We start from the raw sequence: 60,948 nt of genomic DNA, 5'->3' as shown, positions 1-60,948 counted from the left end.
TAATAAAACAGTACCTGTACTTGATCCCAACTAAAATATAATTAATCGTTATTGGGGGCAGAACAGCCCTATTGGGTTTAAATAATGTTTAAATTATTTTTTTAGTAGACATAAGGCATGGAGATCCAAATTACAGAAAGATCCCTTATCTGGAAAGCCCTGGGCAACAGGTCCTTTACCTGTACTGATATCCCTAAAGTTTTTAAAGGACAAGGTGTTGTATTCTGGACACAGTATTATAAAAGAGGTTCACAGCAGCTGGTAGTGGGACAAGCTTTACTTAGAACAAAACATGGCTGAACTGCCAACGAGTTGGGAGGAAGGAAAGGATAGACAGGCAATGCTAGGGGAAACTATTAGCAGAACTGGATGACACATATCAGTTTTTTACATGTAACAGCGCCATCTAGTGATCACACATTAACAGTCAATACACAACACAAGGAAAGGCTAAGTCACTTAGGGTGGAAGCGCTACTGGTACCCCGGGCTGGTGCTGTTTTCTCCTAACAGGGGCACCAGCCCGGGGTACAAGGTAAGCGATTTAAGTCACTTGGGGGTTCCTAACATTTTGGCACCCCCAAGTGACTTAGCCTTTCCTTCTCCTTTAACAGCTCTGTGTCTGAATAGGAAGAATAGACAGAGCAAACAGGGGGAGATAATCTATACTATAAAATACTAATAACTATAATATAGTATACATGTATGGGTTCCCTTATCCGGAAACCAGTTATCCAGAAAGTGCCAAATTACAGAAGTTCATCTCCCATAGACTCCATTATACGCAAATAAGTCTAATTTTAAAAAATGATTTCCTCTTTCTCTGTAATAATAAAACAGTACCTTGTACTTGATCCCAACTAAGATATAATTACCCCTTATTGGGGGCAGAACAGCCCTATTGGGTTTATTTAATGGTTAAATGATTTCCTCTTTCTCTGTAATAATAAAACAGTACCTGTACTTGATCCCAACTAAGATATAATTACCCCTTATTGGGGGCAGAACAGTCCTATTGGGTTTATTTCATGGTTAAATGATTCCCTTTTCTCTGTAATAATAAAACAGTACCTGTACTTGATCCCAACTAAGATATAATTACCCCTTATTGGGGCAGAACAGTCCTATTGGGTTTATTTCATGGTTAAATGATTCCCTTTTCTCTGTAATAATAAAACAGTACCTGTACTTGATCCCAACTAAGATATAATTACCCCTTATTGGGGGCAGAACAGCCCTATTGGGTTTATTTAATGGTTAAATGATTCCCTTTTCTCTGTAATAATAAAACAGTACCTGTACTTGATCCCAACTAAGATATAATTACCCCTTATTGGGGGCAGAACAGCCCTATTGGGTTTATTTAATGGTTAAATGATTCCCTTTTCTCTGTAATAATAAAACAGTACCTGTACTTGATCCCAACTAAGATATAATTAATCCTTATTAAGGTCAAAACAATCCTATTGGGTTTATTTAATGTTTAAATTATTTTTAGCAGACAAGTTATGGAGATCCAAATTACGGAAAGATTCCTTATCTGGAAAACTTCAGGTACATTCTGGATAACAGGTCCCATACCTGTAATATATACCCTGTACTGCAAAGAATTCCTTTTGCTTTGTGTGCAAATAAGCAGACTGGTCCTGCCCCCCCCCCCCCCGAAATGCTTGTGAAAATTCAGGCAGGAAATCCATTTCTCAACTATTTCAGAAAAATACATTACATCAATTCTCAGCTGGCAAATCCCTTTACATTTAAAGGTTACCCATGCATTGTTTTTTAGCTGCCTCTATTTCTAAAGAGCAGTTTGTTACAAAACACAATAGCATTGTTTCTGAGGCAAACCCACTAACAGCAGGGCAACAGTACATTATATAGTATGTAGAAGTACATGTCTTTCAAATCAGCATCCAATTCAGTTTGTAACCTTTGCATTTACTTTTTTCATATTTGTCTTTTGTTACTGCTATTTATTTACTTGTTCTGGTTTTGTACTTATCCCCTTGTCTGTATAACAGGTATGGAACCAGTTATCCAGACCTGGGGTTTTCTGGATACGGGGTCTTTCCATATTTAGCCCACTTTTGGCTAAGGCTTTACTTCTAACACACATGTATGCGTGTTGCCCTATGCCCCTGCTTATATGGGGGAGCAGCTATACTATTTACTGGCGTGCCTCCAACCTGGGTAGGGACAGGTTGAACTGTAACACCCCTCCCTGGGAAACTTCTCTGGGTTACTCTGTGTAGTCCTCCAAATGTATGGGACTCCCTGCAACTCCCGGGACCTTGCCCCCCTTGGGGTGGTTGCTTACCAGGCAGTTGAGGATCCACTCTTTGAGGAATTGACCAGGAGACTGGAAGTGCTGAATAACCAAATAAACTTCTTTATTGTATTCACACAGTATCCAGTATTATGACATGCAGGTTCAGGTACTTCCTCCTTCCTTCCCTTAGGAGACCCTCTTACTTAGGGCTATTCCCCGGTACTCACGCCAAGAGACCCTCTCTAAGAGCTCTCCCCAGTACTCATGCCACGAGACTCTCTCTTTGGGCGCTCCCCGGTACTCTCGCCAAGAGACCCTCTCTTAGGACTCTCCCTGGTACTCTCGCCAAGAATACCCTCTCACTTAGGCAATCTCCTTTCTGTGGTCCCTAGCTACCACCTGAGCTGGCCACTTAGTGTACCTGAACTCTGGCCAATAATGCCGGGAGGTCATAACTTTACTTATCTCCTCGGAGGGGCTTCAGACTGCCCTTTCTAGATACTCTGTCTATTCTCTCACTCCTAGAGTGACTATAACAGAATCTATCTGAATACTATAACTGTCCCAGGACAAAAGACCTTACACATGGTGTGTGTCATCCCTTTTTATATTGCAGCACACCACCACCTAGTGGTTGCTGTTAGAACTACAGGGAAGGTCCCTTTTTACACACAAACAGCTAGGACCACCCTTAGGTGTCCATATCCCAAAAAGGCCACCCTCTGGTGCCTGTCTAAAGGGGAACCCACCTAAGGGGCCCAAATCTTGGGATCCCTACGCATAATTTGGATCTCCATACCTAAAGTTTACTTACAAATAATTTGAACCTTAAATAAACCCAATAGAATATTTTTGCCTTTAGTAAAGATTAATTATATCAAATGACAAAATTTTTTTGACGCCCGTTTCGCGAAAAAATCCGTCAGCGGCAAAACACAGAAATTTGCCGTGAATCCATGCCTGGAGAAAATTTTTGCCCGTCACTAATTATGCAGGTCAATATATATACATGCACTGCCTCACATAACTTCGAGCAAAAAGCTTCTATAAATACTTCTATTAATAGCAGTTTTGGTACGTGTGTCTTCTGTGTTATGCATAATGTCAGTTTCTCTCTGGAAATATAAAATAGGAACTGGCATTGTGCAACTTGCCCACTAGAACTTGAGTCACCCAATCCCGTATTTAGCAATGTGTATTCCAAATGATTTCTGAGCTTGCCTTCTAAACTCATATTTCAGATTTTTTTCTTACCCTCAACCCCCAAAATCATATGAATAGAAATACTGCGTAGAAATTACAAAATACTTCCACAAGTAACTTGTACAGAATAGCACAGTGGACAGCAAAAACAACAACAAATCTGATTTATTATCACTTCTACTCCAAAGTACCAAGCCGCACAGCTTTTCTAAAGTTAGCAATTTTGATGACATTTCCAAAAATCCCCTCAAAGCTTCCACTTTGCAGCACCTTATCTCCCACATAGCATTAGGTACCAAGATAAAACACCCTGAATTTGAACCCCAGGGGTCCACTGAACAGTTTGATGCCCAATATGTATAGGTTCTGCTGCTTCCTGGAGGGTCCTGCAACCCGATCGATCGCAGGACCCTCATGACAGCCCCCCTGGCACATTGCCCCGGGGGGCTGTCATTGTTAGAAGCACTCTGCAGCGGCGGCACATGCCGCCGCTGCAGAGAGCAGCGCTTAAATGCCAACGAAGTATGGGACACATCGTTGGCATTTAAGCCCTTTTACTGCCACAACGTATGCCATAAGTCGTTGGCAGTAAAAGAGTTAAAGGGCACATTTACTAAGCAATTTTTAGAAAAAGTCAATTTCTTTTTTACTTTTAGATATTTTTGAAATTTATGAATGGGTTAATGCTGGTACAGGTATAGGACCCGTTATCCGGAATGCTTGGGACCAAGTGTATTCCGGATAAGGGGTCTTTCCGTAATTTGGATCCCCATACCTTATTGATACTACAAAATAAATAAAACATTAAATAAACCCAATAGGATTGTTTTGCCCCCAATAAGGGGTAATTATATCTTAGTTGGGATCAAGTACAGGTACTGTTTTATTATTACAGAGAAAAGGGAATCATTTAACCATTAAATAAACCCAATAGGGCTGTTCTGCCCCCAATAAGGGGTAATTATATCTTAGTTGGGATCAAGTACAGGTATTGTTTTATTATTACAGAGAAAAGGGAATCATTTAACCATTAAATAAACACAATAGGGCTGTTCTGCCCCCAATAAGGGGTAATTATATCTTAGTTGGGATCAAGTACAGGTACTGTTTTATTATTACAGAGAAAAGGGAATCATTTAACCATTAAATAAACCCAATAGGGCTGTTCTGCCCCCAATAAGGGGTAATTATATCTTAGTTGGGATCAAATACAGGTACTGTTTTATTATTACAGAGAAAAGGGAATCATTTAACCATTAAATAAACCCAATAGGGCTGTTCTGCCCCCAATAAGGGGTAATTATATCTTAGTTGGGATCAAGTACAGGTACTGTTTTATTATTACAGAGAAAAGGGAATCATTTAACCATTAAATAAACCCAATAGGGCTGTTCTGCCCCCAATAAGGGGTAATTATATCTTAGTTGGGATCAAGTACAGGTACTGTTTTATTATTACAGAGAAAAGGGAATCATTTAACCATTAAATAAACCCAATAGGGCTGTTCTGCCCCCAATAAGGGATAATTATATCTTAGTTGGGATCAAGTACAGGTACTGATTTATTATTACAGAGAAAAGGGAATCATTTAACCATTAAATAAACCCAATAGGGCTGTTCTGCCCCCAATAAGGGGTAATTATATCTTAGTTGGGATCAAGTACAGGTACTGTTTTATTATTACAGAGAAAAGGGAATCATTTAACCATTAAATAAACCCAATAGGGCTGTTCTGCCCCCAATAAGGGATAATTATATCTTAGTTGGGATCAAGTACAGGTACTGATTTATTATTACAGAGAAAAGGGAATCATTTAACCATTAAATAAACCCAATAGGGCTGTTCTGCCCCCAATAAGGGGTAATTATATCTTAGTTGGGATCAAGTACAGGTACTGATTTATTATTACAGAGAAAAGGGAATCATTTAACCATTAAATAAACCCAATAGGGCTGTTCTGCCCCCAATAAGGGGTAATTATATCTTAGTTGGGATCAAGTACAAGGTACTGATTAATTATTACAGAGAAAAAGGAAATCAATTTGAAAAATCTGAATTATTTGATTAAAATGGAGTCTATGGGAGACAGGCTTTCCGTAATTCAGAGCTTTCTAGATAATAGGTTTACGGATAACGGATCCCATACCTGTACTTGATTTTTCTGATATTGTTTCTCGAAAAAAAAATGTCAAAAGTAACTCCCATAATTCGTGATTTATTAATGCTTACTTAACTCTTTTTTGTCAAAAAAAAATTTGGCAGGTTTGACCTGTCGAGTACCATTGAGTCCTATGGAGGCTATAGTCAGTCATTGTTTTCTTTTACCCAGTGTCAAGGAGAAGTTAATCCCCTCATTGGTTTCTATTTCACATGTTTTCAAGGGGAAGTTAATCACCTCATTGTTTTCTATTTCACATGTTTTCAAGGGGAAGTTAATCCCCTAATTATTTTCCATTTCACACGTTTTCAAGGGGATGTTAACCCCCTCATTGTTTTCTATTTCACCCAGTTTCAAGTGAAACTTAAACACATTATTGTTTTCCAAGAATGAGTGCCAATGCTTCTAAAATGGCTGCTGGAGCAATTCCTGTTTGGGAAAAATAAAAAGGATTCATGGAAACGAACGTCCGTTTAAACTTTAATTTTTCGAGTTTTAATGATACTTTTGGCTCGAAAAATGCAGGATTTTCGAACGTAAACTTGAAATTTTCGTACGAATGATTAAAGCATTATTGTGACATTTTATAAATACAGCAATGATTGAGTTTAATTCTAATATACACCATGTTGAGTTTATACAACTTTCAAGGCCAGAAAAAAACAAATTTTAGTAAATCTAAAATCTAAAAAAGACTCCAAATTTTTACTTTTAAACATATATTTTAAAGACAGGACATCATTTACAGTGTTAATGAAAATTAAAAGATATAAGTCAAACTTTAAACTTTGGAAAGTCATAATTTTGGAAAAAAAAATCAAAATGTTGACTTGAAGTCAACATTTTGACTTCTTAAAGTCATAAGTGTGACTTTTTAAAGTAAAAACTTCTATTGTTAAAGTCAAAATTTAGATTTTTATCTTGATATAATTACATAGCTGCAAGATTTCAAAATGATGAGTTTAAAAGTCAAAATGTAGAGTTTAAAGAAGAAGGAAAGGCTAATAAAAAGTTAATCTCAAGCTGCAGGCATACCTTCAGTTCTCTCAATAGTGCCCTTAAGTTTTAAGTCCCCCTATATTTCTCCCGTTCAGATGATCAGAAGCCAAAGAGGAAGAAAAAATGCTGAGCTGTGTAAAGAAAGTTCCCATAATGCCTTGCTCCTGCACAGACACCCAGACCAAGTGAACATGCTCAGTTTGTTAGACTATGAGGAAGCTTCCTGCTGATTGCCTCAGATCCATATTCTAAGGGGGGAGTGAGTTCTTAGCATTCTTAAGGGAGGGGGGAGCAGGAGAGGGGAGAGAGCAGAAAGCTGAGTGTCTCTGGCACAGGAATTACAGACACAACTAATCTTTTGACAGAGAAGTCAGTGCAGCATTACTGTACGTGCTTATGGCTGTATTTACATAGACCTTTCTGATAAAGCTTACTTAGTTTTTACCTTTCCTTCTCTTCATTTTTTCCCCTATCCCTGGAGCTCTTCTGCTATAGTAACACCCAGAAGAACCATTTCCACTGAACTTTACTGAGGTGTTTTGAAATTGTATTTACATTGGGCAAACACTTATTGCATATTTTTGTTTCATTGCACAGAATTGTCTGCAACCTAAATTGATTTTTTTGTGGGATTAATTTCCATCTGTCAGGAGAGATAAATACTCTCACATTAAATATTTTGGACGGAGTAAGACCTCAGAATTGGGACTTGCCTTGCCTTGGACTAACCTTGCTAGCTAATTATTCTTAAGGCTGAGTGGGAACTGATTGAAATGAAATAATACAGGGCTAATGCGACAAGAAGCAGGTTCTGATTTAAAAGAACATAGGAATTAAATGTGTTTAGTATGAAGCACTTGTTGCCTGGGCCAACAAACCTATCATAGCGGCATGCTAGAGAACCCATCATGTACCAATGTGATCCTCGTCCAACAGTATATCTGCTTGGTGTTTGGCCAACAAAACAGTTATATGCCCCAACCAGTAGCTCGGGGGCAACATATTGCTCACCAACCCCTTGGATGTAGCTCCCAGTGGCCCCAAAATAGGTGCTATTTTTAAATTTCTGGCTTGGAGACAAGTTTTGGAAGCACAGAGACAACATTTTACTCTAAGCAGAGCCTCCTGCAGGCCAGCAATCCACATGGGGATACCAAATAGCCAATCACAGTCCTTATTTGGCATCCTCAAGAAACTATTTTCATGCTTGTGTTGCTCACCAACACTATTTACATCTGAGTGTGGCTCAAGAGTTAAAAAGGTTGGGGATCCCTGCCTTATTGCCTCCAGGTGTCAGAGATGCTTCATCCTGGATTTGGTAACCAGTTATTAATGAATATATACCTAAAAAAATACCAGGCTAAGAACTCAAATGAGCATATATTTACACACCTCTTTCTCTCTCGCTTAGGGCAAATACAGTAGAGACAATTCTCAGTATTGTCTATGGCACAATATCTTCTGGTATTTTATAGCTGCGACAAGTAGCTGGCTACAAATAGCTCAGTGTATTTATTTATTGTTTTATACTACTGGCCTAGCAGAGGAACTGTGTAGTTTACAAGGCCCTGCTTTAATGTGGTAATTCCCTGTTTCATAAACTACAAAACCAGCTTCTACTGTGCACAGTGCAACTTCATGCAGTGCAGTTTACACTCATGAACAACTTTATGCCAGAGGTGGCATTCGCTATTGGGGCAAAATGCATTGTGAGCAAAAAAAAAATAAAAAAATGGCACTTTGGATCTAGCATAACCCATGTTACGAGGTATTGGTTTTAAATATTCCATAGGATGGAGTGAAAGTCTGGATTCTGGATTGCAAGAAACAAACTGAAAATTGCAATAGGTTTAGCAGTCGGAAAACGCATTATAGTCATCAACTGAAAATGTATTTAAGAGAATAAAAGCTGTAGAGCAGGGTTTCTGTATAAAGTTATGATTAACATGTATTTGAAACATAAATTAATACTAAGATTAAATGAACACTGAATGTGTGTGTAGAAATGAGGGTATTATTAATCTGCATTATCTATTTAGTCTCCACCCCATTTTAAGGTTACAGTAGGCGTTTTCTGGCTGATGCTGTAGCCCCTGCAAAAGAGAAATAGACTTTTACTAATCATTTCCTCTTACCTGTAGCATCAGTACTACTTAGGATGTTTATAGGTAAACAACCAACTTCTTCTCAGTTCCATTTTTAGTTTTTGGGGGTCATTTGCAGGATCCCTCCACTAGTAGATAGAGGGTGAGCAGTTGTAGGTCAGGATAACCGATCATTTTGTTACTATAGGACCTTTGGTAGGTAAGTGTTCTTAGTTATATATTGCAGCCCTCAAAGCTGAAATGCCCTCATTATTCACTATTCAATAACCTCTATAGAAAAAACTGCATTGACTGCAGCTAAACAGTTGCTTGGATACCACATAAATTAGAATGGAATTTTCCAAAACTGAATTGGATTTTCTTCTGGTGAAAGTCTCATTGCACCAAATGAGATGTCAGATCAGTACATGGTTAGATTGTGTCGACTGTAAGATATCTGGAATAAAACAACTTACCGTGTATGTGGATTCAACTGGGGGGTTTTGCTGCTAAAAGAAAAGAAAAGATACAGTAAATGGATCCAGTGCTGGACTGGGATCCCAAGGGCCCACCAGAGAACCTGATATATGAAGGGCTCACCAATCATTAAACATTTTCTTCTCACTGAGTATGTTCCTGATTGGTCATTGTCCAATCTTTACTACTGAATCAAAGTACATAGGAACTGGTTTTAAATACTGTTTGCTTTTTAAACTAAAAGACACCAATTTACTGAGGCCTGTTGGAAATATATAAAGATATTTGTTCCCTGTTGTTTCTGGCAATCTCTCTATATATTATATATGTGTGTGTGTATAAATGAATATATATTTGTATAAATATATAAACCCATGAAAGGGAAGTATAGTGTATGTGAGACAGATATGAGTAAATCTATATTATGGGTAAAGATACAGACAAACACTTACCGATGTTCCTTCAATAACATTTTGATATGGTGCAGTTTGCTCATGTCTGCTATTAATTTGCCTTGTTGTTTGAACTGAAACATATTTATCTTGCAATAATTAAATAAAGGAAGATAGAAAGAGATAATTGCAGGTTTAAGTCAGAACTAGCCAGAGACTGCAATAGGCACCACCCGGGAAATACCAACACAGAACACAGGGGTGCCAGTGTCACATGATCATGTAATAGTGGGGTTGATTTATGTCAGTGCAGTTGCTTGTAGCAGTGAATAAGTAATTAGATATTTGTCACTTTGGGACTGATTTACACACCATCCAAGTGATAATAAAGATCAATTTAAGATTTAACAAACTCTAGCATGGAATATCCCTACCCCACCATACAAATGTTACAGCAAAGCTCATTCATTTTTGGGATTCCTGATTCAGGTGTTAGAGCTTAGTGCTGCTTCAGTGACCCATCGGTTCTACTGCTTAAAACATTCTGAAGAGCTCACACACTGATTGGCCTTGACTAATATGCCAATTTGTTACACTTTCCTGGCATCAGGACAGGAAGAATTTACTAGATGGGAATATGATGGCGGTAGCGCTTGCCCTAGGCCATGGACACATGCGCTGGGGATTCGCTGATCCGGTAGGGTGGTCGGGGGCCATGCCATTTTCTCACTGAAAGGATACTTCTCATGTACAGTAGAATTGTTGCACAGATGATCAGTACACTTACCACAATGGCAACACAAATGCCTGCACAACTACTGGGCTCCACGCAGCCATCTGTAAGATACAAACTACACAGTATATCTGGCAACAGTCACACCCATGTCAGTATAAACAGGATAGGGGGGTAGTAGACCGACAGTGGGCGGCTGATACCTGTTAGAAAACACTGCCCTCTTGTTTTAGCTTGTAGTATTGAAACCAGTTTTTAAAGGTACATGTGTCTAAACACACTCCTTGTACTTCTGTATTGTTACACTAAGAATAATTGCAGCCATCCAATCTGCTCTTATGAATCACAAGTCTGCCTATTGGGGAACCCTGGAGTGGGGAGCTAGTTTTTTGAGGTTTCCCATAGTGGGTTTCAAAAAATGGATTTTTGCCAAAAGGATCACATGCCAATGGCGTGACACAGTCCCTACTCTGAATATGTCATGGCAGGTACAGGTATGGGACCTGTTATCCAGAATGCTCATGACCTGGGGTTTTCCAGATAAGAGGTATTTCTGTAATTTGGATTACTTAAGTCTGCAAATAATCATTTAAATATTGAATAAACCCAATAGGGTTGTTTTGCATCCAATAAGGATTAATTATATCTTAGTTAGGATCAAGTAGAAGGTTCTGTTTTATTATTACAGAGAAAAAGGAAATCATTTTCAAAAATTGGAATTATTTGCTTATAATGGAGTCTATGGGAGATGGCCTTTCCGTAATTCGGAACGTCCTGGATAACGGGTTTCCGGATAACAGATCCCATACTTGTACTGACAGGTTGGAGCCTAAGTGCTTGGTAACACGATGTTTCCATGTTTGGAAGAACCAGGAATACGTAACTGTTCTCAGAACTTGGTGTAATGAGACCCTTGAACAGGGGACAATGATGAAGAAGAAGACAAATGGAAAGCAAATCCGAGTAACGGAACAGAAGATACGTTCATATAACAAGCCGGGGGGGGGCAGGCAAAAAGCTGGTGCGAGTCCCTATAAACAGGCAAGTGGTCTTGTCAGGGGGCAGACAATATAAGTTCATGAATAAAGCCCAGGGGTCAAAACCAGGAGATCAGATATAATGGATGAATAGCAGGAACAAGAACTTACTTATATTCTTATGAAACAATATTTTTAATTTACTCTGTGATGTAACTGAGCAATGTAGGGAGCCTGCAGCCTCACTTATTACTGAAAATTAGCCATAAGCCAACAAGGACACAAGCACAATACAACATTTTTCCACAAATGCAATCAACACATGCAATATGGACTCACACAGGCTGTGACTGGGAATAAAAAACACTTTTATAAGGAAATCTCAAACTGAACCCTTTACATCTTAATTGCAGAGGGGAAGCCATAGCATCCCAATTCCTAAATAGACATTCTCAAAATAGTGTATTGATTACTGTGGGTATGTGTATAGGAATCACAATGAACTGTTACTTACAGTATAGGGACAGTTTGTAGGGATCACTTATATTCTTGCTGATTGGATTCTCTGCTTCACACTGGTACTGCCCAGCATCTGATTGTGAGAACTTGGGAATAGTCATAGTTCTACTGTTTGCTCTATATATAACTCCAGAAGGAATGCTGCCATCAATTCTGGTCCATAAGAATTTTACCGTTTCTAAATCAGATGCTGATAGTTTACATGTAAGGGTGACATCTTCATATTTCTCTGGCTGCTGCTTAGCTATGTCAATCTCTGGTTTAGTCAGTAGTTCTGTAGGAGAAGCAACAACACAGAGACAGGTACAAGTTACTACACATGAATATTAGATACAGGGCAAATATAGTGTACATTGTACATTAATTATATCATATATAAACCTGAAAGGAGACATATTATGGGAAAAACAAGAATGTGCCAGTGAAGGATTGTGCTTCAAAAAGTAGTGTTTGGCTGACCTGATAGGGAACTGTCTTTGCTTGTTTGACTGCAGGGCTGTGATTGGCTATCCCCCTCCTACTGTGCTTCTGGCAGGGACCGTTAGGACAGAGACCAGAAAGAATCTATAGGGAGCTCCAATAAAGGGGATATTTTAAAGATACTGTAGTATTAATTTTTAGCCTTAAGTATAACCAGCATTATATATTATTCATTATTGCCTACAAGACTGGGAGGATTTTCAGCTATGCTATTTGTCTCCTTTAAAACAAAAGAGAAGGAAACAGAGAACTGTTCTGATGTTGCTCTTCTCAGGAAAGAAATCAGAAACCTCAGATGCCTTTATTCATCTCTTTCCTGAGCAACAGCATAACTGTTCTCTACAAGCAGTTATAAAACATTTAAATAACAATATGACCTTTTGTCATACACATTTTTTGTTGAATCGAAAACCGTATATCAAAAATGACCTTGGAGTTCCATGAACTGTACAATGTGTGGTCATTTTAGATATCATTATATTGTACTAGTGGGTCTATTATTTCCTATGTTATGGATTATGTTAAATTGTAGTGTAGCTCTCTGCAACAGTGGTTCCCAAACTATAGAGCATGCTTCGAGCAGAATGGGGGGGGGGGGGGAGTAATTAAATACCATTGCCTGAGTTGCTAGTACTGGGGCCCAATGGGACCCTTAAACATTACACTCCCAATAGTGTTGGACTGGACTGGTGGGGCAGTGGAGAAGACCTGGTGGGACCTAGCTCAAGTAAGCCCTGCCACCCTAGACCTGCTGCTTGCCCTGTGTTGAAACTTGATTGTGGCATCTTCAGGATAGTAGCAGCAAGCAAGAGGAAGTACATGGTGCAGTTCGGAGGTACTCAACTGCAAGGCGGGGGCTCAAATTATTTTTGCATGGGGTCATAGCCAAATACATTTATGCCAGTGCCTTTTGAAGAAAGCATGGCAGTTAGAACAAGAAGCTTAACAGTGCCTAGACATGCAAAAATATTTAATATTTCTGAATAATTAACTAGTGCACCTGATCTTAAAGCATCAGTTTCTCCTAGCTCTGTCGCTTGTATTACCTCCCACGCTGATGAACGTATACAGCATTAGTGTCAGTAATATCTGAGTTTTCCATGAGGGGCAGCACTGTACCACAGGCCAATACTTTACCCCTGAGAGTTGTAGTTAAGGGACATCAGGGAAGCCTCACAGGAGCTACAAAGGACCAAGAATAGTACTTACCATATACAGGCAGGTTAATGGTTTCTTGGGTTAAACTTTCTGCCTGGATTTGCACTGTGTAATATCTTCTGACTGCTGTATAAATTTTGAAGATCTTTAATGATCCATCTGGGAGGACACTGGCTCGAGGGAAGTACTCTGGCCCTCGTCTCGCCACAAGGTAAGAAGTTGGATTATATGCTAGGATTAGGGAGGAATCATCAACAAATTGACCTTTATACCAGGAGAAAGAGCGAATGGCCCCGCTGACCCCACTGACACTGAGGGTGACAGGCTGATTGACCACTGGATATTCAGGAATCGGCTGAATACTGATTCCATAGATCAGATTTATCCAGACACTGAAGAGAGCTGAAAGGGAGAAAGGAATGGTATTAATTCAGGAGACTCCAGCACAAAGTGGGACACATTATTCAGTAACACAGTGACAGTAATGCACTAAATCTTCATTTTTAAAGAGACCATACTGTGAATTATATAGGGAATAATATATCCCCTATTATCCCTCTTAGGCTGAAAGCCAAACTCCCAGGTGACTTCTAATATTTTCATATTGTAAAACGGGGCACATTATTTCTTATGACAGATACGTCATAAGAACTGACATCACTGAGCGCTGATTACAGCTGATGACAACCCATTTTTGATTATATTTTATAGGAAAATCATAACTCTTGTGTATTAAAGCCTTGTATGGCACATCAGAATGCACAGAACTCCTCTATGACTTCTAATAGCCTTGTAAATGACAGTAGGGGATACATTACCCCCTATATATTGTACAGAGAACACAGACTATTGAAAGTGCCTGTACCTGTGAGCAGATATCCCCTCGTGCAAAGGGCGGCTGTGACTCTCTCTCTGGCCATGGTGTCTCTGTCTTATAGTAAAAGGAAGTCGGCAGTATTTATATTGTGCATTTTAACCTGGTGAACTTTTTTTTTTTTTCTGTCAAGGTTTTTAAGGCATTCTCAAAAGCTGTTCTTCAGAAGCTAGCTAATAATAGAAAATCTGCAATTCTGCAAAAAATTTAGAGAAAGCCGATTTGTCAGTAATGTAACAACAAGGGTATGAGACGGGGAGGGCAAATGGGTAGTGACTCATAAACAGTTTCTATACATATGTGTGGCAAATGTCATATTCCTAACGTTTTGTGACTACCCTGAAACACTTGCCCTGCTTGTCTCCTTACTGTGCTGCCCCACAACCCAGGAATATATCCTTATTATATATTTCTGTCTCATATTAGATACAGGTATGGAATCTATTATCTGGAAACCTGTTATCCATCCCATAAGGGCCGATTCACTAAAGGTAAGTACTGTACTAAGTATCGATTCATCACAGTAATTTCGCATCATCGCAAACGCATTGTGTTAATTAGCGAATAGAAATTATACTAACGCATGATTCACAAACACATATGAAGTGTTAAACGTGCAAAATATCACGTTAATCTGTGTGAATATTAACACCTACTTGGGGCAGGCGGTACTTAAAGAAAATTGTGGTTCCTGAGCTTTTGGCAACACAACACGGACTTTGCAGTGAGTGATGCAAACGGTATGTAACCCTTTCTTGGCACATTCACTTATATATATGGGCTGTTTGTTCAGGAGATGTGTGTTCTTCAAAGAATATTGATACTGGGAACTGGGAACAGCGCAGTGCCTCCACCTAGTGGACACTGAGGAACACACCTCTAGGGGATTTCCACTAGGAAATAATCACACACAGCTTTTGCAGAAATGTTAAACTTTATATAACTGTTGGAGTTGGAATTTAACACTTTATGTATAACTGATTTTCCTGCTCTGAGGAACCCATGTAGTTTATCCACAGCTGGCACAGACAGTCTCTATAGATGCCCAATCCCCACTTGGATCCGGATAAACCACAACCCTTAGGTTAGTTCAGTCCCTTCCCCAAGAGCTCTTTAGTCCCCCCAGGTAGCGCTACCTGCCCCAGAGTACCTTCCCTGTATAAAGGTGGCTGCTCCCACGTAGCAGGCAAACGAGCAATACCTGTTCACAGCAGGGGACACACACAAGAGATACCACAGAGGACTGATTCCTTCCTGGCAGCCCAGCAGACTGTTTCCTTTCAAGTCTAACACACAATATGGCTGCTCACACTGTATCTCTTTCAACTCTGGCAAACAACAGCAGGGGCTCCCTTTATAAACTGCTGGGCCCGCCCCTAGATTTTTGGCTCCAAAGCTTAGGCACACCTCTCCCAGACGTGCACTGGGGCAGCCGGCCAACCGGATCCCTCCCCAGGCTGTAGCTAGGCTGGATGAGATCACAGACTGAGAAACAGGGGACAGGGTTCTCTGATCCCCTACATTCTCCCCTTGGAAAAACCAGCAACGGCCTCGCTTGCCGTACCTCCTTACACTCAGAAACAGTACAACACTCCACAGGGTTCTCCACAGCAGTCTCCCTTTGACTCAACCCCTCATCTCCTTCAGGGGAGTCACTTTCAGATATGGAAGGCTCATAGTAGGACTTCTGTACTGTTGGGCCTTTGTAGGTCTTACAGTTCCGGGCCTGATGACCCATCACATGGCACTTGTAACATTTCCCTGGAAGTCTCTTACGCCGCCGGCGTACTTTACACAGTGCAGACTGGACCTGAACCTCATCAGGAACAGGGCAGTTTGGCTGTATGTGGCCTATCCTGCCACACCGGTAGCACGTTGGAGGTTTCCTCGTCTCAGTTGGGGTTTTGGCTCTCTCAGACAGTTGAGCTTTAAACGCTTCCAACTCTTTGCGAAGTCTCTTATTTTCCTCCAGCAGCTTTGCATCAGCAGGGGACTTCTCTGCATGCCCTAGGGTGGAACTCCTCCTCACCCTCACATAGGCATCAGCCTCCTCCCGCCGAACTCTCTCCATCAGAGCCATATAGCCAGGGGTTAGTGTATCCTGGTAGTAAGCTCTAATGGTCACGGCAACAGGGTCACTATTTAAAGTCCCTCTCCTCATTTGGCGAATCCTCAGGGAATCCATTTCAGAGCTTTGGATTACCCCACGACTCACCAGCAATCTCAGGCCTTGCTCCACCCGCACCAGATAGGCAGACAGGGCTTCCTTCTCTTTCTGGAAGGTAGAGTGGAAGTTGTGGAGCATCTCTGTAGTACTTGCTACAGGGCCAAACGTCACCTCTAGGACTTCTATCAGGTCGCCTGAAGTAGCATCAGGGTGACTAACTAGGTAGGATTTTACCACAAACACAGCAGGGCAGCGAAGGCTCTCAAGGATCCTCCTTCTCATGGTTGCCTCAGGGCCGGTCCAATCTCTCACGGACACCACAGTGGAGTCTCTCCAACTCTCAAATGAGTCCTCACCCGAGGGTACCGGATCTGCACCTGAAAACACTTTAAGTCTTTTAAAATTACCATTCCAGGCCAGCTGAGTCAGTTGGTCAGTCAGTAGTCCCAGCACACTCACAATATCAGGGGTATCCAGCTGGCCTCCCGAGCTAGGCCGACTCCCCTTGGAGACCACGCTCTCACTGGATGGACATTGCTTTACTTGACTCTGTTCAGCTGGCGAATCAAACAGTCTCTTACTGGGCAGCACACCTCCCGGTGCTGTAACTGCAAACTGGGAAACAAGGGTGTCAACATGGGTAGTTAAATCATCTGCGTCATCAGACAGATCTGGCAGAACAACCTTCCATGGCCCTTCATCTCCCGCATCAATATCAGGGGGAACCCTCTCACGGTCTATCTCTCTGGGGCTGTCTATAAGGACATTCAGCAGAACCCCGGCAGAATCTCGCCGTGACGCAGCCACCCTTGGGCGGAAAAATATGGGCTCCCCATCAAGGATTTCATAAATAGAATCTTCCTTTACTCTTGGCATCATGGGCCCCACAACAGCAACCTTCCGGGGGTTAAGTCCCAAAGCATTGCACCACTGACGAACAGTTTGTGGGGTTTCATGTGCAGCCATGCTTTCATCCAACATTCCCAGCTTCCCAATAGAATCTCAGCAGTGCCTCCAAAATGTAACCCTTTCTTGGCACATTCACTTATATATATGGGCTGTTTGTTCAGGAGATGTGTGTTCTTCAAAGAATATTGATACTGGGAACTGGGAACAGCGCAGTGCCTCCACCTAGTGGACACTGAGGAACACACCTCTAGGGGATTTCCACTAGGAAATAATCACACACAGCTTTTGCAGAAATGTTAAACTTTATATAACTGTTGGAGTTGGAATTTAACACTTTATGTATAACTGATTTTCCTGCTCTGAGGAACCCATGTAGTTTATCCACAGCTGGCACAGACAGTCTCTATAGATGCCCAATCCCCACTTGGATCCGGATAAACCACAACCCTTAGGTTAGTTCAGTCCCTTCCCCAAGAGCTCTTTAGTCCCCCCAGGTAGCGCTACCTGCCCCAGAGTACCTTCCCTGTATAAAGGTGGCTGCTCCCACGTAGCAGGCAAACGAGCAATACCTGTTCACAGCAGGGGACACACACAAGAGATACCACAGAGGACTGATTCCTTCCTGGCAGCCCAGCAGACTGTTTCCTTTCAAGTCTAACACACAATATGGCTGCTCACACTGTATCTCTTTCAACTCTGGCAAACAACAGCAGGGGCTCCCTTTATAAACTGCTGGGCCCGCCCCTAGATTTTTGGCTCCAAAGCTTAGGCACACCTCTCCCAGACGTGCACTGGGGCAGCCGGCCAACCGGATCCCTCCCCAGGCTGTAGCTAGGTTGGATGAGATCACAGACTGAGAAACAGGGGACAGGGTTCTCTGATCCCCTACAGGTAGTTGTCAGAAAAAAATAGTTATGTGTGTAAAATATTGCGCGCTGCGTAATATGTTGTGGGTTGCATGATATTTCGCCATTTTGTGGACACTGTTAGTAAGGCAGGCTTTGTATCTCCCCAAAATCTTGTGTATGTGCCAGAATGGGGGGCCTGATGCCCTTGCCCATGCACTGACTACACAATTACATGGTGAGGAGAGAGGGGGAATGTAAGTGCTGAATGGAAAGTTTAAGTATTTGTCTGCCCCAGTTCTATGCCTAAGGCATAGAGGCGGGACAGGCAGTATATGATTGACAGCTGGGATTTTTAAATTCATTTATAATGGGTTTGAATGTGTTAAAATAAAAATGAATGTTGGTTACATGTTTAATTTAAAAAGGGCTTTTATTATACAGCTTTTTATGTCTGGGTGACAGGTCCACTTTAACTATCACTTTTTTGGGTTTGGCTTTTTGTGGCCCGAAAAAGCCTGGAATAAAAAGCGCAGCTTTTCTGAGATTTACTATGTGACAAAACTAAGACAATTCCAAATCTGAAAATACTCCTTCTGAACTCGTTGAGATTGTGTAGAAGGAAATGACAGATGTTCCGTTTACAATTGGAAGATCTTACCTTGCTTTGTGGTTTTTGGGTTTTTTGATGCTGGCTTTTGTGCGGCAATACAAAAAAGTTGCGGTTATTGTGCAACAATAGAAAAAAGTTATGGTTTTCGTGACTTTTTTTCATTTGTACTTTTTCAGTTCAGATCTTTTGATAAATAACTGCCATTCATGGAAATGAGTTATATCCAAAAAAACTAGTTTTAATTAGTGATGAGCGAAAGGTTTAACTAGACATGACCTATTTCTTCCGTATACTCTTATGCCTTTTTCATTACGTGGGCTTCTTCTGTGCAAAAGGTCAGTTTCTTCTTTAGAAATATAAAATAGGAATTGTTATGACGCAGTTCACCCACTGGTTCTTGCATCACCCCCCATGTTGCAATGTGTATTCTAAATGGTTGCTTGTGAAACCCATGTAAACAGACCCTCTTAGTCTTACTTTTCACCCTCAAGCAAGAAATATGGTTTTGCGTTTCATTTTGAATAACACTTTTTGAGGTACAGGGAACTAGAACTGAGTATTTGACAGCTAGAATTTAGTATTTTCTTATAGCTGCAGCTTTAGTTATATAGGTGGCTGCTTGCAGTTATTTGCTTCTGGCTATAAGGTGTATAAAAGAGGAGTTAGAGTAACCCAGTTCAGAATCAAAGCTGGTTAGACATATAACTACCACAGAACATCAGTTAATTTAAATTTCAGAATCCTTATACTGAAGCTGGACCCCTGAAGAACAGGGTTATTAATAGTGTGGTAATGACTGTATCTCTATGTAGTTCCCTGTGGGGATTATTATTTGGAAGATTTATAATGATGCGCTGAAGTAAAACTCAATCCATTTGCAGATTAAGCAAAAGTGATATCAAACATTTCAGGTTTCTGGAAGCTTAGTACCAGTACTACTCATGTGTTGTTCTTAGTGCAACTCACAGAATTCCACAAGATGATTCTTACCCTTTCCTCCTCTTTCTGTCAGGACCTGCCTGTACTCGAACTCTGGACTCTATTTTAGGCAGGTTCTGCATTACCTCACTAAGCCACTGGAGACCTTGGGCATCCAGCCCTAAACATTCTTTTAACCCCTCTTATTTGCTTCTGTGTTTATGTTCTCCTTCTCCTCCCTTAATTAGCCCAGGTGGTTGCAATCAGACAATTAATGGGCTTTATAAGCCTGTTACAAGCAACCCCTGGTTGCTTGATCATTGAGCCCTTTTGTCCTTACCTGCTTGTTCCAGTCCCTGTTCCTGCCTGACTCCTGCCCGCGTACCTGCCCTGGTATCTCCTGGTATTGACCTCGGCCTGATTATTGAACTTTCCCTGTCTTCAGCCTGCCCCTGACCACTGCCTGTTATTCCGGACCCTCCTTGTTTGCTGCCAGTCCAGACCCTCTGCCTGCTTTACGGATTTGTTTCGTCTTCTGCCTGCCTCTGACCACTGGCCTGTTGTAAGGACATCCATATTTCTTATTGCTAATTTTCATTGCTCACTTAATAAATCATGTTTCAGCAACCTAACTTCCATACCTGTAATACATGGAGCAATAAGCTGACAACTCATTCTGGAGGGGCCAAGCTGACAGTTTGGTCAGAGCATTGCTACCATTAAGCTGGCAATATATGCTGGCAAAACTTTCCCCGATATGCCCCACATGGGTGGGTGATATCAGGCTAATTCGACCTAGGGCCAAATGATCGATTACAATGATGGGCATATGAGCCGTCAGACCACATCAATGAGCGGATGTGATCCTCTTTAGATGCATATTTATCAATGGGTAAATGTTAAGTGTGCACCATTTGCAAAATACACTTCTAAAAATCCCATAGGAATGAATAGAAATTTTATTGTATACAATGCTCTAAACTCTCATTTTGATAAAACTAACTAATTTTCTGTTCATTCCTTTGGGATTTTAAGAAGGGTATTTATCAATAGGTGAAAGTTAGAGTTCACCATTTCATAAATATACCTCCACAATTCCATGGGCATAAATAGAAAGTGGGTGAGTTTTCATGTGTTAAACTCTTACATTCTAATAAATCTGCCCCTGAGTGTGAGGAACAAACTGATAACTGCATGTTTAGCTATGGGAAAATATACTTTACTAACAACATACATTTCATTATAGTCAACTGCAAATTAATTTAAGGTAAAATGTTGTACAGAAGGAATACTGTGTTTAAAAAAAATGCTTATTTGAAAGATAAATTGGTGCTACATTGAAATGGGTACTGAAGTTGTGAAGAAATTAAGGCTTTTCATTTCTCTTCCACCACACTTTAAGGTCACAGTAGGTGTGATCCGGCCCATGCTGCAGCCCCTGCAATAGAGAAATAGACTTTATATGAACGATTCCTCCCTCCTTTAGTTTCTTAGTGTTTGTGGCATTTAATCCTAGCTGTAGGCCAATAAACCATTAAAGCATTTCCTCCAATATGAGGGAGGGTTGAAAGCAACACATGCACATTCACTATAACTCTGGCAACAAAGTCATCACAACACACAGAAGCATTGTGCATACTGTATGTGCTGACAAAGTTGCAGGGGGCCGGGAGTTTAGAGGGCCCAATGAGGCCCTAATTGGTTAGCAATTTCAATATATCTTGGTAAAATAGGTCAACTTACAAATGTTTTGGGGGCATAATGTGAATTTGCTGAGGGGCCTTGTAAATTCTGGATATGCCACTGTTGTCATTGTGCATATGTGCTGACAAACTTTACACAGTGGAGTAAGAGAACAATTGGATCTCAGATTTGTGTGCAAAACCATATGTGCAATTGTAGGGAGTCTCCTCCTATAGGTCATGGTGCAGAAAGGCTCTGTATACAGACACTGATCCATCCTGCTTGGGGAGGACTTCAGGGCAAACACTGTAGGTAAGTGGGCAAGTAGGACAAGCTGCATGGAGAACACGTAATGGAAAGTAGGAAATACGACCAGTGTAATGTTATCTTTAATGTTTGAGCACTCTATTCTGGGTTAGAAAAACATCTAGAGAGGGTAGGGCATTCTGTGAGGGAAGTTACTGTACTTATCCCCTTTATCCCCCCTTTACAGTAACTATACATACAGCCCAACCCTCCTTACACAGTTATATAGACAGAGTATATGGAAGGAAGAGCTGCCTGTAGGTAAACTTACTGTGTGCCATGGATGCAGGTTACGTGTGTGGATGGAGGGTAAGTATAGTTACCAAAACCCTTTACTGACTGTTTTAGCATTGCCCAGTGGGCACTACCTTCGCTGTTTGGATTTTAAAACGAACACAGAGGAAGCTGAAACAGAGGCTGCCTAGGGTCTATAAGGGCCCACAAGAGGCAAATGCTCCTTGAGTGTTGTTGGATAGAATCTTCCCATTGTTTTAGTATAACAACGGCAGAAACCTGGATACTATGATTTATGTAATATTAAACCCCTTCTGGGATAGTGTGAATACTGCACCGCAGCAAGGTTGCTAACAGGTTCAGTAATGTTATACTATAGGATCTCAAATGCAGTGGGTAAGTGCAACCCTTCAAATTTTTCATAAGTGGTCTCATTTGTTCCCATGATCTGATAACTCCAGTTTGAAGGCAAAAAAAAGTTTTTGGATGCAGTCGGTTTGTGTTTGTGCCACTCCCATTGGAATGGGATGTTTCAGTATATTTTCCAAAACTGAACACAGTTAGCTTTTACTCTGCTGAAAGTCCCATCACAACAAATAATCGGAGGAATCCATGAGTACATGGTTAGATTATATTTGTTCTGAGATATCTGTAAGGAAGCAGCTTACCGTGTATGGAGATTCCACCGAAATGTTTTGCCCCTGAAGGAAAGAAGGGATAAATGGATCTAGATGTTCTACTGTTATGGATATCATTCACTAAACCAGCAAGGCTTTGATACCAGGAGTGTAACTACAGAGGAAGCAGACCCTGTGGTTGCAGGGGGCCCAGGAGTTTAGAGGCCCCAGTGAAGTCCTAATTAATAAGCAATTTCAATATATCTTGGCAAAATAAGTCAACTTACAAATGTTTTGGGGCCATAATGTGAATTTGCTGGGGGGCCTAGTAACTTCTGGATATGCCACTGTTAGCTACATTCATCCTTATTTCCTTTCTAAGCATGTTTTCTGATTTGTTAGCTTGAAGGAAAACTATACCCCCAGAATAAATACTTAACCAACAGATTTATATGTTTTATGTTAAGTGACCTATTAAAGAATCTTGCCGAACTGGAATATATATCAGTAAATATTGCCCTTTTTACTTCTTTTCTCTTGAGCCACCATTTTGTATGTGTGCTCCCTCAGAGATCCCCTGACAGGAAGTGATGCAGCTCTAACTGTAACAGGAAGTAGTGTGCACTGTGAATCCTATGATACCAGGGGGCGGCCCTTAATTCTTAAAATGGCAATTCTATTTAGGATTACCCAATAGCACATACTACTAAAAAGGATATTTTTATAAAAAAGGTTCATTTAGATGAAGCAGATTTTTACATATGAGCTTGTTTATGGAATATATTTTTATAGAGATACACTGTTTGTAGGTATAGTTTTCCTTTAATGTGAGCAACACAACCACACTCTCTCTGAAAGCACAGCCCTACTTACTATTTCTATTACATTCAGACTGAGGCTGATAAAGGACTATACTAATAGTTCTCTAGATATATTCAAACATACAGTGAAGTTCTTTCAGACCATCAAAAGGGATGTATAGTGAGTTTAGATATGGGTAGACCTGTAGGTTAGGAAAGTTTACACTGACACAAACACTTACTGTTCCTCCAACAATAACACTGTCGTATGTTGCAGATGAATCTTGTTTGTTATTAAATTGTCCTGTTGTTGGAATAAAAATATATTTATCTTTGCAGCAATGACATAAAGGAAGACAGTAAGAAAAGCAACAAAAATGTCTATGCTGTATGTGCTAGTTTGTTTGTATATGTAGATACAGGTATCAGACCCCTTATTTGGAAACCCGTTATCCAAAAAGTTCCAAATTACAGGAAGGCCATCTCCCATAGACTCCATTTTAATCACATTATTCACATTTTTAAAAATGATTCCCTTTTCTCTGTAATAATAAAACAGTACCTTGTACTTGATCCCAACTAAGATATAATTACCCCTTATTGGGGGCAGAACAGCCCTATTGGGTTTATTTCATGGTTAAATGATTCCCTTTTCTCTGTAATAATAAAACAGTACCTTGTACTTGATCCCAACTAAGATATAATTACCCCTTATTGGGGGCAGAACAGCCCTATTGGGTTTATTTAATGGTTAAATGATGCCCTTTTCTCTGTAATAATAAAACAGTACCTGTACTTGATCCCAACTAAGATATAATTACCCCTTATTGGGGCAGAACAGTCCTATTGGGTTTATTTCATGGTTAAATGATTCCCTTTTCTCTGTAATAATAAAACAGTACCTGTACTTGATCCCAACTAAGATATAATTACCCCTTATTGGGGGCAGAACAGCCCTATTGGGTTTATTTAATGGTTAAATGATGCCCTTTTCTCTGTAATAATAAAACAGTACCTGTACTTGATCCCAACTAAGATATAATTACCCCTTATTGGGGCAGAACAGTCCTATTGGGTTTATTTAATGGTTAAATGATTCCCTTTTCTCTGTAATAATAAAACAGTACCTGTACTTGATCCCAACTAAGATATAATTACCCCTTATTGGGGGCAGAACAGCCCTATTGGGTTTATTTAATGGTTAAATGATTCCCTTTTCTCTGTAATAATAAAACAGTACCTGTACTTGATCCCAACTAAGATATAATTAATCCTTATTGGGGGCAGAACAGCCCTATTGGGTTTATATCTACTAAAAAATTTTTAGTAGACTTATGGAAAGATCCCTTATCCGGAAAACCCCAGGTCCTGAACGTTCTGGAAAACAGGTATTATACCAGTAATAGCATTTTCTTTCAATAAGCAAGATCCCCTTCACCCTCTAATAAGAATTGTTTATTGATATTATATATATTAAAAACAATATCAAGTAAAATTAGGTTTGTATAACTTCATCATAGGTAAAAATAGATTTTTCACATTTTTCTTTTGACCATTTGTACATTTTTTCCATCTTTATTTGACTAGGGAGAGTTTATTTGACAACAACAAAAAGTTCTCTGCACTCACCCATTATCACTATATATAGAACATTAAGACATTCTGTGCATTAAGCTTCCAGGATATGCCCTCCCCCCTGCAATATACTCGCTTTCAGGGTTAAAAACCCCCAAATGGTTGCCCTTTTATTGGCTCTTTAGTTGCCGTCTGTATGAATTTTGTGGTCACAGCCTCATTGCACCCCCGCCTAATGGTTAAACATGTAATGGTGAGCACAACTTTCCCTTGTTTGCTAGAGATTTTATTTGAACCAAAGCACACAGGTGGAAATTTCGCAGATAAATAGTATGGAACCAGGCAAAATCACATGAATAGGGTGGTGAAATTCTTACACCAACAATAGACCCCTAAATGTAGACCCCTAAATGTGGTCAAGACTGAAGGGATGATTTACTAATACTGGAGCTTAATTTTTTTTATTTTCTATCTTGTAGTAGATTCATAAAAACTATTTGCTGATTGGTTGCTATGTTCAATTGCACTGGTACAGTGAATCTCACTAGTGATGAGCGAATCTGTTCCGTTTCGCTTCGCCGAAAAATTCGCGAATCTTTAAAAAGATCCGGGAAACGGCAAAAAAAACGGCAAAAATGTCGTGCGACAAAAAAAATTTGTCGCCCGCGGCTATTATTTTGTCACGCGGCTATTGTTTTGTCGCCCGCAGCTATTATTTTGTCGCGCGGCTATTGTTTCGTCACCCGCGGCTATTATTTATACATTGATATAGTCCTCTGTCAATAAATATGCATAAGCTATTCTTACTATATAATCTATGTCAAAATTATGATCTGATTCACAACCTGACAACTGGACATAGATGCACTGGTTTGGCAACCTAGGGTGTGTTAGTGTATGACTAGCTGTATTCAATAAATCTGCTCACCTGTATTTTCCTGTTTCACTGAAGGTAAAATTCTTTTGTACAGTAGAAATGTTGCACAGGCGATCAATGCAGTTCCCGCAATTGTGCCACAAATGATTCCAGCCAAAATGCCTAGTTTGTTATCAGCTGGAGGATCCACACAGACACCTGCAGATTGTAAACTATACATTGTAACTAGGAACTTTCAACCCAACATAAAACAGGATAGTGATAGGTAATAGAAATAGATGATAGACAGGTAGATAATGACAGATATAGATAGATGATAAATAAATAGATAGATAGATAGAAAGATGATAAATAGATAGATAGATAGATTATAGATAATAGATAGATAGACAGACAGACAGACAGACAGACAGATAGATAGATAGATAATAGATATATAGATAGATAGATGATAGATAGATAGATGATAGATAGATAGATAGATAGATAGATAGATGATAGATAATAAATAGATAGATAGATAGATGATATATAGATAGATAGATGATAGATAGATGATAGATAGATAGATAGATAGATAGATAGATGATAGATAATAAATAGATAGATAGATAGATGATAAATAGATAGATAGATAGATGATATATAGATAGATAGATACTATAGATAGATAGATGATAGATAGATAGATGTGCTCCTCATCTCCTGTGGATTTTAAATCTGACACAAGGTGCAGAGCACAGCAAGAAATGACTGAACTAAGGGTCATGATTTAGCATTTTGATGTCTTTGTATATTACAAATTATATCTATTATTATTTATTAGAAACTTCTTGTTACTTACAGTATTGCAACAGCGTGTAGGGCTCACTAATGTTCTTGCTGATTGTATTTTCCACTTCACACTGATACTGCCCAGCATCTGATTGTATAAACTTTGAAATAGTCATAGTTCTATTATTGCTGCTAAATGTGACTCCAGTAGGAAAGCGCCCATCAATTCTGTTCCATAAGATCCTCTCTGTATTGGCTGCTGTACATGTAAGGTTGTATTCATTTTCCTCAGGACACAGGCTGGCAGTGATCCCTGGTTTAGTCACTGGAACTGTAAATAAAACAGAGGGATATACCTGGGCTATTATACATTATCATTTATGACAGAAAATTAAGTGTTTGAAATGTTGCTTGTCAATGTTGGTTATCAATAACCTGAAAATATATCATAATAAAACTATTATGAAATTATAAAATTATGCAATTCGCCATTGGCATTTCTTTTCACAAAACTGCGATAAATATTCGCCCTGACAAAAAGTCGCTGTTGCATCAAAAAGTGTTGTGGTTGCGTCAAAAAAGTTGCGGATGCATCAGAAAACACGCAATCTTAAAAAAATAATTGTGCACTTTAAAAAAGTCATGCAGTAGTCGTGTTTTGTGAATTTTCCTTTGTTTCACAAATATTTCAGCAGTTTCGCTAATTTTTCTCTGAAGCAAAATGAGACAGATTCACTCATCACTAATAGAGATTAATAATATTTTAACATATACTATGTAGGTATGTACAGTACGTATGAATTTATTTATAATGCGCCACAAGGATATGCAACACTGTACAGTACAAGTGATATTCCCACAGGTTACTAGAGTTGCATATTACTCACCATAAACACGCAGGTAAATCGAGTCTTTTGTTAAACTGCCTGCCTCAACCTGCACAGTGTAACTTGTCTGGTCTGAAGTATAAAGGGTTGAGATCCTTAATGATCCATCTGAGAGGCCGCTGGCCCGAGAGAAGTACTGTGGCCCATGTGTCTCCACAGGGTTAGAAGATGAATTATACGTTAAGATTAGGGAGGAATTCGCAATGGATGAACTTTTATACCAGGAAAAAGAGCGAATTGCCCCGCTGACCCCACTGACACTGAGGGTGAGAGGCTGATTGACCACTGGATATTCAGGAATCGGCTGAATGCTGATTCCATAGATCAGATTTATCCAGACACTAAAGAGAGCTGAAAGGGAGAAAGGAGTGAGATTATTTCAGGAAACTCCAGCACAAAGTGGGGCAAATTACTCATTTCCTCACTAACACACTAATGAGTACCTTCATTCTTTTAAAGGGACAACATATTTTACATTTACACATGGTTTATAATATACTAAAACCTGTACAGGTATCGGACCCCTTATCCGGAAACCCGTTATCCAGAAAGCTCCGAATTATGGAAAGCCCGTCTCCCATAGACTCCATTATAAGCAAATAATTCAGAATTTTAAAACTGATTTCCTTTTTTTATGTAGAAATAAAACAGAACCTTGTAATTTATCCCAACTAAGATATAAATAATCCTTATTGGATGCAAAACAATCCTATTGGGTTTAATTAATGTTTTATTAATTTTTTAGTAGACTTAAGGTATGGAGATCCAAATTATGGAAAGACCCCTTATCCGGAATACCCTTGGTCCCGAGCATTCTGGATAATGGGTCCTATACCTGTACAATATTCTTTAAAACAGTGCTTGGTGATGACATTAGTTACAGTCAGTTGAAACATTGAAACATTTGGACTGATACTGCTCCATAGATATGACTCTGTGCCAGCCTATTAGGCTCATTAAAGCTATTTTATTGCATAAACCTTGAAACTAAGTCCCTTGTAAACAAAAAAACATTCTTATCAGAGGACGTAGGAGGATACAGCAAATAAATAGCAGAACTTTTAATTAGCCGGTTTATCTGAGAAATTAATCTTTCATTAAGGACAAGAGAAACCCAATTCAATATTTTAGACACCCCCAAGTGAGTCCAATTGTTCAGAAGATTTTTTTTTCTTAAAAAGAACACCTAGTAAAAAAACCTAGTAACTGACTTTGCTGGGGGTGAATCCATGAAATCTATGGTTATTAATATTTCATGAGCCAAAGAGGGCAAACAGGTAAACTGAAGCTGCTCCATGTTTGGTCCTTGTGAGTCCTCTCGTAGCCCCTATAGTCTAGTGCAGTGCAACTAGTGCAGTGATCCTCAACCAGTGGCTTGTAACATGTTGCTCCCCAAACCCTTGGATATTGCTCCAAGTGACCCCAAAGCAGGTGCTTTTTTTTCTGTAAGCTGCCAGTCCATATAGGGGCTACCAAATAGCCAATCATAGCTCTTATTTGGCACCCCCAGGAACATTTTTCATGTTTGTGTTGCTCCCCAACACTCTTGACATTTGAATGTGACTCATGGGTAAAAAAAGGTTGGGGATCCCTGAACTAGTGCCTGGAGGGAACCTGGGATTCAGTATACTGCATCTGAGCATTGAGGAATTGGCACACAGGAGATTTAACCATATCTCACCTATTAGGTTTCTATTCCCCTTATACACGGTTGGTTCAACTATAATATGTAATATATAAGAAAAGTGCGTATCTGTACTACTTGTACAACTACTTTATAAAGAGGGAAAATATCACATTACCTGGTAGCAGGTATCTCTCCATGTTAAGGTCCTGGCTGGTTCCTCTCTCATATACAATAATCTCCAGGCCTGTGACTCAACAGGATCTGAAATAATCTGTTATAGTACCAATCTCTTTGTTTTATCTTTTATATAAATGCCTGGGAGGGATCATCTGTGCACATTGACTCTCTGGACAAAAAAAAAGGAACTGCAGGCTATAAAAACTGCAAATGTGACAGCACTATGCTTTTCCCTGATCTTGTTATTATGACTTTTTATTTCCTTGTTTTTTGTGTTAATCATGGGGCCGCTAGTACTGTCTGCTAAGATACCCACAGGAAACCCACAACTCTTTAGATAAAGGGCATACTATACTGCCGTAGTACAGAAACAGATAAAAGTTGAAAACTTGCAGAAGATCAATACCAGTAGGATCAAAACAGGGGGCTTGGGCAGGATCTGGTAACCAGGGAAAAGCATAACTACAGAAACCCAGATTTAAGGGGAAACACATGAAGGACATGCTGGACAACCAACAGGAGTGCCCAAGTGTCACAAGGAAGGCCCAGAGTGCCATTACACACACCTGCAGTGTTATAGTGGATACCCATAAGGGATGCACCCACTGAGGGGACTGAAGTGCTAAAGGGATGGGAACATGCTGGACCAATGGAGCACATTACAATTTTATTTCAGTGGTTTTATTGCACATTTAATGAGTGTATTGCACTTTTAGTTCCCCAGTGTTGTCAATAGCATGATTGGGCCTGTAAAACCTTTATTGCACAGTGAGACAATGAGGGCTAGTATTGTGACCAATGAGAGATTTTATTGCATTCTGCATTGTTCTTCGTTCACGTGGGATATTCTAATTTTGCGGCCTCTGCGTGCCTCAATTATACACATATTGACTAACACACTGTTCAGAGGATCCCTAGCATTCATATTCTTGATGTGTTATTTTAAGAAACGTTATAAACCATTTTAACTTTAGCATAGATTTGCAGTTCAGATTATTATTCTCCAAAAATATTTTTCTGGGGTCTATTTACTTTTTGGGGTTTCTCAGACATAAAAACAAAAGTGTGTTGATTTTACAGTAGCTGAAACGTTGGCCATAAAAATTTGTATGCTATTTTCATTTTAGGTGACTCTATGCCGCATAGGTTTTTAGCCATGATAAGATTACCCGTGCCATTCATATTTATGATGTATTTTTATTAATACCTAAGGACATGAGAAATGAAATGGAATAAAATGGAAGTTTTGCAGACGATTTCAGATATTTCATAAATATACTTCTAACATAAAAATAATGGTGCGCATGTATGTATTTATATAGTGATGATGAGTGAATCTGTCCTGTTTAGTTTCACCATACAATTCGCGAAATGACGAGAAAATTTGTGAAATTGCAGAAAATCCATGAAACGCATTTGTCATGCAACTTTTTTGTCGCCCGCATCTTATTTTTGTTGCCCACATCTTATTTTTGTTGCCCATGCCCAATTTTGACGTGACCATTCCCTTTTTTGACACGCCCGCAACTTTTTTTGAAGTGCAACAAATTTTTCTGCTACGAATTTTCATGGAAGTTTCGCAAATCAATTCGCCAATGGCGAAATGCTGAAATTCACTGTGATTCCATGCCTGGTGAAAAAATTCACTCATCATTATATTTATATAGCACCACAAATGTACACAGTGCTTTAAACAATAAGGCATATACCAGGGGTATAGGAATTATGCAATAAACAGTGAAAAATAAGTGCTTGGGTGTTTCAATACACAGTTGGGATAAGGTCCCTGCCCTGAAGACCTTGAAATCTATTAGGGTGAGCAGCTAGGTCTGCCATAGCACAATATACTGTGCCATACAAACTAATAGTATCATGTCTAGTACTATAATATTTTACTTTTATACTAGATAATCACATTTTTCCACTAGGCATTGATTCACAGCAAAATTTTGCATTTCCCTTTGGCAAATTTTTTCGCAAAACTGCATTTGGAGTAAAAAAAAAAAAAGAGTCATCTGGAAAAAGTGTCACCCGTGTAAAATTTGTTACACATAAAAATTGTCACCTATTGACTTCAACGCATTTTGTAAATGTTTCAGGGACAGATTCGCTCATCACTATTTTATACCTACAATGTTTTTAGGTCACCAAACACCAGTGCCACCATATACAATAGAACCTAGCCACAACAGCACAAATTACACTAATGTACCGTATGTTGTTCATTCCTGTCACTGTGACAACCTGCATGTTTGCGGCTATTTTCAAGGGGATAGGTTTTTAGGAAGGTTGCATGTTTTGCTCAATAAATATTGTTTATTTGCCCCTAATAAGTTTGGCGTCATGTGGATGTTATATTATTTATGTTTTATACATGTACTGGGACAGTCAAATATGTGCAGATAACAGATCTAAATAATAGTGAGCGGAAGGTACAGGCACTGTCAGTTTCATCAGCTGCCAAACACTTGTTGATTAAGGGGACATATTTTATGCTGGCAGACTGGCTGCATTCTCATAAGATATAAATGTCTCCAGATGGGGTCAGTTTATGTAGTAATTACTGGGCAGTAAGGCCAAATTCATACACGCTGCTGACCATAGAGTTGCACGTGGGACTGCCTTTTACAAATGAGCCTTACTGTCGCTCTCTCTTCTTATCTTGCCCATTTGTCCAATGTATAGCAATGGAGAATGTGTCAATATGACAAAGACCCCACTCTGTATTATTATATAATAATACCCCATCCAACGGCCATATTGTTACCGAGGTATCTACCAATTCTACCATCACCCCATCTTCCCAGGCCCGGTGCCTTGGGGTTATCCTTGATTCTGCTCTGTCATTCACTCCTCATATCCAATCACTTATCAAATCATGTCACTTTCACCTAAGAAATATTTCCAGAATATGATCATTTATCACCCAAGATGCTGCCAAAATTCTTATTCACTCTCTTATAATATCTCACCTGGACTACTGTAACTCCCTATTAATTGGCCTTCCCCGCAAAGACTGTCCCCTCTCCAGTCCATAATGAATACTGCTGCCAGGCTCATACATCTCTCCAACCGCTCCTCCTCTGCCATGCCACTCTGCCAATCCCTGCACTGGCTTCCCCTACCATCCAGGATAAAATTCAAACTAAAGACTCTCACATACAAAGCAGTTCATAACTCTGCCCCACCCTACATCTCTGAACTCATCTCTAGGTACCATCCAACCCGCTTGTTACGCTCCTCTACTGACCTGCTCCCCAACTCCTCTCTCATTCCCTCCTCACACACTCACATTCAAGACTTTGCAAGGGCTGCCCCCCTTCTCTGGAATTCGCTCCCACAATCTGTCAGACTTTCTCCCAATCTTTCTGCCTTCAAGAGATCTCTAAAAACACATTTATTCAGAGAAGCTTACCCTAATCTAGTTTAACATACCCTCAGTGTGCTGCTAAAAGCAATACCCTGTGCCACACCTCTCACAACTCTGTCATGCCCATACCCACACCTTGTGTCTCAACCCTTTCTCCTTGTAGATTGTAAGCTCTTTTGGGGAGGGCTCGCTTCACCTCTTGTATCGGTTATTGATTGCTTTATATGTTACTCTGTATGTCCAATGTATGTAACCCACTTATTGTACAGCTCTGCAGAATATGTTAGCACTTTATAAATAAATGTTAATAATAATAATTATAAAAATATATACCATAAAATTATAATAATATATTATATACTCTATTATAAAACAGAATTATAACTAATAATTCCCAGAATGTATTTTATTCTATGTGATATTATACACAGAACTAGCACAAATAGGACATGGCAAAGAATTTGAAAATGTCATTAGGATGGGTTTAGGAGAGGAAGTAGAATGTGTTTATGAAAAGAATCAATACTGGCACTAAAATCTATTTTAGAGTGCGATTCGTCACACCCATATTGGATCATTATCTGTGTCACGTTATTGTTGCAGCTCAGTGTATACATTCTGAGGCAGCTCCAGAAGTCCCTGAAAAATAGAAATACGCATTGTTATAAAATCTCTATTCCAGGGTCAGATTGGTCCAGCAGGACACCAGGAAAAACCCGGTGGCCCCACCGGCCCAGAACCGATTGCTGCTGGGTGCTCCGGGGCCTGCAGGTCCCCCCTCTCCCAATGCGCTCGGGGAGGGGGTTTGGTGGGCAGCAGGGGCCCGGGGGGTGCAGGGCTCCTACGGTGGCAACAAGGGTGGGCCCTGCACCCCCCAGTCCGACCCTGCTCTATTCAGAGTTTCTTTCTTTCTTTTTAATTGGTGATATGTGTAATAATACAATGACAGTTGGCAGTGGGACACTAGGACTGGCAACATTTTAATATAGTGTCAGTATAAAAAAAATATTAAAAATTTCACAGGGTGATTTACCTTATTATATATTTTTTTTTGAGTTCCAGAGCTCTTTAACTTTTCGTCTCAACCAATGAAGTGACTGGAGGACGTTTAGGAGGTAATTCCAGTGGGCAGGGACGTTTTCTATGGTCAGTTTTTTAGGTGGAACATTATTATTAAAAGGGTTGTTTACCTTAACTTTTAGAATTATGTAGTATGTAGTATTCTGAGACAATCTGCAACTGGTCTTCATTTTTAATTTGTGGTTTTTTATTTATTTAGCTTTATATGTGACAGCTTTCCACTATGTAATTAATTACCTTAGTAACCATGCTTTAATTTGAATGAGAGACTGGAATATTAATAGGAGATGGCCCAAAAAAAGGTAATTAATAAAAAGTTACATAAAACAGTAACAATGAAATTGTAGCCTTACAGAGCAGTAGTGTTTTGGCTTCTGGGGTCAGTGACCCCCATTTGAAAGCTGGAAAGAGGCAGAAGAAGAAGGCAAATAATTCAAAAACTATAAAAAAAGACCAATTAAAAAGTTGTTTAGGATGAACTATTCTATAACATTCTAAAAGTTCTCTTAAAGGTGACCCACCCCTTTAAATAGGGTCTGTCCTTTGGGAAACAAGGCAGGTAGGAACCTAATCCTCTTTCTAAACTACTGTGTATTTTACATTGCACTGCTGTGTCCCTGATAAAAAGTACTAGCCATTTTGCTGATGCCCAGCTTGTCTCTGTTAGCCTAAGGGTCCACTTTCTCATTGGCAGCAGCAACATCCATAAAGTTTGTCTCAAACAATGGTCTGACTTTTGGGAGGAAATTTCAGTGGGCACGGACATTTCCTTGGGACAGTTTTTCAGAGGGACCATGACATTTAAAGGAATGCTACCCTATTACATGTAGTGTGTACACTTCCCGTATTTTATGAAATTATGTGTTATATAAGCTTTTGGTGTCCTGTAAATTAACTGTCTACCTAATCGATATTAGTTTTTTAGATGTTGATGCTAACTTACCATGTATGCCGACTCCTCTCTTACAGACACATTCTTCATAAAGGGGAAGAAAGATGGAATAAAACTGCCATTAGTGGTGCCTGGATGGGACATATAAATCATTAGCAGAAAGGTGCATAGGGAGACACATATCTGCCATTAGTGGTGCCTGGATGGGACATTTAAATCATTAGCAGAAAGGTGCATAGGGAGACACATATCTGCCACTAGTGGTCCCTGGATGGGACATATAAATCATTAGCAGAAAGGTGCATAGGGAGACACATATCTGCCATTAGTGGTCCCTGGATGGGACATTTAAATCATTAGCAGAAAGGTGAATAGGGAGACACATATCTGCCATTAGTGGTCCCTGGATGGGACATTTAAATCATTAGCAGAAAGGTGCATAGGGAGACACATATCTGTCATTAGTGGTCCCTGGATGGGACATTTAAATCATTAGCAGAAAGTTGCATAGGGAGACACATATCTTGGCATAAAATCACCAAGCTAAACAAAGCAAGAATTAGAGTTTTGTAAGTGATAGATACAGTATAATATTACAAGTATAATGGAACCATTTTCCCCACACCCATCTGTAAGAGGCAAGTAGAAGGAACAATATGCCATTTTTTGGTTAGCCAGTAGGACAGTACATATTCAACAAGAATACAATAAGCTGAATGAGTAAGTTGAACTCAAGAAGCATTCCACTAATAAAATATGTTAAATATATTCAAGAATATTTGTAAAATGCTTTATAATGTGAAAATGTTCTTTATGAAGTACCTGTACTATTGAACCAACCCATTTTATAGACTGATAATGGATCACTTACCATGGCAGAATTTCCAGCATTATTATATATCTTTGATGAGTCCTGTCTCCCGCTGGATTGTCCTAAATGTTTGATAAAAAAAAATTGTTCTGAACATATTTGAAGAAGCATACAGACTTTGAGCCATTTACACAAGGACTGAACACTGTGCTGTAATTATCATCAGAAATTAATTAGACTTTAAACTAACCTATGGAAATGCATTTTGACACTCACTGGAAAAAGACTGGACTCATTTTGATATTTCTCATCAGCTCTGATACCCCACCAACAACGTCTTACTTACATGCTTTTTTCTTCAGTGGGTCTCCCTTTTTGTGAAAAAAAAAATAATGCGGTCGCTAGTCATGGGTGAAATAATTCAGCAGGCATGGATTTGCGGCAAATATCTGCATTTCGCCATTGGCGAATTGTTTCGTGAAATGGATAGCAAAATTTGGCGTGGGAAAATCCACCATGCCACAAAAAACTGTTGCCTGCGTCCAAAAAAATTGTTGTGTGCGTAAAAAAAAGTAATGCATCAAAAAAATGTTGCATGCTGCGTTTTCTTTTGAAAGATTCAGAAATTATTCGGCTCATCACTAGCAGTTGCGCCAAATAAGTCACAGTCACAGAAAAAGAGTCACCGTCAAGTCAAAAATATCATGGTCACATAAAAAAAAGGTGCGCGCGTCAAAAAAATCATCCACAACAGTCATCCACATTCAGCAAAGCAAAATGGGGCAGATTCGCTTGTCACTAATCCCTTATCCAAACAATCCTAGATCACATGCATTCTAGATAAAAGATCCCATATAGGAATGTATAGCAGTTGGTCTCTTTTCAGTGCAGCTATGCCTCCCTAAATCTTCATTGTTCTCCGCCTATGCTATCACTCTCCTTAAAACTGTACCAGTTCATAAGCAATTACAGTTCAATATGTTCCTGGATCTTCTTTGTTAATCTCAGAGCCATTCTCTCTGATGATTTTCATCAGCAGCTGCCCACAATGCCAATATCCTTCCTACACTTTGCCTCTCTCATACATGAAAAAGTGTTTTTATTAGTAATATATTGTATTTACCAGAGCTTAGTTAAACGAAATGTCCCTTTTTCTAAAATGCTGCCTACTGCTCCTACTCACCTTTCTGGGAATTTCTCAGAGGAAGAACATATCTCTTATACAGCAGAACCATTGTGCAGATAATGAGTCCAGTTCCTGCAATGGACCCGCAGATTATTCCTGCCATTGAGGTGACACAGTAAGATTGACCGCCTGGAAGAGTAAAGTACATGATGAATGCAATTAGTCAGTAAGGGCTATTATGCAATATAATTTGTGAAAAAGAACACAACGCAATGCTGACTTTGCAGAATAATGACAATGACATATTTCTTTCTAATTCAATGAATGCGAGTAGACTTTGGCTTCGCTAAATAGCCAAGAGGTCAGCTCACAGCTATGGCACCCATTGAGATGTCAGCTGCCAACACACAAACTGATGTAAATAAATGTTCATGTAAAATATCTGAAGATAAAGTACAGTAATTTAAAGTTACTCACCCCTAACATTGTAACTGGAGATAACAGCATCTGGGCCCTGCACCAAATGAAATTTGATGTGGCTAGTTTTAAAATATTGTAACCAGTGGGGTGGCTATAAAGTGCCAGTCCCCCCTCCCCACAAAAAATCTTTGGAGAAACCCAGCATGTGCATTAAATCCATTACCTGCACCCCCGCCCTGTCTCATCCACTCCTGCCGAGGTAGAAGAGCAGCTGCGGAGGAAGGATTTTTTTTAACTATAGAGGAAGTGGAACCCATGTTGCGGTTCCCCTGTCCCCAGGCCACCCCGTGACCGTGGCGTCTGCTTCCAATATAGTTACTCCAGTGATTGTAACAACTAGGAATACCCAAGTACTTCTGCAAATGTCTTATGAAATGAGCAGGGCTATAAAGGGCCACAAACAGGCAGTACACATCAAAACACTAGTCAAATAGCTACACATTGCATCTCACGCTGATACATACATATTTACCCTACATGCACATTCTGTTCTTTCTCTACAGCACTCATACAGTACTAGCCCAACTCATTCACTTAGTCTATTTTCTGCAGGCTACCCAGCATAGGCACTGCTCCACCAGCTAACTATTCTACCTCAAAGCGCCAGTCACTGTTGCTCCAAAGCATTGGATGCTATACCCCTGAAGGGACTGCATCTTCTTATCTTAACATAATGTGATGTGGAGTAATACAGTGTCCCTACATAAATCAGAATCTTTTACAAAACTGCAGCCTGTCTGCCCTTATGCTCCTGGAATATTGCATGCTTTGCTATTCCTGCAGCTAGAACCATTCATTTTCGCAGACCTTCAGCCCTCCCCTGCCCAACTAGAAACTATCCTTATAGATATCCTTATAAAGGTGTGGGTCTCCTGGTCCTGCCAACAAATATATCTGTAAGCTCTGCATCAAATACAATTCTGGGCATTAGGACTTACCAATTATAGCCACATGTACAGAAATAATAGCCACGCGCCTTGTCACTGAGTTATACACCTCACATATATACGCCAACTGGTCCTGTGATTTGTCCTGCAGGACACTAATGGTGTTATTTGAAATAATAGTCCCATTGATTCTCCAGAGGTAACTGGGTGCAGGCACAGAGTCAGCAACACATTGTAATGATGGGACTGACCCAGTGTTCACATGAAGCAAACTTTTAACATTCTCAGGGCCATCTGCAATAGAGATGATTGATTTATTATTATTATTGATGATGAAGAAATAAAACACATCCATCAGTTCTGTTGTTTACTTGTAATACCTCTGTTTCAGGGACAGACAACCATAAACACCATAAAAATGTTATGTACTAGTTGGTTATTTTAGCACTACTATTCTGTAATGTATAGAAGCTAGTAGCTAAGTGCGAGTAAACCTCCACCACTTTATAGGTAACAGATACTGGGACTTCCTGAGAGAGTAGATATTAAAACCTTTGGGTCTCCTACAGTTATACGAAATAAAAAGAATGCCTCGTGAGGCAACTTCGCCGATTTGCCGAAATCGCCAGCGACTTACATTTTCGCCAGTGGGATGGTAGTTTGGGGAGATTAGTCCCAGTGACAAGGGAGATTTGTCACGGGCGACTAATCTCCCCGTGTGCCAGAGCCCTAAGAGATGATTTTTGTTTCTTAAATCATTATAGAAAACAGTTTATTACTCACAGATGACAGTCAGTGTAATGCTGTCACTGATATTTCTACTGATAGGATTCTCAGCTTCACACTGGTACTGCCCAGCATCCCAGCGATTAATCCTGTGGAACGTTGCGGTCCTGTTGTCGGAAGACAGATCTATCCCAGAAGGGAGCCCGTTACCATCCTTTCTCCATAGGATTCTCTCTGCATGCATAGTTACACATGTTAGGGTCACAGTTTCATTTACCAGAGACTGGGAACTGGAGGAACGCATCACTGGTTTAGTGACAGGTTCTGGGGATTAAGCAAAACACATCTGATTAGTTGTTATTACTTGCACTGTGTTCAGTGGAATACAAATTCTAAATTATTATGTACTGTATAGCTTCTTATATTATGTATTATATAGTAAACACATGTAATGTACAGGTATGGGACCCGTTATCCAGAATGCTTGGGACCTGGGGTTTTCCAGATAAGTGGTCTTTCTGTAATTCGGATCTCTTACCTTAGATCTGCTAAAAAAATTACTTAAACAGTAAATAAACCCAATAGGATTGTTTTGACTGCAATAAGGATTAATTATATCTTAGTTGGAAACAAGTACAGGTACTGTTTTATTATTACAGAGAAAAGGGAATCATTTAACCATTAAATAAACCCAATAGGGCTGTTCTGCCCCCAATAAGGGGTAATTGTATCTTAGTTGGGATCAAGTACAGGTACTGTTTTATTATTACAGAGAAAAGGGAATCATTTAACCATTAAATAAACCCAATAGGACTGTTCTGCCCCCAATAAGGGGTAATTATATCTTAGTTGGGATCAAGTACAGGTACTGTTTTATTATTATAGAGAAAAGGGAATCATTTAACCATTAAATAAACCCAATAGGGCTGTTCTGCCCCAATAAGGGGTAATTATATCTTAGTTGGAAACAAGTACAGGTACTGTTTTATTATTACAGAGAAAAAGGAAACATTTTTAAAAATGTGAATTATTTGATTAAAATGGAGTCTATGGGAGATGGCCTTTCCATAATTCGGATTTTTTCTGGATAATGGGTCCAATACCTGTACTCTATACATGCCCAGATTATATATGGTATATGTGTCCAGATTATGTACTGTATAGTTGTTTCTAATACAGGTTTGGGAACCTCTAGCTCTTATGTGTTCTTAGATTGAACTTCATTTTTGGATTTTTGAATTACTTTTTACTCAGTTGCTTTCCAGTCTGAGATTCCAGAAATAATCTGGTTGGTAGGGTCCAGTTTACCCTAGCAACCAGGCAGTGGTTTTAATGATATAAATCCAGATACTTACGGATTTATATGTGTGTATTTAAGTAGAATTTTTCCATACGGGGCAATACTAGCTCGGGAGACCCAGATACACTGTAAAAAGGAGGAAGGTTTGGCTTCCCCAAGGCCAAATTCTTCAGCTTTCCTTTCATCTATAATATTGTGCGTAGGCAGTGCTTCTGACATTTTTTGGCTCAATGAGTTACACCTATAGAGCTAACACCCTCAAGTGCTGGTGCCATAAGTAAAGGGAAATGATGAGATGAGATGAGTTCCCAAGAACCTAATATGGGTGAACCTAGGCCCCATTTAATTTAGCCTCTAGTTATTGTATTCAGCTTCAGTCTAGGTACACAGCCCATGTGTATAAATAAAAATAGGTTTTATAGACCCAAATGAAGAGCACATTGTTATTATAAAGGAGTTGCAGGACACTAAACACTCACCATTACTGGCAGGGTAACTATGGAAGCTGTAAGTGCTCTAGACCTGGAATTACCTTAACCATCAGTTATTGTATAAAGGCTTAGACTTGTAAAACAGGTTACTATTGGTTGGTGACATTGCCCCCCCCCCCCACACTGAAAGTTTCCTGTGGACGCTAGGGTTGCCACCTGGCATGTGTTTCACTGGCCTAGCTGGTAAAATACCAGCCAAGTCTGGGAATGGTAAGTTTGTAATCTCCAATTTACTAGTTTTTCACATGGCTCTGTCCCTTTCATCATTGCCATGCCCCTTTGACCCAACCATACAACTCAAGATGAGGAGAAGATTATTATTATTATTATAAAAAAGTTGCAGTGCAAAAATACTCACCATAAACTGGCAGCAGAACTGGAAACCATGTTATATTCTCAGCAGTCTGTATCTGCACTGTGTAAGTCCCCTGGTCTGCAGGAACAAGGCCTGAGATCTGCAATGAGCCATTTGGGAACTGACTGGCCCGAGAGAAATACTGAGGCCCTTTTGTCACTGTGTTTAGAGATGGAATAACGCTGAGAATTTGGTTATAATCATGTGCATTTAAAACTTTATACCATGTAAACTTTTCTATTGTGCCATTGACCCCAGTGACACTCAGGGTAACAGACTGATTAACCACCGGATACTGAGGGATCAGCTGAACCCCACTTCCATGGGCTCCATCCATCCAAACACTGAGGGAAACTGAAAGAGAGAATACAACAAGATCAGTAGAACAGGGGAAGGAATGGATTAGGAGGCATACATGGATAAATGCAATTCTTATTTCAAAAAGATAAAGAACCTATGTTATTCATATATAGATATTTTATTTATTTCCCTGAATTTCATGAACACACCAGGACCAAGCACAAGAGACAAGAAGTGAAATACAAACAGAATAAAAACAGAGGGACTCAGACTGGGATTTGGTGGGTTCCATTGGTGTAGCAGCCACAAATATCCACATTCACACATACACATGCAAGCCAACTCACACTTTTCATGATAAGCTATCAGACTGTTTTGTTTTTTACAGTTTAATAGTTTTAACAGATACCCATTCCGAAAAATAATGAAAGTGCACTGAAAGTGCCTGAAAGCATGAGCAATCATGAATAGGCCCCTTAGTCCCTTTTACATACACACACAAGCAGATTTTACTTGCTCCCCCACAGAAACATTCCACCCCCCTTCAATAACATTTCTATTCATGACAAAGTGAATTATCTTTAATGTTTTATACTTAAATAATGTGATAAAATCCCTCTTCTAGTTACATACTGTGTTTTGAAAAGTGTGAAGTGGTGACATGCACTTAATTGATGCTCCAAGCTCTTGAACTTTCTTCTTAATACCATACGCTAGTATATTTATCATGCTGTGTATAAACTGGAGTAAAACATTACCTGTGATGTTGCTCATAGCAGCCAATCTGATGCTTTGCTTTGGTTTTCTAACTGTTGAAATCTAATTGCTCATTGGTTGCCCTGGGCAATATCACCGGTAACACTTCACTCTAATTTTTACACAGCATGATAATATACCCCTAAGAGTCGTGAGCAGTGAAGGCAGCAGCCAGGTCGGCCACCAGTCTTTTAAGGACCAGAGAAGACAAAGTCAAGAACACTCCTGCTTGCTCCTTGACTTCTTGCAGCTTTAGCTAAATAAATCACACTGCGACAGGAGAGAACAGAGCAGGCTAATAATCCTCTGTGAAACCGGAGCAACTAACTTACCGGTTACAGAAACATTAAAGATAATTAACTTTGTCCAGGATAGAATGGTTATTGGAGGAGAGTAGAGTGGATCTTTGTATTATACATTTTTGGTATTACTTTTCCTTTAAGCAATGGACACTGACTAGAGTTGCAGTCTGGTTTTCAAATCATTCTCAATTGAGGAAGGCCCTATTTTTGCATTGGGGCCTACTCAAAGAGGTGGTTCACCTTTTAGCAACTATTTTTCTATATATTCTACCCAAATATATAGAATAATATATATATATTTTGTTTTAGAATAAATGGCTTTAAAGAGTACATCAACAAGCCTGTCATCTCACCTGCAGTATGCTCCTGCCTTTTGTGAGAGTTAGGTTAACGTCTTAAAATATCAGAAAACATCCTAAGACATTTTGTAAGGTTGGCAGCTTATAGTAGTGCTCAGAGAGCAGCAAGCAAGCACTTCTTCCATCAGTCTGGCTACAGTCTGCACATCTTGCCTCCACCCCCCGGCCTAAAGTCTCTCAGGCAGTTTCTACAAAATTCCAGTACAACCTTTAGTATAATAGTGATAAGCCTGCTCCATACAGTTTTTCATACAGCCCGTACAGTGGAGTATTTGCTCTTCATATGTGATCCAGCAGCCCACTCAATCTCTGTCACGCACAGAAACAAGACTTTCTCAACCACATTAAAGCAGAAACAGTCTCTGATTCAAATGCACCACTCTTTAAGGGTAATGGAACTGGGCTATCAGTCTTTGGATTCAAATAAAACAAAGTATTGGGAATGAGGCCGCTGCCTGGCAGTGAGACTCTGCAATGTGATTGGTAAAAGTTACTGCCAGGCTTTAGATGATTAAACCTTTGCTGCCAACCAGATTTCATACTTAAATACTCAAGATATAGTCAATATTGCATGCTCTCCTTTAGGTGCTTTTTCTCAGGTAAACTTGCAGAAGTGAAATAGTAGCCTCACTTCTGTAAGTTAAATGAAATAGCCACATAAATGTGAACTACAACATGATCTATTTTCATGCAAATCTTAAAACTAGATGCTAAGATCCCAGTTAAACAAATGAGTAAAAAATATTATACTTGTTCATTTGTTTATTGAGGAAAATAATTCAAAGTTACACTATTGTTTGTGGCAAAAGCTTGAGACCTCTAGTATTCTCAGTGCAAAAAGAGAAGGGGAACTTACAGTTAGATGTTTCAGGCAATGGGATGATAATCAGGTGTGAGTGGGGGACAAGGAGGCCAAGTCTAACCTTACAAGGTACATTACAGGTTTGTTGAAGTGTCATGGCTGGAACAAAAGAGATCTCTAAAGACTTTAGTTATTGATGCTCACCAGGCTGGAAACATTTACAAAATGACATTGTTTCTAAAGAATTTGGCATCCACCAAACCACTGTCAGGCACACTGGGTTGGGCAACCAACAAAGATCACACCAAAACCACGGCATGTAATACCCTGGGTGATCCTAAGGAACCCTAGGCTAATGTGGAAAGGACTAAAGGCTTTTCTTGAATTAGAATTTGTCAGTGTTCTCAATGGTGGAAAAAAGAGAACACTGAATTACTACTATTTAAAAAGAATATTGCTGCCTCTCTCTACAGTGGGGGTCCCCAACCTTTTTATATAAGCCACATTCCAATGTAAAAGGATACAAACATGAAAAAAGCTCATAAGGAGTAGCAAATATAGGCTATGATTGACTATTTGGTAGCACCACGTGGACTGGCAGCCTGCAGGAAGCTCTCTTATGAAATGCTCTCAAAAACTTGCCTCCAAACCAGGAATTCAAAAATAAGCACCTGGGAGCAAAAGCAACAAGGTCGGTGAGCAACATGGATCCTATCGAGCCACTGGCTGTATATCACTAATCTACAGTTTGGCAAAGACCACATGGATAAGTCAGAAGGCCATCAGAAGAACATTCTGTGGATGAATGAGACAAAACTAGACATTTTTGGCTTAAATAAAAATAGTTATACCTTTGGATCAGGGTGGCTTGCCATTATTAGTGGAACTATGAATTCCGAATTGTAGAAATGTCTTAGAAGAATTGGAAGTGTGTAGTTTATGGGAGGAAGCCCACTGACATGGCTGATTTGAAGCTGTTTTGTAAGCCGATGTGCAGAACTGATCAACAGTTACTGGAAATTTAGTAGCAGTTGTTACTGGCCAAGGGAGTTACTAAAAGCAAAGGTTCACTTACTTTTACCATACAGAAATATGTAATTTTGAGTCATTTTCTTCAATAAAGAAGCATTATGTTTTTTACTAGTTTGTTCAATTTAATTCTCTAAAAACTTCTTGAAGTTTTCAAAAGGGTTCATAAACCACCATGGTAAAAAAAATGAAACAAAACTACATATTTTTCATACTATAGATCAGGGGGCTCAAACTCAATTTACCTGGGGGCCGCAGGAGGCAAAGTCAGGATGAGGCTGGGCCGCATAAGGGATTTCACAAAAAATTGGCTTTCAAGGGATAATGCAAGGCACGGCGGGCAGGAGCTGCTGATTGCGGAAATGACGTTATGCCATCATAACAGTTATTATGGGAAGACGTTCTGTGTGCACAATTAACTGCTAAGCAGCTAATTGTGCACACAGAACGTCTTCCCATAATAACTGTTATGATGGCATAACGTAATTTCCGCAATCAGCAGCTCCCGCCCGCCGTGCCTTGCATAATCCCTTGAATCGCAATAAAAATCGCGATCCATTTATTGCATTTGAGAAGGCGTTGGTGCGGGCCACAAAATATTGTACCGAGGGCAGCAAATGGCCCGTGGCCGCGAGTTTGAGACCCCTGCTATAGATAAATACTAGGAATATATTTTATTGTATGCATGCAGGGCCAGAACTAGGGGTAGGCAGGAGAGGCACCTTTCTAGGGTGCAAAGGTGGGGGGCGCTAGGCAGGTACTTCTTATGCATAACCCTAGTTTGGTATTGCTTACCCTGGCATTGCTTGTAGCCACACTCCCCCTCCGTCTGTGGCGTCACTGTGCAAGCATATGGTGGGGGGGCGGGAGTGGACGAGGTGGCTGGCCGAGTTGTTTAGGGCATCCGGCCAGCTTGGCCTACCTCTGTATGCATGAGTATACAACCAACTTGATAAGCCAGATGACTTTTAAGTGCACCACAACTAAATATATAGTTTATGAAGAGTTCCATCGATTCCAAAATACCACAGCAGTACAATACCAAATTCCGAAAGCACCGTAACAGAAAACAGCAAGGCCATAAAAGCGCCTAAACACTAAGCTGACCGAAGAAAATCATATATTTTTGACATGTAGAGACCCCAAAATTTAAATTTTTTGCTACAGCAAAAACAACACCCTGCCTGCTTTTAAGTAAAAGGGAGTTGACCCCAGATAATCACATATTTTTGGAAAGTACACATTCTGATTAATTCAAAATAGATGAATATACCCTTTGAACTCCAAACCACCAATCTGCGCACAAACCACACAGCACTGTTTTGCTTTTCAGAACCAAACGCAGCAAATGGCCACATTTGAGGGGACCCCAGTGGCATGGTTCAGGAGGGGGATGGGAGGACTCTGTAAGGGGGCTCAGTTATTGCCCAGGCTTTAGTTCACCTTTAAACCAAACAACACAATAGAAGCAAAAGCATCTTTAACATTCTTATTGTTCTAAAAAATCTGTTCCACATTTATATCAGTAGAATGTACTCGTACTAAAGGCTAAACTATTTTTAGTACACACAAAAAAGTAGGGGATCACTAAATTCACTGGCAGCCCCCTCCATTATTTGTGCACTTACCCCACTGAAGGGATGCTGCAATGGGAATAAAATTGTTAGTGGTGGAAAGATGACTGATACTGGAACTGCAGAAACTGTGATATTATCTTTAGACAACTGCTATTTAACTCTATCCAAGGAAGTGGGTCGATTTTTGGCTTTTTTCCCTGCGCCACACTTTGTGTGCCATTGGCCTTGACATCTCCCTACAGTAAAATGAACTCATAAGATGTCTCCAATAATATTCCTCTCCGACATGATGAGAAGCTCTGGTGAAATAAGGAATGAGGAGCTTTGTGTGGTACTTTAAAGTGGTGGTATATCTAGATGTCCCTACAGCACAATCGTATGGACCCTAAAGAGGCCTCTTTTAATTGTGGACCCTCCAGCAGCCAATCTATGTGCAGGGCCTAATGTTATATTCCTGCTTAAAAGATAAAGATAAGCCTACCTTTATATTCTACTAGCGCTTCAGATTCCACTTCTACTAGCGCAACAGGAGGCGTCCTTATTGCTAAGTAAATCAAACCATGGGAATTTTGTAAGATTCGGATATATATCTAGTAAATTCTCCCCACCTTCCTCTATTTATATTCTAATGATTTCTAAGATGCTTACATTTTACAGTTGGGGGTAAATTTTTCCCAATATATTTCAGAGCTTGCATGCAGATAAACTGAATCAAATTGACTGTACCTGTGAGCAGATATCCCCTCATGCAAAGGGCCCGGGCGGCTGTGACTCTCTCTCTGGCCATGGTGTCTCTCTCTAACAGGAAGGGGAAGTCTGATTTAGTTTTGTATATGCTGCATTTTAACCTCTTCAGATTTCTTTGGTTCTAATAGAACTGGTGGGAGGGTATTATTTAAACTATACTCCAGGGTGCACCGAAAGGAAATATGCAGAACTACAAAGAATATGTAAGATCATACTGAAGGCTGATTTACATCAGTGATATAGAAATAGGAGAAGCTGATCCTGCAACTCCTAGGGGCCTATGAGCACAGAGGGCTGAGTTGGACCCAGACAAATGAGCACTATTTTTATGGTCATTTGTGGTCATTTTCCTAAAGTCTAGTCAGTAACTGATCTTGTTCTGAGGGCTAGTGATAAGCGAAATTTTTCACCAGGTACAGATTCGCTGTGAAATTCGCATTTTGCCATTGGCAATTTTTTTCGAGAAATTGCGTAAAAAAAAAGTCACGGTTGCGGTAAAAAAGAGTCGCGGTTGTGTCAAAGAAGGTCACATGCGTCAAAAAAGTTGCTCTGTAGTTGCATTTTATGCCATGTGGGACAGATTCACTCATCTCTAGTGTGGGCTCAAACTTCTAGTTACACCACTGACATCAGTATTGTTGGACTTGCAACAGGGCTACCCAGGGCAGGCAGCCATTACAGTCAGATGTGTGTGAGTGGCCCTTACTGTAAGAAACAAGCATATTATACAATGATGCAATGAACAAAGCACATTTGATTAACAGGCAGCTTAGTTACATGGTAACGCTTCAGCAGATTCTCTCCCTCAACTTCTCACACTCACACACTGTTCCTCCCCTGAAGCCTGTAGGACCCCAGACATGTAGGAATGCACAGGCAGAGTGCCATTAGCCGTACAGTGGCCTCCTCTCCACAATAAACCTTTCCCCTAATTCTCAGAGGTGCCCTCACATACCGTGCCCTTGCTTCACCCGTAGATTCTCCCCTACCCACACCTAACTCTCTCAGTTCCCTGCCTGGCACACAGTCGCCTCTGCCCCAAAATACTCACTTCTTGTCAGGACAACAGACTGTCTTTCTCTCTCGCTAACTATCGTTCAATCCTAGAGGTATATTTATCAAAAAGTGAAGTTAGAACTCGTCACAGTCTGCTTAAGTCAAATTCCGCCACTCTCCATTCATTTCTAAGGCATATTTATCAAAGGGTGAACTTTCCCTTTAAAGGAAAAAGAAAGTCAAAGTCACTTGGGGGTGCCAAAATGTTAGGCACCCCCAAGTGAATTTGACCACCTACCTTTTACCCCGGGCTGGTGCCCCTGTGAGGAGAGAACAGCACCAGCCCGGGGTAGCTGCCGGCGCTTACTTCTTCCTGACTCGCTGCGCGCGCATGCACAGTAGAGTGAAAAGCCAAACTTAAACATTAAAGTCAGCTTTTCACTCTACTGCGCATGCGCCCACCGCTGGCATTTGCAGCAACGGAAGCAGGAAGAAGGAAGCGCTCCGCTCCAGGTACCCCGGGCTGGTGCTGTTTTCTCCTAACAGGGGCACCAGCCCGGGGTACAAGGTAAGCGGTTAAAGTCACTTGGGGGTGCCTAACATTTTGGCACCCCAAGTGATTTTGCCTTTCCTTCTCCTTTAACTTATTATTTCGGTTTGCAAAACCCGCCCTACTGTCCTTCCACTTCAGCTTATTCTTCCGCTTTTTCCTCTTATTCTTAGCGCCCCCCATTTTCTAAACGCTACTCCTCCTACAGTTCTAGGGGTACAACACCCAAACTCCCCACACTTCTTCACCCTATAACGGAGCAGGTTGTTTGTGCTTTTCTAAGCGATCCCGCACCCCGTCTTTTTGTGGCGCCGCTCCGAAACCCCCAATTTTCCCATTGACTTTGACAGGGAAGGTTTTCAAATTGCTGCCACACTTACAGCTTTGAAGCTGCACCCCCCAAACTTAATCAGGGGGTCACCCTGAATGAAACAGTGACATTTGCTGGATGACCCAAAGTGCAAGGAGCCAACAACAGCCAATCAAATTTTACCATTTGACTTTAATGGGGAAATTAAATTACAGCTTTGAGGCTACGCTCCCCAAACTTGAATCACATAGTCATGGGGTCAGCCTGAATGAAAATATGATATTTTTTGGATGCCCACAAGGGTGGAGCTACAAACAGTCAATCAAATTTTACCTTTTGACTTTCAGTGAAGGAAATTCAACCTGCTGCCATTCTCACAGTAATAACGCCGGGGTCCCCAAACTTTGTAGAGTTACAAGGCACAAGGTAACTGCGGTTCAAGGTTAGAAAAAGTGGCCGGAGCTACCAACAGCCAATCAGATTTTACCTGTTGACTTTCAATGGGGAAATTCAACCTGCTGCCATTCTCACAGTTTTAATACCAGGGTACACAAACTCTTCACAGTTGCTCACTAGGGAACTGCATTTTTAGGTTTTAAAAGTGGGTGGAGCCACCAACAGCCAATCAGATTTCATCTATTGAATTTTTTTGGTTTAAATTTAAAATGCTCACACTATGCCAGGGTGCCCAAACTTTGCAGTTTGTCATTGGGTGATTTTGACTCAAGGTTAGAGAAAGGGGCACACCCACCAATCATAATTTACCTATTGACTTGGTTTAAATTTAAATCTATTGGTTTAAATTTAAACTGCTGATGTTCTTTAACTATTAATCATAGGGTCCCTAAACTTTGCATAGGGATTTAATACATTGGTAGTAGAGAGGATGGAATAAAGGCAATAAAAATATTGAGGTTTGTCGCACACATAATTTTTTTGACGTGTGCATTATTTTTGCGATTTCATGAATCTTTTGACAGATTCTAGAAATTTTCTGCCAAAAGAAACAGATTCGCTCAGCTCTAATGAGCTGCATCGTACAGAAAAGAATGCAGGTAAGCATGTGCAGTTTGTGTTGGGGGGAATCCATTACAGGTTGGACATAGGTCTGCAAAAATAGACTTGCACAGTTCTCTATTGGTCGGAAGAGGATTATCTCTACTGTTTGTTTTGCCATGTGATCTTGTACATACAGGTCATGAAACCCTGTGGGGGTCTAATCAGTGGTGGGTTCAGAGAGGGGCCCAGTAGCAACCTTTGTACATCTACCCACCCACCCAGCAAATACACTGAGAACTTATGTGGGCAGGTTGGCCCATGGGTGTGGGTGCCATGGAATCCAATTGCACACAATGGCATCTAATATCATGAAACACAAGCTACATCACTAACCACTGTTTAGAACTGAAGACATCACTAAGCACAGTTGATAAGGAAAGCTTTGCAAGTATTGTTATTTGTTAGGACTAATATTACTGTTGTTATTGTTAGCCTTTATATAGTACCCACACATATATACACTTATACACTGGAATTATTTACATTAGTCTCTGCCCTAGGGCAGCTTCTTATCTAAGGCCCCCTATCACATTGTATATTCACCCAACATACTAGAGTCCTTGTCATTTAGAGTCCATAGAGTCTATGGAGTAAAGCAATATCCTCCAACAATTAATATAGTAATGTGGGATATCCTCCCTGTATCTATTACTCATTGTGTAAATATTAACCAATTAAGTTCCACAGCACAATTCTAGCAACCCCCTGCAGAGATATTAACCCATTCAGTTCTTCAACTAAACCTCTCTACCAGCAATATCACTTACTTTTACCCCATCCTGCCCTTCCCATTTTGAGCAGCCCCCACAGGTATTTCTTACTCCAACACACAATTGGTCAGTCACCTTAGTAGAATCAGGCTTAGGAGCACCTTCCCTCCCCTCAATATTTATCATAGGAATTCACAAAGACACAGAGACATGTTTATGGGAAAATCTGTTAGGGTAACAGGATTTATTAAGTCAAAAGGTGGTTGGGCTTTTCCTGAAACAAGCTGTGGCTCCCAAAACACTTTGTAGGCTCAAAAGCAGGGCAATTGGGAAGCACCCAAGAGTAACAAACCAGCTCCCTCTCCTTGCCCTTCTTTGTGCAAAAATGGACCTAGCCCTGCCTAGGGGTGTGATGTTACCTTCTGGCTAGGTCTGCATGGAGCCAAAGTGATCCCAGGGGCCACAGCTGGTTTCATGGAAGCAGATGATGATCCAAAGAAAGGCAAAAAAACCACCAATACTCAGGCCAATCTGCATTGAGGGTAAAAATTCCTTTCTGACTCCTAGAAACGGCAGTCGGTTTTACACCCTGGATCATGTACTCTGCTAAGGACTGGGGAGCGGCGCTTTAGTTGGGGCGGGCGATTTAGTTGGGGCGATTTTGTTGGGGCGGGGGATTTGGTTGGGGCGGGGGGCAGGGGATTTGGTTGGGGCGGGGGGACGGGGGGGCAGGGGATTTGGTTGGGGCGGGGGGGGGGGGGATTTGGTTGGGGCGGGGGGGCGGGGGATTTGGTGGGGGCGGGGGATTTGGTTGGGGTGGGGGGGCGGGGGATTTGGTTGGGGCGGGGGGGCGGGGGATTTGGTTGGGGCGGGGGGGCGGGGGATTTGGTTGGGGCGGGGATTTGGTTGGGGCGGGGGGCGGGCGATTTGGTTGGGGCGGGGGGGCGGGCGATTTGGTTGGGGCGGGGGGGCGGGCGATTTGGTTGGGGCGGGGGGGCGGGCGATTTGGTTGGGGCGGGGGGCGGGCGATTTGGTTGGGGCGGGGGCGGGCGATTTGGTTGGGGCGGGGGGCGGGCGATTTGGTTGGGGCGGGGAGGCGGGCGATTTGGTTGGGGCGGGGGGGTTGTTGGGTGGTTTTGTTGGGACGGTTGGGTTGTTGGGCAGTTTTGGTGGGGCGGGTGGGCGATTTTGTTGGGGCCGTTGGGTTGTTGGGCGATTTTGTTGGGGCGGGTGGGCGGTTTTGTTGGGGCGGGTGGGTGGTAGGGTGGCCAGGCGATTTTTTAGGGGTGGGTGTGTGGATGCTTGTGTAGGGCTCGGTGGGTGGGCCCTTGTGCTTGTGTGCTTGTGTGGAAGACAAGAAGGGAATCAGGGAGCTGGGGGAGGATGGAGACAGCAAGCCTGCCTCATGAATCTTCTGGTGGAAATCTGAAAAAAGAAGAAAAGGGATTATTGAACTAAAAGCAATAATGTAATAATATTACAGATAAATGCTTGTTTTTTAGAATATAAGAGGCTTAGTCTATGCCTACCACATATCAGCTAACTGAAATAGCACCTTTAATTCTTATATTGATGACCAGCACCAGTCTAGTTGCCAGTGGAAAAACCCATTTTCAAAGGGGATATCTAAGCCCCTAGTGCAACCTAAAGGGGCCATAGACCCACCTAGCAATTATGGCCTCTGGCTTATCAACCTGCAGAGTGTATGAGATTTATACTCGCTATGGCTGCCTTTCTATTGCTCCAATTGCTTGGAAAGACAGTCTAAGCAACTGGAACATAAATATAATAATATAAATTTATTACCCATATTCTCTGCAATCTATTTGTCACCGCTTTTTTAACCCGTCTTCCAAGGGTCAGATTTTCTTCAGGCGGCACTTCCTCCTCCTCCCTTGAAGCAGAAGGCTCCTGCCCTTTGTTCTTCTCTGGGGCAAGAGGCTCTTCTTGAAGTTTACTGGTCCTGAACAGAAAAAAAAATATTAAAATCAGCTATTGTTGTCATTCATTTCCCAAGCATTTAAAATACAGTTATTATAACTGGAGGAATAATATATCCCAATCGCCTTTACCTAAGTATTAGGACAAAGGAACACGGTGCATATATCTGCTTATCTGAGCCCTGCATTTTGTGGCCAGGCTGAGAGAAGCAGATCCACTTGCCTACACTCCACCGTGTGCCCACATTAAAAACGTACGACAACCACCAGAGTGTGGGCACACAGAGCGGAACAGATCACAGGTCAGAGGTGGAAAATGTCCGCTACTGCGTATTTCAGGCCAACATCCGATCCGCTCTGCGTGCCATAGTTTTTAATGCAGGCACATGGAGGCATATTTTGTGATCAGGGCAATAAGTGAGATATATGTGATGGTTATGTTCCTGTACTTCCCCAAACCATAAACCTTCTAGATCTCTTGAGGGGACCTGTAACCAAGTCCTGTTTATTGTGTTAAGGAGTGTTTAGGCGCATACTGTCCATTTAAGACATCATTTTTTTTAAATACATTGCTCATGTGTGTCAGTAACTGGAATGAAAAGTGCCATTTGCTGAAAACATACCCAGCAACTTCTTCCAACTCCTTTTCCTTTTCCATTATCTTTTTTCTGATGACCCGTAGATTTCTTCTTACAGTCTGTGAGGGCAGGGGAAGAAACAAGGATAGGAGCCAAGGGAAGAGAAAAAAATAGTTATGATTCTGTGTTTATAGATGGTGCTAATATTCATTTAAATGATAAGGGCATTGAGATTGTAAAATACTGGTTGGTGATGTAATGGCAGATAAATCCCTTAAGAAATTACTTGGTTGACTGCTTAGATATCCAAAGTTACTGTGATCTCAGTATCTACACTTAGGGCTCTGGCACATGGGGAGATTAGTCGCCCGTGACAAATCTCCCGTGTCTCAGGCGACTAATCTCCCCGGACTGGCATCTCGCCTCTCGAGGCAACTTGTGTGATTTCACTGAAATCGCGCCACCGCTTATGCCATCCCACCGGCGATTTACATTTTCGCGGTGGGATGGCAATCTGGGGAGATTAGTCGCCCGCAAACAGGGCGACTAATTTTTCACTTCACTTTTTACACAGCATGATAAATATACCCCTTAGTCTTAGTTTAGTATATAGGCGTCCTAGCCACCTTGAGGTGGCAAAGCTGATGCCACCTCCTTGCTCCCCCTGCATGTAGTTTTTTTGCATCAGAGTGGGCAAGGGGGGGCTACATCGCCAATGCAGAGAACGCAATAGCACTTTCTACACTAGAAGAGCCTAAATTCTGATTTGAAAATTGAAATTTTGGCTTTAAGTTACCACGAGTGGATTTTTGCCACCCCTGTTAACTTGCTGGGTGCTGCCATCTGAGGCGAATGTCTCAATTCACCTCATGGCAGCAGCACTCCTGAGAATAGGTATTCCATATAAATAAATATATAGAACATTGTGCATTATATGAAGTTCTATACTATAATCCTTACTTGAGAAAATAGTACTTGCACATAATATCTATGTTACTCTGTTACCTCATTTACAGTTGTCCTGTTTTCAACAGACTCATTAGAGCTATTTATCAAGTGATTTCTATGGGTTACTGCATAATCCCTATCTATTCCCTTAAATAGTTGAGAATAGTAGAGGAATAGAATAGTCAGTGACAGCCTCATTGTTTTCTGTTTCCCCTTGTTTCAAGTGAAAATGAAACATATTATTGTTTTCCAATAATGAGAGCCAATGCTCAAAAAAATGGCTGCTGGAGAAATTCCTGTTTGGGAAAAAATAAAGAGGATTCATGGAAACGAATGTCCTTTTAAATTTGAATTTGTCAAGTTTTTTATTTTCGATTTTTTTACGAACGATTCAAGCATTATAGTGACATTTTATAAATACAATGATCAAGTGTGATTCAAATTTAAACCATGCCGAGTTTATACAACTTTCAAGGCCAGTAAAAAATGAATTTTAGTAAATCAGTCCCTTAGTTTATCCTATAGAAATTTTACAATAAATATTCAAAAAAGCATCAGGAACAGTGAGCAGTGATCAACTTACTCTATGGAGTCTTTTATACTTGAAGTACTGTCTCCTAATGCTTCTTCTTTCATGGACATTCTGTGGTAGAAGAGACACAATATGAAGCAATACTTTGTACCATTGTCACTACTGCACCCATGGGGTCCCTTGTAACACAGGTCTATGCAGTGTCAGTTAATAACCCCATACTGTATTGTACCATTTTGTACAATGTATGATTTTTCTTGTTGGTGAAAATGGCACTTGGTGGGTGACCTTACAAGCCCACCTCCCCAATTATTATAGAGGCATGCAGTAAATAATAGATTTCTCTGTGATAACAATAATAATACTTACAGGAGACCGAGATAGAATTTTATAGAGGCGGTAATAAGCCCTCTCCAGCACTTTCAGTTGTTTCTGTAAAATGAAAAAGGTAGCAGTGTGAGAATGGAATCTATGAATCGGTGCTATTCCTCTTGTGATCAGACCTATAAGGGAAAGGCTGGATCCCACAGTAAGTTCTGCAAGTAGTTTTTCTATATCCTCATTATAATTATGACTCCCTGACTGACTCCTAGGGGCTCGTGTACACAGGACCGGATTTGTAGTGATGCCAGAAAGGCCTGTGCCTAGGGTGGCATGCTGCCCAGCTGCAAGTAAAATATTCTCACATATGGAGCACTGGGGATGGGATGTGCAAAAAAACTTCAGAGTGTCCTGTCCCCAGTGCTCCATATGTGATCGAAAAGGATGCGCATGTGCGTTGGACTGGACCATTGGACACTGGGAAAAACCCCAGCAGGCCCCCGCAGAACTAGCCCCTGTCTGACCCGGTAACAATGCTCCACCCCTAATCACGTCAAATAAAATGTGATGCAGCGCTATATGGGGGGGCACAAGCAAGCCTGGTGGACTTTACAATTGGGGTTGTATTCCTGGTGGGCCCCAGACACACCAGTCCGATATGGATTGCCTGAGCCTTGTGCCATCTCACCATGTGGAGTCCAGATCCAGCTATGAAATATGCAAGGACAAGGGTTTGCAATCTATTTAATGTAATTTATTCAATATTTATCTAAACATATATTTTTGGATTTCTTTCTTACCCGATACTTGATCATCGTCAAGTAGTTGGCGATGTTATCCTTATATATGTTTTTATGGCAGGCAGCATACGATCTGAGAAAATGTTCTCTGAAAAAGAAATCCCAAGGAGAATTAATGAAAGGAAAAATAAGTCAGCCAAAATTGAGTGAACATTTATAAATAGGGCACTTGGGTGAAAACACTGCTTAGAGTTTATCTATACTAAAGGTAGAAACATAAGGGGGCTCATTTACCATGCATGGGGCAAGAGGATTTGCACCTGGTTTTTGCACTGTGCACATGGCACCATTTTGTGCAAAGGACTGCACCTGTCTCTGAATGTGACACTGGCTGCATGTGACAGTGCTAAATTTAGAGAGGGCAAATGGCTGGGGGTATGTGACTGTCCCCTGGAACACCCCCATCTTTTACAAAGATACACAAAGTAGAGAACTTCAGGTGCCACAAGGTGCAGGAGAGCCCTTTACTTACTTTGCAGCAGATTCTAAATCTGGCACAAGGCACAGAGCATAGCCTGCAGCCCATCACAAAGGGTATGGGCCCCAAGGAATGCCATTTTCTACCCTTATTGGCCTTGGACTTTCCTGGGGCAATGGCAAACAATACTGAACATGTAAAAAGAGCATTTTTGTTTTACTTACAGGTCTTCCATCTTTCCGAAATGCCGCCTGTAAAAAAGTTCTGCAGAGAAAAATACATTTTTATTAAGCACTGAGCTAAAGGAAGGAAATAAATTCACATATAATCATCTAATGCTGCAACCTTGGCCAGTGTTGTCACTTTTCTGATCTTTTATATTTTGTGTCATGTCTTGTAGACTACTTCCCATTTAATAGCATGTACTGGACCTTTCAGACGACATACCCCGATATGTAATAAAAGTCGCTAAGTTTGCCCAAGTGCAGTAACCCCTTAGCCAACAATGAAATGTTTGCTTTTAAGCAGTTGTACAGTAAATATTATATATTACATAACCCCCAATAAAGTCTAGAGCACCGGTGGTGATAGTTTTATAGCCATACACTAGAGACCAAAATCATTTTCTCCCATCTGGAGGACTAACTAGCACAAGCCCAGGGTTCTTCACTACAGAGTGATACAACCCCATTTTTCTCCTGCTCCCAGGTATCACTTCAACTGATCCAAGCTGGGTACAAGGGCAGTCAGATACCAAGAAAGCAGAAACCAAATGCTGCAGAAAAAAAGGCAGTGCTATATCTATTTGCCCCTGGCAAGGGCTTTTTGGACTGCATATGCACCCATCTCAAAGGATTCAGCACAGTCGTTGATGCATACCCAGTTTGTACAGGTACCAAGAAAGTAGCTTGGGTGAATCAAGTTTAAGCAAAATAAAGCTGCTGATGTACATGGGAATGCTGGGAGTGACACTTTCTAATCCCAGGGAAAAGCTGTTGGCCTACTTACAAGCACAATGACTTAAGGAATTTATGATTTAATATTTAAGATTTTACCGTAATAGGAAAGAATTTGTTCAAAATTAGTATATTCTGCCCTGAAATCCTCCAGGGCACGGAGTAGCATCTGTAAATGAAAAGAAAGAGCTTTATTGATACAATTTGAAACGTATCTGGCTTTAAGGAGAATAGTGACGGCATGTCAGGCATAAGGGCTAGGGCATTTTGTTTGTCATTAGCCCTCCCCACTCCACCTGTCACCTCTCTCAATATTAGTGAGAACTAAAACAGACAGCGAGATGCGTAAGAGGCTATATTTTCCATTAAATGTGTAAAAAGGAGAGTGTGTTTCTCTTTTTTTGGAACTAGAAAAGAAACAGATACATTACCCGAAGCGCCGGCATCTTCCTTGCGCTACAGCAACCTAAAGGCAAAAGAGGTGTACAAATGAGCCTTATGTTAACAGCAATAGGGAAGGTTTCACTACTGTGACATGGCTGCCTGCAGTACATTCCCCTGGTCAGGGTACTTATTGCATAAAGGAGCGCAGGCCCAGGAAAGAGATCTAACAAAGTGGCACCCCCAGTTTATTTAGGGCAGACATGCTCTAAGGGCAATAGCACATTAAGAGATTTATCAACCCCCTAAGAAGAAAATTCTCCTTAAAATGCCTTATCATTCACCAACGTTTGGATCACCATATGTAAAAGGCATTTTCAGGAGACTTGTAATTGCCGTAGTACAGATTTCTCATGGGCAAAAGGTTTCTGTAACAACTGGATTTGCAAGATTACCAGATGATATCTGCTGTCCCGATGTCCAGATGATCAGAACCAGAAGCCTAAGATGACTCTGGCTTCTGGCTGAAGTCGAGGGGCCCGGCACAAGGCCGGGGTACCCCGAGGGGGTCTCTCCTTCAGTCGAATCTGGCTATTCAATACACTAGTTCAGAAAAGAATGGAAAAAACTGAACTGTGGAATAGCCAGAAAAATCCTGTAAAAGAAAGATCGCTCTCAAGCACCGCAGAAAAAATCGCACAACACTGTATGGGATAAAAGAAAAAAAGGATAAAAAGTCAGCATTTGTCACAAAACTTTTGCTCTAAAATACAGAGGAAGGCAGAGATCTGGCTGTTTTACCCTAAACTTGATCTATGCATCACTTCCAGCAGGTACTGGGCCTGTTAATACAATATGTGTAAGTTTGCTCACAGTAGCCAGAAATGAGCATTGGTACAGTTAGAATAAGGACATAGTGCACTGGTGACATTCACTCCATGTTAGTGAGAAAGGCCCCGTTATGCCCTTTGAGTGACTTGGCAACAAAAGTGCAGGACTCATAGAAACCTCAAATAGTTCTGGCTGCTCTACAGCAAATTATAACTTGAAAGGGAAGTCTGAGAACAAACTTCATGTTGGTTTGAAAAACGTGAAGCCACTGAATGAAATCTGATCTGTTGTTGGCTCTGCCCACTTTTTCTAACCTTGGACCACAGTTATACAGTAAAAACCTTTGTGCAATGTTTGGGGACCCTGGTTTTAATAGTGTCTGAATGGCAGCAATTTAAATTTCCCCACTGAAAGTCAATGAGTGACATCTGATTGGCGGTTGGTGGCTCCGCCCACCTTTTTCTAACCTGGAACTGCAGTTACCCAGTGACTAACTCTGCAAAGTTCAGGGACCCTAGGCAGGCCCGGATTTGTGGCAAGGCCACAAAGGCCCGGGCCTAGGGCGGCACATACACAGGGGCGGCATGCCGCCCCGCGGCAAGCAAATTTTAACATTTTGCTCCCATACGGAGCAATGGGGACATCTCCCCACTGCTCCGTATGGGAGGTCTACGTTTGGCGCTTGCGCATGCGCATTAGCGGTCACGGCGGGGGGGCTTGTTCGCGCATGCGCAAGTTAGGCGCATGCGCATTCGCGGCGGCGCCGAATGGGGGCGGCCTTGGGGTGCCCCAAGTAGAAATCCGGCCCTGACCCTAGGATTAATAGTTGCAGAATGGCAGCAGTTTAAATTTAAACCAATAAAAGTCAATAGGTAAATTGTGATGGTTGGTGGGTGTGCCCCTTTTTCTAACCTTGAGTCAAAGTCACCCAGTGACAAACAGTGGGCACCCTGGAATAAATAGTGTGAGAATGACTGCAAAAGGTAAAATCGGATTGGCTGTTGGTGGCTCCACCCACTTTTTAAAACCTAAAATTGCAGTCCCCTAGTGACTCTGGTGTTAATACTGTGAGAATGGCAGCAGGTTGAATTTCCTCATTGATAATCAATAGTTAAAATCTGATTGGCTGTTGGTGGCTCCACCCACTTTTTCTAACTCTGAACCACAGTTACCCAGTGACTAGCTCTGCAAAGTTTGGTGACCTTTGTATTAATATATAAAGAGTGGCAGCAGTTTAAATTTAAACGTATGTAGTCTATAGGTGAAATCTCATTGGCTATTGTTGGCCCCACCCACTTTCTAAACTTGGAGTGTAGTCACCCAGTGACCGACTGTGCAAAGTTTGGGGACCCTGACATTACACATGTGAGAATGGCAGCAGTTAAAATTTCCCCACTAAAAACAATAAAAGAAATGTGATTGGCTTTTGGTGGCCCCGCCTACTTTTTCTAACCTTGCGTACGTAGTCACCCAGTGACTGACTGTGTAAAATTTGGGAACCCTGGCATCAAACCAATAAAATTCAATAGGTGAAATCTGATTGGCTGTTGGTGGCTCCACCCACTTTTTCTAAACTAAAACTGCAGTCCCCTAGTAATACTGTGAGAATGGCAGCAGGTTGGATTTCCCCATTGAAAGTCAATAGGTAAAATCTGATTGGCTATTCACAACTCCGCCCACTTTTAGGCATCCAACAATCATCATATTTCATCATAATCATCATCATATCATTAAGGCTAACCCCATGACTATGTGATTCAAGTTTGGTGAGTGTAGCCTCAAAGCTGTAAGATTGGCAGCAGCTTAAATTTCCCTAATTAAAGTCAATGAGTGAATTTTGATTGGCTGTTGTTGGCCTCTCCCACTTTGGTTTTTCAACCCAATATAATAATGATAGTACATTTCTGTTTAGTTGCTATGGGTAATGACACTTGGAAAGGTCCATTAATTTGTTAGATCTCCATGTGTAACATTTCCAGTTACACATTACACTTCTTATAGCAGGAAAACACCAAATCCATCATTTCAATTGTATGTTTTTACTTTGTAATTAATAACAACATTTGATATCTGGTTGCTAAGCTCCCTGACCATAGCAACAAGCCCATTCTGTGTCAGAATGCAGTATAAACACAAGATGGTTTAAACAGGAATTTAAGTATTAAAGAATACTAAGATTAGCCACAATATTGCCCATCCATTGCCTTGGTTTCCAGTTGCCAGGGCTACTGACCCTAGCAAGTAGTTGGTATGTTATTTTTACCTCAAAATGTAGGCAAAATAAAAATAATTTAATAATTGACATAAACCGACAACAATGCTGCTCTAAAAGATAATTCAGGGGTTACCTAGGAGATTAAATAGACACAAGGGCTTATTTACCAATTTAGGTGCTTAAATGCAAAAGTGCGGCTGCCAGTAGCAACCAATCAGCAGTTAGTCCTCTATAGGGGCATGACCATGAACTTAGAGGAAATGATTTACTCTGTAAACCTTTGTTTGTTATTATTGTAAGATCCCTGTTATTAATGCAAAGTGCTGGCTCTATATAAATACAGTAAATAATTTAGATTTATCCCACACAAATAGTAAATCAGGCCCTGTGACTAAACTAAGCAAAACGTTTCTGTTGGAGTCAGAAAAGTTGGGCTCATTTATCAACACTGGGCAAGATTGCACGTGGTTTGGCTCAGACAGAACCAAAAAACATGGATTACTGCCCCAGTAAAACTTTACCCAGTGTTCATAAATGCCCCCTGCCATAAACATCATTTAAAGAAGGGCAGAGGGGTAAATAACCAGCCCAAACCCAAAGTGAGATTAATTAGGGGTCTGATAGCACAAACAATGTGGCAGTAAGTGCTCAAGGGCCAACATGGCCAAAGTACCATATATT

At 40.7% G+C, this 60,948-nt stretch overlaps 3 protein-coding genes across 3 annotated transcripts; all 3 read right to left on the bottom strand.

Moving 5' to 3' along the window:
* Positions 1-11,798: 11,798 nt before the first annotated feature.
* Positions 11,799-14,369, bottom strand: ceacam19lw (carcinoembryonic antigen-related cell adhesion molecule 19 like gene W). The gene is made up of 3 exons (XM_002942462.2): positions 14,315-14,369; positions 13,501-13,851; positions 11,799-12,085 (listed from the first exon to the last, which is right to left on the bottom strand). The coding sequence occupies exons 1-3, from the start codon at positions 14,367-14,369 to the stop codon at positions 11,799-11,801; spliced, it is 693 nt and encodes a 230-aa protein (XP_002942508.2).
* A 6,609-nt stretch (positions 14,370-20,978) lies between these two features.
* Positions 20,979-29,352, bottom strand: LOC105946580 (carcinoembryonic antigen-related cell adhesion molecule 1-like). The gene is made up of 7 exons (XM_031906539.1): positions 29,331-29,352; positions 27,529-27,879; positions 26,712-26,972; positions 25,919-26,065; positions 23,658-23,719; positions 22,667-22,699; positions 20,979-21,213 (listed from the first exon to the last, which is right to left on the bottom strand). Exons 1-7 carry the CDS (start codon positions 29,350-29,352, stop codon positions 21,142-21,144), a joined length of 948 nt encoding a protein of 315 aa, XP_031762399.1. The 3' UTR covers positions 20,979-21,141.
* A 22,332-nt stretch (positions 29,353-51,684) lies between these two features.
* LOC116412321 lies at positions 51,685-57,791 on the bottom strand. The gene is made up of 10 exons (XM_031906426.1): positions 57,677-57,791; positions 57,272-57,306; positions 56,940-57,009; positions 56,109-56,148; positions 55,467-55,554; positions 54,715-54,777; positions 54,397-54,456; positions 52,911-52,984; positions 52,154-52,310; positions 51,685-51,772 (listed from the first exon to the last, which is right to left on the bottom strand). The coding sequence occupies exons 2-10, from the start codon at positions 57,284-57,286 to the stop codon at positions 51,713-51,715; spliced, it is 627 nt and encodes a 208-aa protein (XP_031762286.1). The 5' UTR covers positions 57,287-57,306; positions 57,677-57,791; the 3' UTR covers positions 51,685-51,712.
* Between the last annotated feature and the right edge of the window lie 3,157 nt (positions 57,792-60,948).

The sequence above is a fragment of the Xenopus tropicalis genome, chromosome 7 (genome assembly GCF_000004195.4).
Source record: "Xenopus tropicalis strain Nigerian chromosome 7, UCB_Xtro_10.0, whole genome shotgun sequence".
Taxonomy (NCBI): Eukaryota; Metazoa; Chordata; class Amphibia; order Anura; family Pipidae; genus Xenopus; species Xenopus tropicalis.
The sequence above is the reverse complement of the archived record's forward strand: the minus strand, read 5'-3'. Positions and strand labels throughout refer to the sequence as shown.

Bases quoted from the DNA above. Each gene is read 5' to 3' on its own strand.
- LOC105946580 (XM_031906539.1), bottom strand. From the start codon at position 29,352: ATGGAGAGATACCTGCTACCAG. The intron at 26,973-27,528 runs GTGAGTAATATG...TTTTATTTACAG, and splicing joins GATTTACCTGCGTGTTTATG to TTCCAGTGACTAAACCAGGG. The intron at 22,700-23,657 runs GTAAGTGTTTGT...TCTTTCCTTCAG, and splicing joins GTGTTATTGTTGGAGGAACA to GGGCAAAACATTTCGGTGGA.
- LOC116412321 (XM_031906426.1), bottom strand. The intron at 56,149-56,939 runs GTAAAATCTTAA...TTTTCTCTGCAG, and splicing joins ACAAATTCTTTCCTATTACG to AACTTTTTTACAGGCGGCAT. The intron at 52,311-52,910 runs GTATGTTTTCAG...TTTTCTGTTCAG, and splicing joins GAGTTGGAAGAAGTTGCTGG to GACCAGTAAACTTCAAGAAG.
- ceacam19lw (XM_002942462.2), bottom strand. From the start codon at position 14,369: ATGGCCAGAGAGAGAGTCACAGCCGCCCTTTGCACGAGGGGATATCTG. The intron at 13,852-14,314 runs GTACAGGCACTT...TCTCCCTTTCAG, and splicing joins GAGGGGATATCTGCTCACAG to CTCTCTTCAGTGTCTGGATA. The intron at 12,086-13,500 runs GTAAGTACTATT...CTTCTCCTACAG, and splicing joins CATTAACCTGCCTGTATATG to AACTACTGACTAAACCAGAG.